The 72,089-nt window shown below is 33.6% G+C and overlaps 2 protein-coding genes across 5 annotated transcripts; both read left to right on the top strand.

The window, feature by feature from the left end:
- Positions 1 to 15,653: 15,653 nt before the first annotated feature.
- On the top strand, positions 15,654 to 45,826 carry LOC123229410 (eukaryotic translation initiation factor 2D). 4 transcript variants are annotated; one of them, XM_044655199.1, is made up of 9 exons: positions 15,763 to 15,898; positions 35,021 to 35,108; positions 38,224 to 38,335; positions 39,695 to 39,885; positions 40,013 to 40,107; positions 40,183 to 40,596; positions 41,477 to 41,585; positions 43,493 to 44,138; positions 45,379 to 45,826. In XM_044655199.1, exons 2-9 carry the CDS (start codon positions 35,052 to 35,054, stop codon positions 45,498 to 45,500), a joined length of 1,746 nt encoding a protein of 581 aa, XP_044511134.1. In that variant the 5' UTR covers positions 15,763 to 15,898; positions 35,021 to 35,051; the 3' UTR covers positions 45,501 to 45,826. The 4 variants fall into 4 exon arrangements, with proteins under 4 accessions (XP_044511133.1, XP_044511132.1, XP_044511134.1 ...); XM_044655200.1 differs by having other exon boundaries at positions 15,769 to 15,898; positions 34,925 to 35,108; XM_044655198.1 differs by lacking the exon at positions 35,021 to 35,108 and having other exon boundaries at positions 15,654 to 15,898; positions 41,501 to 41,585.
- An 18,875-nt stretch (positions 45,827 to 64,701) lies between these two features.
- Positions 64,702 to 65,888, top strand: LOC123229223 (probable carboxylesterase 18). The gene has a single exon (XM_044654881.1). The coding sequence runs from the start codon at positions 64,803 to 64,805 to the stop codon at positions 65,805 to 65,807; it is 1,005 nt and encodes a 334-aa protein (XP_044510816.1). The 5' UTR covers positions 64,702 to 64,802; the 3' UTR covers positions 65,808 to 65,888.
- Positions 65,889 to 72,089: the final 6,201 nt, after the last annotated feature.

Raw genomic sequence — 72,089 nt, 5'->3', positions numbered from 1 at the left:
TGATTGAATGAATTATGAGTGCTATTATAGCTTGTTAGAAAGCTATTTGAATCCTCTTTTCAACGATATATAGCTTGTATGAATTAGGAACCGTTTGGACTGTGAAATTGTATGAAAAAGAAGGCTGCCCTGTCAAATGAACAGGGTTGTGAACAGTATTTCACAGTTTGGAAAGGAAAAAGAAAGAAAAGAAAGGAAAGGAAAAGAAAAGAAAGGAAAGGAAAGGAAAGGAAAGGAAAAAAAAAGAAAGAAGAGAAAAAGAAAAGAAATAAAAGTAAGAAAAGGTTGGGACTCAAGATTCAAGGGTCGTCCCAAGAGTAATTTCTGGTGAGTTATGAATAAATTTAGATGGAAGCGAAATTAGTAAGATATAAGACTCGCATGCATGCTATAAACTATGAGGGGGCACTTTACACTACACCGCCCGCAGTAGGGCACGTCCGCAGTAGGACACGTCCGTAGTAGGACATAGACCCCTAGTAGGGTCCGCTCGCAGTAGAGCATGCTCGCAGTAGAGCTCAATTCAGATTCAGAAATAGTGTAGTGAAAGAAAAAGAGCTTGAGCTTAGAAAAGTGCCAAATCCCTATAGTTAGCTTCCAGAAATTATTAAATAGACACCAGATGGGACAAAGTATGACCCAAATAGTAAAGAGTGAACTAAATTATCCCCTCAATCGCTTATAAAGGTGAAGATGTGAGGTTGAGTCCCAAAAGTGAGTTAGAACAGGAAAAAAAAGAGGATAGTTTACTTGATTCTTTCCCCTTACTGAGTGTTCTTATCACTCACTCCCTTTTCTTTCCTGATTGCAGGTACAGGTGATCGAGGTAGCTGCGAGGCAGGGTCAAGTCAGCGTAGGTAGATCCGGCTGGAGCAGGTTATCTTTGGTTTATATTACATGCATACAGTGGCATGTTTTTATCGACTTTTGACTTTTTGAGATTATGGTACAGTTACATATGATTACTCCCTGTTTTCAGATACTTTCAGATGAGTCTTCTTATGAGTATATACATCTTTTGTTCGCTTCCAGATTTTTAGTTTTCTTGGAATACTTCCTAAACACTTTTAATGATGCGTTTATTATAAAGTATTTTTAAAAAGAAAAAAAAAATAGACGCTACGAATATTAATTCGTAACATTTCTCTTTCGGTGGGTAGTACTACTAGGGAGGGATGTTACATATAACATGTATCAAATATATATATAATCGTAGGTGAAGGGAAAGGAAGGAGATCTTTTGGTTACCAAGGCTTCCAAAGTACTTCCTTGTTTCCTTTTCTTATTTTGTCTTCCAAAACCCCTTCAAGTTCTTCCTTTATATTCATAAAACAAAAGCAATTAGCATGGAGAATGGTGGTTGCTAGAATGGACAGGAAGATGATGGAAAAGTCTTGAAGTTTCTTTGTTTTGTCTTTTTTTTCTTTCTCTTTATATACATCTTTATCTCTTTTTCTTTTTCTTTTTCTTTTTCTATAGATATATAGTTATTTATACATATATATATACAAAAACACACATACATCTGAATATATATATATATATATATATATATATATATATATATTTAAAATGGGAAATATCTCAAAACATAATCAAAAGACATAAATGCCCCTAGAACATACCTGAGGGTATTACAACTCTTCCCCTCTCATAAGAATTTCGTCCTCGGAATTCATAAAAACAACTCTTGGTACTTCTCCTTCATGGTTTGCTCCATTTCCCAGGTGGCCTCTTCTACCTTCTGGTTTCTCCATAGGACCTTTACTAAAGGAATCTGTCGGTTCCTTAGTTGTTTAACTCTCTTGTCAATTATCTGAATCGGTCTTTCTTCATAACTAAGGTCTTCTAATAACTTAATATCATATGTATTCACGACTTGAAAATGATCACCAAGACATTTCCTCAAAGATGAGACATGAAATACATTATGAATCCGGTTCATACTCGCTGGTAAGGCCAATCTATAAGCCACTTTACCAACTCTTTCAATTATCTCATATGGACCAATAAATCTGGGAGCTAGCTTTCCTTTCTTTCCAAATCTTATCAAATGGTTGAATGAAGCAACCTTTACAAATACAAATTCACCTACATTGAATTCCAAGTCTCGGCGTCGATGGTCTGCATAACTTTTCTGTCGATCCTGGGCCTGTTTGATTCTCTGCCTGATCAGTTGGACATCATCAATCATTTTCTTGGTCAACTCAGGCCTAAGGGATCGGGATAACACATCTCTCTCTCTTATCTCATCCAAGTGAAGAGGAGAACAACACCTTCTACCATATAATGCCTCATAAGGTACCATCTGAATAATTGTCTGGTAGCTATTATTGTAAGCAAACTCCACCAAGGGCAACATTTCTACCCACGTAGCTTTATGATTCAAGCAACAAACTCTCAACATGTCTTCCAAAATTTGATTAACCTTCTTCGTCTGACCATCTGTCTGAGGATGATAGGTTGTACTAAATACCAAATTAGTACCCAAGGATCTTTGGAAACTCTTCCAAAAAGCTGATACAAATCTCATATCACGATAAGATATTATAGTCTTGGGTACCCCATGTAATCTAATAATCTCTCTAACATATAATCTCCCTAGCTGATCTATAGTAGTAGTATCTTTGATGGGTAGGAAATGAGCTGACTTGGTCAATCTATCAACAATCACTCAGACAACATTATATCCATTTTGAACTGTAGGGAGTCCACTAATGAAGTCCATAGAGATATGCTCGCATTTCCATTCTGGAATAGGCAGAGGTTGAAACAACCCTGAAGGTCTTTGGTGTTCAGCCTTAATTTGCTAATAGGTAAGACATCTAGTAACAAACTCACCTATATCCCTTTTCATGCCCGACCACTAAAAATGTCTTTTTAAATCTTGATACATCTTTACACCCCCAGGGTGGGCAGTGTAAAGAGAACTATGAGCCTCTGTAAGAATTCTCTATCTCAATTCTGTTATCTGGGGAACATACACTCGATCTCTAAATTTGAGAACTCTATTTGATACCTGAAACTTTGTCTCGAGACCCTCTTACACTTTTTGAATTTTCTGCTGACACCACCATCTCTTGTCTGAGCTTCTCGAATCTTATTTATGAGAGTGGGCTGAATCTCTAATCTGGCGAGCACCCCAATCACAAGGTCAATTTGCTCTCGGTCCATATCTCTTTGAATTTCTCTCTGAATCGTCAATTGTGATATCATCACGTGTCTACTGAGGGCGTCTGCAACCACATTAGCTTTGTCTGGATGGTACTTAATATCACAATTATAGTCTTTTACTAACTCGAGCTATCGCCTCTTTCTCATATTTAACTCTTTCTAAGTGAAGAAATATCTGAGACTTTTATGGTCAGTATAAATATTACATTTTACCCCATACAAATAATGTCTCTAGATTTTCAAAGCAAAAATCACCGCTGCTAACTCCAAATCATAAGTAAGGTATCGGGTTTCGAATTCTTTCAACTGTCTAGAGGCATATGCTATCACCTTGCCTCGCTGCATCAACACTACTCATAAACCATCGTGTGAGGCATTAGTGTATAAATCGTACTCAACTCCCTTCTCTGGAAGTGCTAACACAGGAGTAGTAGTCAATCTTCTTTTTAATTCTTGGAAGCTTACCTCACAAGCATCTGACCACTGAAATGGCTTTGCTTTCTTTGTAAGGGGTAAGAGGTCGGCTAATCTGGCAAATCCCTCCACAAACCGCCGGTAATACCTTGCCAAACCCAAGAAATGACGAATCTCCTTGACTGTCTTTGGTCTTTGTCATTCAACTATTGCCTCAATCTTACTGGGATCCACGGATATACCCTCTATGTAATCACATGCCCCAAAAAGGTAACTATATCTAGCCAAAATTCATATTTCGAGAATTTGGCATATAGTTGTTTCTCTCCCAACCTCTGGAGGGTAAACCTCAAGTGCTACTCATGCTCTTCTCGACTGCAAGAATACACTAAGATATCATCAATGAATACCACAATAAATTTATCCAAGCAGTTGTGGAATACCCTATTTATCAAATCCATAAATATCGCAGGGGCATTTGTCAATCCGAACAGCATCTTTACAAACTCAAAGTGGTCATACCTCGTTCGGAAAGCTGTTTTGGGTATATCCTTCTTTGCCACTCTTACTTGATGATAACCAGATCTCAAATCTATCTTGGAGAAGACCACGAATCCCCTCAACTGATCAAATAAATCATCAATCTTGGGTAATGGGTACTTGTTCTTAATTGTGACTTTATTTAGCTCTTTGTAATCAATGCACATCCTCATGGACCTATATTTCTTTTTCACAAATAGGATGGGAGCTCCCCAAGGAGAATGACTCGGTTTGATAAAACCATGATCTAGTAACTCTTGAAATTGCTTATTCAATTTTTGCAACTCGACAGGGGCCATTAGATTGGGTGCTCTTAAAATAGGTGTTGTGCCAGGTGCCAACTCTATACTAAACTCAATCTCTCGCTCGAGAACTAATCTTGGTAACTCACTTGGAAACACATCTGGAAACTCACGTACCACTGGTGTCTCATCAATAGTTGGGTCTAACTTAACCTTGCTTACTACATGAGCCAAATATCATGTACACTATTTTTTCAACATTTTACTAGCTTTCAACATACTAATCATCAAACTCCGGATATGACCTCACCGAACCCGAATTGATCTCTAGAGTCTAGGTTAAATCTCACTTTCTTTTTTTTACAATCAATCTCAACTTCGTATCTCCCCAAAAAGTCCATCCTTAAAATTATGTCAAAATCTGGCATTTCGAACACAATCAGGTCCACCAGTAACTGTCGACCCTGAATCATAATACTCTATCTTAGCAGTATCATCTCACTAATGACTGACCCTCCATCAAGCAACTCGATCATAATCCTCTAGGTTATTCTAACGTGTTGTACCTTTAGCCTCTCAAGCAAACTCTTGGCTACAAAACAATGAGTAGCCCCACATCAACTAAAACATAAATATGAGTATCAAGATAGAGAATCTGACCCATGACTGTTGATGGGTTAGCCTCTACTAGGCCCTGGGTGATCGTATAAACTCTGGTTGTGGCCCCTCCTATACGCTGCTGCTTCTCTACTCTCACTAGGGCAGTTGTACAAAAATAAGTAATATGTCCAGGCTGACGACATCTGAAACAAACTGTCTGGCCTGTCAAACACTCTCCTCTATGTTGCTTCCCACATTTTTAGCAAACTGGTATCTCAGGTCTTCTCTATTTCTTTCTACTTTTCTAGTTCTTTTTCATGCCTCTAAACTTGAGAGGTCGTTTACCTTTTCTGTCTCGGTCTGGAGGAGGGTTTCTCTGTGCTGAAACTGAACCACTACTCATCGAGGGAACTAGCATGACAGTAGGGGGTGTGACCTTTTGCCTTGTGGTCTGACCAAACCTCTTCCTCACAAAAACCTCTGCCCTCAAAGCTCTATCGAGAGCCTTTGCATAAGTCCTGGGTGGTTGCGCCCTCGTCATAACATCTCGAGCTATCTCTCGATCTAGCCTGTACACGAACTTCTACATACACCTCATCTTTGTACTAGCTATCTTAGGGGCATACTGGGACAACTGATTAAACTTTGTGGAATATTACTTTACTGAATTTGTCCCCTGCACTAGATTAATAAACTCTTGGGCCCTAATATATGTAACATCGGTACCTCTATACTTTACCTCAAATCGGTGCCTGAACTCGAACCATGTCATCTCTAAGACATTGATTGTCTCCCTAACTAAGTTCCACCATATTCTTGCCCCTGACTTGAAAAGATAGGTGGCATATCTCACTCTTTTTTGGTCGGTTATGTCAAACAGGGCCATTACACTCTCTACTAATTCCAACCACTCTTTAGTTGCTATTGGGTCTTTTGCACCATCAAATTTTTTAGGCTAGTGCATACTAGGGAGGTTCAAAATAGGATGCAACTGAATCCTCACTGGGGCTGTTGTAGATGCTAAAGTAACCTCCCTCATATCATGTCCCTAGGTTGACGACGTATGCATCATCTCACTTCTTTGCATAGGAGCACCTCTATACTCTCTCATCATCTCTCTGAAAATCTCTCGCACATCATGTGCACTGAGTGCCCCCTAGGGTACCTAGGGAACTGCTCCTTCACTTTGGCTCCTCTAAGAGGGATCTACTAGTGTTTGACTCATAGGTCCTGAAAATGAATACATTAGTCTTATAAAACTCAGCAAGTATAAGTGAAAACTTAACTTACAGTGATCGGCTACGAGGGTGGTCAGCGTGGCTGGAGGGTATTCCATCTCTGTGTTACTTTGGATTACTCCATTTTGTTTTAGAAAACATCTTTTGGGTTCCCAAAATCATGTTCTGATACCAACTGTAACATCCCTTCCCAAAAAGTACTACCGAACGAAGGAGAAATGTTACAAATTAATATCCAGAGCATCTATTTTTTTTTTTGAAATACTTTAAAATGAGCGCATCACTAAAAGTGTTTAGAAATTATTCTAAAAAAATAAAAAATCTGGAAGCGAACAAAAGATGTATATACTCATATAAAAATTCATCTGGAAGCATATGAAAACATGGAGTAATCCTATACAACTGTATAATCATCTCAAAAAGATCAAAAGTCAACTAGAACATGCGATTGTATGCATGTAATATAAACCGGAGATAACTTGGATCTATCTTTGCTGACCTGACTCTACCTCACAGCTACCACGATCACCTATACCTGCAATCATAAAAGAAAAGGAAATGAGAGATAAGAACACTCAGTAAGGGGAAAGAATTATGTAAACTATATTCTTTCCTGTTCTACCTCACTCTCGGGACTCAACCTCACATCATAACCTCCATAAAAAAATCGAGGGGATAATCTAGTTCATTCTTTACTATTTGGGTCATACTTTGTCCCATCTGGTGTCTATTTGATACTTTCTAGAAGTTGACTATAGGGATTTGACACTTTTCTAATCTTGAGCTCTCTTTCTTTCTCTCACTACACCATTTTTGAATCTGAGCATGCTATACTACAAGCGGACCCTACTAGGGGTCTATGTCCTACTACGGATGTGTCTAACTGCGGACATGCCTTACTGTGGGTTGTGTAGTGTAAAGTGCCCCCTCATAGTTTATAGCATGCATGTGTGCCTTATATCTTACTAATCTTGCTTCCATCTAAATCTATTCATAACTCACCAGACCATACTCTTGAGACGACCCTTAAATCTTGAGCCCCAAATTCCTTTTCTTGCTTTTCTTTATCTCTCATTTCTTTCCTTTCCTTTCCTTTCTTTCTTTCTTCCTTTCCTTTTTCCCCTTTTCTTTCTTTCCCAAAAACTGTGAAATACTGCTCACAAAACAGTTTATTTGGTAGGGCAGCCTTCTTTTTCATACAATTTAATAGCACAAATAGTCTCTAATTCATTCAAACTATATATCTTTGAAAATAGGATTCAAAGAGCTTTCCAACAAGCTATAATATCACTCATAATTTATTAGATAAGGGAGCCAAAACGTGAGATGAAATCAGTGGCAAAACTATCTTCACTGTTTATTTAGTAAAACAGTCCTTTTAGTTCATACAATCTTTAACAGTCCAAAGGATCTCTAATTCATACAAGTTATATATCATTGGAAAGGGGATTCAAAGAGCTTTCCAACAAGCTATAATAGCACTTATGATTCATCAGATAAGGTAGCCAAAACGTGGGATGAAGTCAGTGGCAAAAACTGCCTTCACTGTTATTTGGTAAGACAGTTTTTTTGTTCAAGCAATTTAATAGTCCAAACAGTCTCTAATTCATACAAGATGTACATCATTGAAAAGAGAATTCAATGAGCTTTCCAATAAGCTATAATAACACCCATAATTCATTAGATAAGACAGTCAAAACGTGGGACAAAATCAGTGGCAAAACTGTAAATATTATCAAACTTTCTGCCAACAACAAAATCACACACATAGATATCCCAAATGGCAAAACAACATTCCTCAACTTCAAAATCATCATTTGTAACATAGATCCAAGGAACCAAAAGCCTAAAACATGCAACATATCAAGGATGACACCCTTTACCTTGTTTCAAGCTAATCTTGGCAAGCTGACTTCCTCTTCCTTGTCTTGCTTCCTTTATTACCAAAATCACCTTAAATTAACACCAAAACACACTAATATATTCATATAACATGTATCAAATATATATATAATCATAGGTAAAGGGAAAGGAAGAAGATCGTTTGGTTACCAAGACTTCCAAAGTATTTCCTTGTTTCCTTTTCTTATTTTGTCTTCCAAAACCCCTTCAAGTTCTTCCTTTATATTCACAAAACAAAAACAATTAGCATGGAGAATGGTGGCTGCTGGAATGGATGGGAAGATGATGGAAAAGTCTTGAAGTTTCTTTGTTTTGTCTTTTTTTTCTTTCTCTTTATATACATCTCTATCTCTTTCTCTTTATCTCCTTTTCTTTTTATTTTTCTTTTTCTTCTTCTATGTATATATAGTTATTTATACATATATATATATATAAACACACATACATGTGAATATATATATATATTTAAAATGGGAAATATCTCAAAATAGGATCAAAAGATATAAATACCCCTGGAACATACCTGAGGGTATTACAACTAGGCTGGCATTTAGCACATCATATCATCCTCAAACAGATGGCCAAACAGAGAGGGTGAATCAAATACTAAAGGATATGTTGAGGGCCTATTGTTTAGATTACAAAATGACCTAGCATGAAATGGTTCCATTGATAGAATTTGCATATAATAATAGTTACTAGTCTACCATTAAAATGGCACCATATGAGGCTCTTTATGGAAGAAAGTGTAGATCCCCATTACATTGGGATGACATAGGAGAGCGAGATGATTTGAGTCAAGTTCTTGGGCTTGAGTTAACCCAAAGAATGGTGGAAGACATAAAGACTATCAAGACTAGATTGAAGCAAGCTCAGGACAGACAAAAAAGTTATGCATATTTGAAAAGGAAAGAAATAGAGTTTCAACTAGGTGACAAAGTTTTTGTGAAAGTAGCCCCTTACAAGCACGTGATGAGATTTGGAAGAAAAGGGAAACTTGCTCCAAGATTTATTGGCCCATTTGAAATTTTAGAAAGAGTGGGCAAAGTGGCTTATAGACTTGCACTTCTACCTAGTATGGATCGAGTTCATAATGTATTTCATATTTCTTTATTGAGAAAGTACATTAGCGATCCTTCACATGTATTGAAATCAGATGATGTGGAATTAAAAGAAGATTTAGCTTATGAGGAGCAACCGGTGCAGATACTAGATAGAAAAATAAAAGAGCTCCGAAATAAGACAATTCCATTAGTGAAAGTATTATGGAAGAATCATAAGGTGGAAGAAGCCACATGAGAGGTTGAACAGCAAATGAAAGAGAGATTTCCCAACCTATTTGTTTAAATTTCGAGGATAAAATTCTTTTAAGGGGGGAAGAAATATAACACCCGAATTCAGGTATGTCAGTGAACTCTACTTCCAAAATTACCCCTAAAGTTGATTTTATAACTTGTTGTTTAAAGAAATTGTAAAAGAATTATAAAAAATTACTAAATGAGCAATAATTTTCAAATGGGGTAAAATGGTCATTTTAGAAGGATTTAAGAGACAAAGTGGGAATGTAAATTGAATGACACACTTGAAATTATATAATGGTGCTAAGGGTTTTTGGTAATTGCATAAGGATAAAATAGTCATTTTTGAAAAGATTAAGGGTAAATTAGTCCAAAAAGCTTATAAAACCAATCAACTATTCATTTTCTTCTTCCTTGGCCGAGAATCTCCATAATTTTAGCTAAAGTTTTTCTTTCAAGCAAAATTCATCAAAAAACCTAGTTAAACTACCTAATTTCCAGAGCTTCCAGTTATAAAAAGTGTAGATCTATCAATTTTAGTAAGTTCTAAGGTAAAAAATTTAATTTTTAAAGATGTGAAGTTTAGAGTTTTGATGGATGATTATGTTTTTGGTTGATTAAGGTTGCTAGGAAGAAGAAAAGGAGGATAGACTTAAATCACCTAATTAGCAAAAAAAAGGTAAGAATTTCATGTTTTACATACTTGAAGTAATTTGAGTTAGGTTATTTAAATAACTTTTACTTATATAAGTGTGTAAGGTATTATAATTAAGATGATTTATGCTTAAAAGGATAAAGAAATTCATTAGGATTCATGATGTAATTTTGGCCATAAAGGTATTTTAGACATTTCGTATTCCTAGGGTTAGCTTAGTGGATTTTGTGTGTTGAATATATGAGAAATGATGAATTGATGAAAGAATTTGCATTAAGGGTAAGCATATAATTTTATCCATAAGGTTAATTTTTGCTTAATTATGTGCATGATATGTGGAATAACCCTTATATCTATAAGGGCAAAAAAATGTCATTTTTTGTGATGTAGGTTAATTTTGCTTAACTATATACATGATATGTGTCAAAAAACCATTATAATAAATATGTATATTCATATGGAATGCATGGGATATATGTAAATGCATGAGAAAATAATTTGATGCTCGATGAGACTTGAAAAGAATAAGGAAAAACAATGAATGGGCATATTTCATGTTATGGTTATACATGTATACATGAGGAATCATAACATATGCATGATTTCAGAAAAAAAAGATGGAGGAAAAACATTTTTTAAGTTATGCATGTTTTCAGAAAATGGAAAACAAATGTTTTTGATTTTATAATGACTTATCTGATACAGGAAAGCAGAAAGCATGCTTAAAATCCTTACACGCGAGCTGTACTGTGTGGACAACAAAGAAAAAAATGTCAGCTGTACTGTGTGGACAGCAAAGAAAGATATTAGCTATACTGTGTGGACAACAAAAAAAAAATGTCAGTTGTACTGTGTGGATAGCAAAGAAAAAAAAGAGAAATATGCGTGTAAGAGAGGATTGTACCTTGTATGGTGATTGCGAGTATTGTCTTATATAGTCTAGACCGGTCAATGAAAATGTTTGACAAAAGAAAAAAAGAGAAAGAATTAGCAAATATTTTATAAAAGTCAGTTGCATTAGAATCATGCATGCAAGCCTATGTGGCTAATAAAGAGTTGAAAAAGATGTACGATCAAAAAATAGAAAAGTCATGACACTCATATATGCATAAATCATAACAAGTGAATCATATTTATATAGTAAGGAAATGAACAAATGGGTTAAAGAAGAGAATTATAATATGTGTTTAATGCGTGTTCCGTGTTAATTATTTTGTATGTGAATAGCTTAGACACGCTGAGTATGGAAGAGATTAGTACTGGTATGAAATGTTTAGAGTATTGAGTATGATTTTCTTACTGACCCATGGTCGCTCACTTTGTTTAATTTAATATTTTACAGGTAAAAAGTTGCAGCAAAAGTTCCCGAGGAGCACTAGTGAGACATGAGGCTAAAGGAGAAAGACACCATATTTTTGTTAATTTATATGTCTTGATGTATATATGAATATATGCATAAATATATACTTGATATAAATATTGGTAGATATGTATATATTTTATTTCCTATAGGTATATATATGATTGTGTATATATATATCTATATATGTGTATATCTATGACTAGTCATGAAAATTGGTTATAAAGTTTCTGTGGTTGATAATTTTTATGATGGTTGTTATTATATACTTATTTTGTTAATTGTGATTAAGTTGATGAAAATCCAATCGGTCCTCTAAAATAGGGAAACTTTTGTCGTTTTTCTGTAACACACCTATTGGCTAAGAGAGGTTATATAACAGATATTTTCTTGTATGATTATTTTATGTTTTTGAAGCTATTGAATGAAGTATACAGGTAAAAAGTTCTCATATTCTCTGGTGTACTATCATGTATTGTTCTTGTTTGATGTTGATGATTTGAGTTAGGATTTCTATCTCAATGATTGAAGTAGTTTTTTTCGTGTGATTTATGTTAAGTTGGCGTAATTGATATATTCTGAAAAGTGTTGTAAATAACTAGGTGTTATTAGTAGGTTCAGATTTTGGAGATCTCTTGTTTGCCCCCAACTTGGCATTGCGTCTAACAATTAGCTCGACTTTTCATTAACAATGACTGGGTGTGACGAATAGTAAGGAGATGTGGTCACATCTATAGGGTTTTCAACACTTGATGACTTGAAAATCGTTTGATTTCTGGCAAAATACATCTTTTCGCTTGACAAATTAGTAAATAAATTAACTAGAAACAAATTTTGATCTTTTAACAACCAATTTAAACTAAAAATATCATTGTTACAATATTCAGTAATAAAAAAATTAAACCCATCATCGAAAACAACCAATTAATGAAAAATTGGTCATTTTTTAGCAAAATAAACATTTTCTATATTTGAATCATAGACTACGCTAATGAATAAGTAATTTTCATACACCAACAACCAATTTCAAACTAAAAAACAATATATTTAACCAACAAATTGCATATTTTAAATGGAACCGAAAACAATAGATATAAACTTTAAAAATTTCGAATAAATCAGTTAATAGTAATCTTGAAACTTATTTTAGTGATGAATTTGACTGATAAATTGCAAAAAATGAACATCTAGAGCCAGAGTATCAGATAGGGGTGGTGCGCATTTTCAGATGAACCACTTATAGTAAAACCAATATTATATACTTTGGTAATTTTGGTTGAACAAAATTTCATAATTGTATTAAATAGGTAATTTTAGTAGAATGAAATTTAGTAATTGTATTATTATAATATATATAAATTAATAATTTTAATTAGAATAGTATTATACATATAAATGATATATATAATTTTGTATATAAATAATAATAATAATATGTTATTATATAATTTAATAATTTTAAATTATAAATAAAATGTCTCCCATTATATAGAAATAGGTCATAAGATTAATTAATTAATTTATACAATTACTTTTATTGTTTTAATTAATTTTTCAGATCTTAAATCTAAATAAATTATAGGGAAATTATATTAAATGCCCATTTTACCCTTTTATTAAGCAAAAGTGTCTATTTCTCCTATTCCTAAGCAAAAATGCCCATTTTTTTTGTTCCTAAATAAAAATGCCATAATTTTTTTAAAATAGCAAAATTACCTTTCACCACATCTATATAAACTCTCTCACTCACACTCTCACTCTCATTATATACACTTCTTATATTACTTAAACATTCACTCTTACTCTTATTTGTACTTAATATCAATTACTACGGGTTCGTTCGAAATAAGAAGTTTGTATTTTTGAATTCAAATCGAAAAAAATCAATTCGTGAAAAAAAGTACTTATATGAATCTTAACTCAAAACTTAATTTTATTTGTTAAATCTAGTTTATATGTCATGTAAAAGGGGCATTTGGATATTTGATAATAATTTAGGGGTTAAATAAAATGTTAGAAAAATATGTAGGACATTTTGATATTACATAATATATGAAAGATTTAAATAACATGTTAAAAATAAATAGATATATTGAAATATCCTAGAATGTCAATAATAAAAAAATCACTCGAAAATAAAAAAAACAGATCTGAATTTTGAAAACTACACGTTCAAATAGCTTAGAAATGAGAAAACTAAAAAATTGATCTAAAATTTCATAATTACATCGTAACACATGTCTCAAAAAGCACAAAATTAAAGAGACATATGTCAAATTTGAAAACTAAATATCAAAAAAGTCTAGCTCGGTCACAAACAAGCTCAAAATCAAAAAAACCAAAATCCTAAATTTGGTAAAACAAAAAAACTGCATAATACACACTAAAACAATTTTATTTAGGCCTCCAAATTAGGTACAACTTGCTAGTTGTCGTTATAGAGCTCAAAACGAGCTTCATGTTGATATATTATAGACCCTGTAACTCTTCCCGGATCAAAAGTTATGGTCGTTCAAAGTTTATCTCCTACAGGCTCTATAGTTTAAAAAAATCAATTTCCACCTAACCCACGAGTTTTCACAATTCAGTGTAAAATTTTTCACAGACCCCCATGGATCTCCCCCTTTTCCTCCTCCCCCTAAAATTTTGAAAAAGCTAAATTCCCCCCTCCCCCATCCCCCGAGCACCTGTGGGAGATTAACGTAGCGCCGATAGATCTAACCCATTTTCCAGTCAAAAATCATCATTTCAACCTCTAATTTCAACACAAATCAAATCTAGATATCCAATAACACAAAACCCCTCAAGAAATTTAAGCAAAACAATCAAGACTCAAAACATTTTATACGTTGTTTAAAATCAAAACCTTAAACATTCAAACCTCAAAATCTCCCTCAAATCTCAATACTTATAACAATAGATTGTTTCAAACAAGAAATTGGATGATGTACTATCCTTATTTATCATTTTTGGTTATCAAAAAATATGAAAAATCGATGGAAAAGAGCGAAACTCATTACGCTTGTATGAGACCCGTGTAAGATCTGAATTTTTCTCTAAATTGAACAATAAATCAGTGGAAAATGTGTGGTTTATAAATAAGGGCAGTTTAATTATTTCCCAAATTGAAGGTATTTTTATTTAATCCTTAGAGTTTTGAACAATTTTCTTTAACACCTTTTAGTTTTACGCATATTTTATAATTTCCCTAAATTATATTATGGGCAAAAGACTATTTCCCACCCATGTTTTAGGCCTATCTTAAACTCATACCCATGGGAGATGAAAATCCAGTTTTTTCACCTATGACCAAACTGACATCCAATTTCTCAGTTAGGGGTAGGGCTAAAATCGATATTTTACTGTTTAAAACTTTAAAACTTTAAAATTTCATCATTTCCCCCCTCCAGGTTTTAAAAACTACAACTAAACCCATCCTCAAAGTTTAAAAAGTTTAGATTTCACCCTTAGGGTTTGCTTCCTTCTCTGGCCACCATCGACGACCGACGCATTCCACCAATCTCGCATCTTTGACTACAAAGGATGACGAAGGACGACCCTTCGTTGCTCAGATCTGGATGACGAAGAGTCGCACATATCTGGAAGAGTAGACGAAGGACGACGCTTCGTCGTCGCGTCAGGACGACTCGACGAGTGACGAAGGATGACGAAGCGTCGTCCCTCGTCGTCAGGGTGGAGCGACAAAGAGATCTCTGTCTCTTCATCGCATCGTGATATGAAGAGATCTCTGTCTCTTCGTCGCACCGTGCGACGAGGAGATGAAGATCTCTTCGTCGCACCAGGAGAAAGAGGACGCCGGTGACGACGCCAGAGACGACGTCGGAAGATGAAATTGAAGAATGAGGGTGAAACTGCTATTTTTGAAAGTTATGGGGGATGGCTACGTTTTGAAAAATATGGAAACCCTAAGTTTGGGGGTGAAAATATTAGTTTTCAAAGTTTAAAAAATTTGGTTAAAGATGAAATGTTAGTTTCTAAAACCTAAGGAGTGAAAAGTAATCAAATTTATAACTTTTTAATATAAATAATAAAATATCGATTTTGCCCCTGTTCCTAACTGAGAAATTGAATGGCAGTTTAGTCATGAGTGGGAAAACTAGATTTTCACCTCTCGTAGGTATGAGGTTAAGATAAGCCTAAAAAATGGGTAGGAAATAGTCCTTTTCCCTTATATTATTTATAACCATAGAGGTGCTAATGAAAACAAAAATTCTCTTATTTCATTGTTGCCATTCCGCCACCGCCATACTGTTTCGTCCCAAGGAACCTTTTCCATAAACAATTCTTTGCGTTTAGTGAAGCGAATAGCGAAAAACAAAATGTTCAAGAAGTCCGTCGAGGCGAAGTCGCACCAGAGACTCTCGGGAGCTGACCGTAAGAAGCTGAGGAGAACTCTTAGAGAGCGGTTCCCTCGCGGTTCCGATCTCGAATTCGACACTTTACTCCCTCCCAAGGTACGCCTCTTTATCATCTTTAGTTTTAATTAATTAGTTAATTAATTTGAAAAAAAAATTCGGTGGTGCGAGGAAAAAGTTATTGACAAAAGAAAAAAGATAATTTATTCGTATTTGTAAAGAAGAATTATAGTTAGGATGTGGTAATTCGTGCGTTTTATTGGTTTAAAACTAAGTGAAAAATCATGCCGAATATGTGTTCGATGAAATGCCGAATATGTGTTCGATGAAGTGCCAAGTGTGTTATTGAATCAATAATAATATATTGATAAGGTAAAAAAGGGTAATTTTAGTTGTAACTGTTTTAGAGAATTGATTGTGAAAACATGTGGAAATTTATAAGTGAATGGTTTATTGGTTACATGTTGTACGAAGAAGAAAATTTATAAAAGATGTTAATAATGAAAACCTGGAGTGAAAATTTTCAACTTCATTGTGAAAGATTTCAACCACAGCAGTATTCGAAAATCAACAAGATCGAAGACCAGAGCAAATAGAGCAAAACAAACCACACAAAAACTACTGAATATTCCTCAGAGATTTCATTAATACGTGAATAAGGTTTTACACAGTAATTATACAGATAAGGCACTTGCCAGGCTGGTTGCGGTTAACTAACTACATCATAACCGTTGAATGATAACTAACCTTAACTAACAACATCTGATCTTCAGAACACTGTTGGATTGTTGTCAGATAAGAGAGAGTTGTAGAGAGAAGAATGAAAGAAAGAAAGAACTTAGTCTGAGAAAGTACAAAGATATTTTGAACAGCAGATTGAAGAGAGTCTTCTAGAGGAAGTTTAAAGCACATTAGAAAGCGTTTGGTTTAATGAACTTAAACCAAAATGCACAGTACTGGACTGAGACATTTGGGCTTCAATTCCATATTGGACTGTTGCATCTTCAACAATAACCAAACCAACACTTAGTCTTGAAGAATTGGGCTTCAAAGTAGTTAATTGGACCTTTGGCTTGACATCCCCCCTCAAGTCAATGCAGTTGAAAGCAGTTGAGGATTTGTAGATTGAATTAAGCAAAACACTCCTTTTAGAACTTTTAGACCTTTGTGAATTGAAGATACACGACTTCATCTTCTTTGCATGTCAACTTGTCTCCTCCTTGAAGATGATCGGACTTATCACAACTTCAGATAAACGAAAACTCCTCCTTGGAGACTGACTACATATATTGCACTTTTAGATTTTTGGCTACAACTTGTTTTCTCACAAAATGAACTTCAATCTCTTTAGGTTTGGTCCTGCTGTGGAACACACATTTGAAGCTAGAGATCTTATACTCATATTATCACACCAAAGCACACACACAGAGAAATAGGTAATCTTAATTTCATATAACTAGCATTTTATCCACATTATATTTATTAAAGTCTGACTAATTGCCTTATACTCTACCTCAATAGAGGATAGTGCTACCACCTTTTGTTTTCTAGAAGTCAACTGAACTAAATTTTCACCAAAATACACACTATATCCATGGGTAGACCTTCTATCCTGTGGTTCTCCAACCCAATCAACATCAGTAAAAGCCTCTATGGTGAAAACTGAGGTTGGCTTAATTAACAACCCAATAAATCTAGTCCCCTTAATATACTAAGAACACTTTTGCAGGTCTACCATTGAAGTAATGTGGGCTCTTTCAAGAACGGACTCAACCTATTTACTTTGTAAGCTAAGCTAGGCCTTGTTAGGACTATAGATACTGTAGTGCACCAATTGTACTTCTATATTGTGTTGGGTCTTCATAAGGCTCATTGTCACCTACAAACAGTCTAACTCTAGTAGCCATTGGGCTTTTGCAAGCCTTAGCATCTTGCATATGTATTTTCACTAGCAATTCTTTTGCATACTTAGCTTGACAAAGATGCATACCATGACTATTTATGTGAACCTTTATACCTAACAAGAAGCTGAGATCACCTAAGTCTTTAAGAGAAAATTGATAATTAAGGGTTGCAATTAGATTATGTATATAATCTATATCAGGGCCAGTTAACAAGATGTCATCTACATATATTAAAATGAACACTTTGACTTGATTACCCCCCAAAATAAACAGGCTTGAATACAAATCCCCTTTGTAATAGAGCATTTTTCTGTTTATTATGCCAAGCTCTGGGGCTTGTTTAAACACATAAAGTACCTTTTTTTAGCTTGCAAACAAAGTGTGGCCTATCAGGATCTACAAATCCTTGAGGTTGACTCATGTAAACCTCTTGTTGGAGATCACCATTTAAAAAGACATTATTAATGTCTACTTGATGCACAAGCTAGTTATAGGAGACTACTAAGGTCAAGATGATCCTAATTGTCACAATTTTCACAACTGGGTTGATGGTGTTAAAATTGTCTACCCCTAGGGTTTGTTGGAACCCTTTTGCCACTAGTCTACCCTTCAATTTTTGCATAATGGTGCACAAGTGGGTATATATGGTTAAACTGAATGTTGATGGGTCTAAGTGTTGATTAGTCACAGGAGGAACAAACTCCCAGGTCTGATTTCTTATTAGTGCCTCATATTCAACCTCCATAGCTTTGTACTAGTCTAGACTATTAAAGGCCTTAGTAGTATTGGCTACCTCTTTCATAATTGACTTAGATACATATGAAAAATTTTCTTGGTGGAGGTAAATGCCCTGTCTTTGCTCTGGTTAGTGATAGGTACTTGGAGAATGTAGGAGCTAGTTCAGCCAATTTACCTAGTCTCGACAACCTGAAATAGAAGAAGTTGGCAAATCACAAATGAAGTTCGTCGGGATATTTGTGTTTTTAACAGATTATCAATGTATATTACCACGACAATGAAACAAGCAGCTATCTGTATAAATTATATTATAAAAGTGGAAACAAACAATTTGCACGTAAACATTGCTCCTCCAATATTCATAACAAAAGGACATACAACTTGGAATACAACTGCTAACTGATCCCTTAAGGAGATGTTTATGATACAAAGACAAAACAATAACAAAAGATGGGTTAAATCCAGAGCACAAAACTCAGACTCATCTTCCAGCTTTTGAGAGGCTGGTTCTCTCCTTAGACCTTTTCTTCTTCAAATGACTTCTCTACTGCCTTTATACTTTCTAGGCCCTTTTTCTCCTTTTGCTCCTCACTGTTGCCTTTCCAATCCTGATATGGCAACTCAACATACAATGCATCCATGGTTCCTTTTTTTTTTTCCTCTCCATCTAATTTCTTGCTAATGCTTTGCAACTTGTGTTGTCTCTGCAATGCTGCCATTTATTGATTTCTCAACATGTCCACTGGTATTAACACTATTGGTGCCATATATCACCTTGGCAGCTCCACCTGTGTTGACATCACTGGTTATCATCTTCACAGCTTGATCAATTGCATTAGCATTTCTCCTCCCTCTCTTCTTTACATACATAGGAGCTCTAACATTACCCCTCCCATCCAGAGGCACTTTGTCCTCAAGGTACAAATGGGGAAAAGTCTGAATGAGGTTCTTGTACAGTTCCCACGAGTTCTCATAGTTTGGTAAGTCGTGTTATTTAATGAGCAACTCTGTGTTGGATTTTGGCAAGAAAATTAAAATTTTTAGATCATGTTCACATTATATATAACAATGGTAATATAAAATTTATATGTTGTTTTAAAAAATAAAACATAGAAACATGTAAACTACCTTGTACCTTGTAATTTGATTTGAAGTTAGGAAGCTTGAATCACTAAAATAAGTGATCTCTTGACTTGCACCCTTCAAGGAAGAAAAAAGGAAGAAAAATGGAAGCTTTCCCGGCAAAAGAAGAAGAAGAAGAAGAAGAAGAAGAAGAAGAAAAATGTATCATATTTTCTACATTTTTCTCTCATTTATTAAATTAAAACTTGATATTTATTAAGTTAAATTATGTGTTTAATTCCCATTGGTTGATAAGAAAAAGTAAATAATAATTTGACACATATTGAATAATTTATACCTAAAATCATAATTTGACACATATTGAATATTCGAAAAACACAATTTTTATCCTTGAAAAGTGCTAGCCAACCATGGATAAATATTTTCAGCTTCATAACATTATTTTCTTCTTTGAAATATGGGTGTAACCTTTAAGGTTCATAGTGATGTAGCCGTGGACCCTATATCAGACGATACATTTTATTATATCATTGTATAACCCAAAACTTTCGTTAATCGATATACTTTGTTTTCCGCTACAAAACGAAGTTCCCACTGATCGTGTGGTGTCATCTAGCAATATTCCATGACCCCTACATCATAATGAAGTACAAGCTTCACATAATGCCAAATGAACCTTTCTTACTCACACTTACCATGTAGTCCAATCCCTGCGTCGTTACATCTCGATTAAACTTGGATTCATGGAATGTCAAAATCCAATATTTAATCTTTTCAAATATCAAGTAATACATCATAATGTGTCACATTGAAACTCTCTTCATATGGTCTTTTATCTACACTGGTTAGTGTCTTAGATTTTCATGTTTTTCGATATTCATATGGGAACTCAGGAGTAGTCGAGCTGACGGATCCTTGTATGATCATCACTTGTCCTTTCGCTCAAGCAACATATGATCAAGGAGCTTCTGAATGAGACGTGATTAGCCTCGTGGTATACACCGTATGAACCATACGTTCCAAAACGAAGCACAACTATGATATTTCAAGTCAAAGGATCTATACACTAGTATGATTTACGATGTATCATTGACTACATATTAATGCCCATGTGATCATCGTTCAACACTCATGTTCGATAAACAATATAATATAATAACCTTTGATCAATTCTCTAATCATCAAAGGGTTCTATTGTTTACCCATGTGTATATCCACTATGTCTAATATTATTCACTGATATACTGTGATGATATAGCACACACTCACTATGCAATACTATTGTCCAAACAGATTACCTATGCAGGGAATGATTTGATGGTGTTTATTAAAACTCATCGGGACCTTTCACATGTCATATGCATATAGCTAATATGGATGTAATATACAACTACAATATAGATATAAAAATGATGCAGAAAACATGTGAAGTATGACATAACTCTTCTTTTATTAATAATGTATATGCAAGATATACAACCCTTGAAACCAACAAAGCGATTGGTTTTTAGGGCATATTCTAATAGGAACTCCCACTTGCACTAAAGCCAATCACTATAGTACCTAATGCCCATCCTCTCTAGATGTTGGTCCAACAGTCTTTGCATCAGTGCTTTAGTTAGTGGGTCTGCAAGATTGTCCGTCGAAACAATCTTCTGAATAACAATATCTCCAGCTCTAACGAATTCTCTCAAGATGTCCTTTGAGCGTTAATTCTGAACCTCCATACCCTAATATCAACTCTTTGGTCCTCCTTACATACTTCAAGATAACTTTTACTACTATCCGGTGTCTTTCTCTAGGATTTGATTGATATTTGCTTACTGCACTAACTGCAAAAACAATGTTTGGTTGTGTACATAACATGGCGTACATGAGACTACCTACTGCCGAAACATATGACACCTCACACATTCGCTGTCGCTTCTCATTAGTCTTTGGACACATATCTTTTGATAGATGTGTTTCATGAGGAAACGGTAGAAGACCTCTCTTAGAGTCTTGCATGTGAAAACGTTTCAACACTTTATCTATGTACAACTTTTGAGATAAACCTATTAATCCTTTCGCTTTATCTCTATAGATGCGAATATCTAGAATATAGGTTGCTTCTTCTAGATCCTTCATGGACAAAGATTTCGCTAGCCATAGCTTAACCTTAGTCATAGTGTCAATATCGTTTCCAATTAATAATATGTCATCTACGTACAAGACTAGAAAAACGACAATTTTATCCTTATCTAATTTATAGACACATGGCTCATTTTAGTGAAACCGAATACTCGAATTGTTTCATCAAACCGGATATTCCAACTTCTTGAAGCTTGTTTCAATCCATATATAGATCGATGTAGTTTGCACACTTTATGCCTTTTGGTAGTGCATACAAACCGATTGGCTGCTCTATATAGATATTTTCCTCAATGTACTAATTGAGAAAAACAGTTTTAATATCCATCTGCTATATCTCATAATCATAGTGTACTGCGATGGTTAGTAGGATTCTGATGGATTTAAACATCGCGACTGGTGAAAAAGTCTCCTCATAATCTAACCCTTGTTTTTGAGTATAACCTTTAGCTACCAATCGAGCTTTATAAGTTTTAACTTTTTCATCCTTGCTAATTTTCCTCTTGAAGATCTATTTACATCCGATCGGAACTGTTCCATCAGGTGGATCAACGAGTGTCCATACTTGATTGACATTCATAGATTCAATTTTTGAATTCATTGCCTCTAGCCATCTGCCAGAGTCTATATCTAGTATTGCCTCTTGGTAAGTTTTTGGATCCTCTAGATGCTCAGTTTCTCCCATTAGAAGCCATTCAAAATCCCCTTTTGTCAGAAATCCATATCTCGGGAGGTCGAGACACTCTAGCAGACTTTCTTATTTGAGTCGTTGTAGTTGGTATAGGTGATTGTATACTTAGAGGATTTATCTGAATAGGCTCGGTTACTGGCTCTCTAGACTCTTCTTCGAGCACAATTTTCCTTCTTGCACCACTTTCCTCCAAGAACTCTTTCTCAAAAAAATGTATATTTTTACTGAGTATAATCCTTTGATCAAAGTGAAAGTAGAAATAATATCCTAAACATTCTTTTAGATACCCGATGAATTGACCCTTTTCTATTCGGGATTCCAATTTATCAGTTCTAACCATTTTGACAAATGCTGGACATCCCCAGATTTTCAGGTAGTTTACACTTGGAAGTCTGTCATATCATAATTCGTATGGTGCTTTATTCAGAACATGTAGTGCTGTCTGAAGAGCATAACCCTATAAATAAACTAGCAAGTCAGTAAAACTCATCATATATCATATCATATCTAATAAAGTACGATTTCTCCGTTCAGACATACCATTATGCTATGGTGTGAATGGCAGAGTCAACTGAGATAGTATTCCTCTGTCTCTTAAGAACTCTTGAAATTCTGTACTCAAGTATTCACCTCCACGATTTGAACGCAAAGCTTTAATATTCTTTCCAGTCTGGTTTTTTACTTCCTTTTGAAACTCTCTGAACTTTTTAAAAGCTTTAGATTTGTATTTCATCAAATACAAATACCCGTATCAAAAATATTTATCGATAAAGATAATGAAGTATGAAAAATCCCCTTTGGCCATTTCATTAAAGAGGCCACATACATTAGTGTGTATCAATTCTAATATATTTTTGGCTTGCTCCCCTTTATTCTTAAACGGAAGCTTGATCATTTTTCCTCAAAGACAAGAGTCACAAGTAGGATAGGGTTTTGAACCCAATGAACCTAAAAGTCCACTTTCTCCTAGTTGTTGAATCTGATCCTCTCCAATATGACCAAATCTGTGATGCCATAGAACTATTGGATTTATGTGTTCTCTAGTTCTTTTAGATGATTTGGAATACATGACGCTATGTAAATCAAGTTCTATCATAGACAAACCATTTGTATTGATAGCATTTCCTACTAATTTATTCCTAAAATAAATTAGACATTCATTTCCATTAAATGTAAATTGATAATCATTTTTACACAAAACTGGAATAAAGATGATATTCCTGGTGGCATTAGCAAAATACAAAGTTATTACATGCGTAATAGGTAACTGTATACTACATACACCTACAACCTCTGCAGAAACTCGTGTCTTATTGGCCAGTCTCAGTGTGATCTCATCACGTCTCAAGGCAGAACTATTCTGCAGATGCTGTAAACAAACGCAAACATATGAAATTGCAACAGAATCTAATATCCAGGAATCAATATTTGAATTAATATTTAATTCAAATTCAATTACATAACACTGATATGTACTTGCTTTGCTTTTTCTCAGATCATCAAGGTATATAGGATAGTTCCTCTTCCAATGCCCCTCTTGGTTGCAATAAAAACAATTGTTCTTCTCCTACTTCTTTTCTTTCTGTGAAGCAGATGCTCGTGGAGGCTGAGAATGTGATAACTTGATGTTAGAACCCTTCATCCTAGAAGGCCTGGTAGTGTTTTTCTTAAAACCTTTTCTTTGTATTTTTGGTCCACCAGATCCCATTTGTGAACCTCTCCTCCAAGGCTTTTGAGCTTGCCTCTTTTTACCTCTCGTGGCAAAGGTAGTTAGCAACTCAGTTGATGTTTTCCCTTTCTTCTCATTATTGTAAAATTCTTGAATATCATTGAGAAGCTCAGGGAGAGTGCGCTCAATCCTATTGAGATTATAATTTGTAATAAACGGCTTAAAAGTTGGAGGGAGTGAATGAAGAATCAAATTCACTTGAACATTATACGGCAAATCTGTGCCCATAATTTGTAACTCCCTAGTCTTGTTAATCATTTTAATAACATGATCATCTGGTAAAACGCCCTCCTTAAACCACATGCTGAATAGTGAAGTCATCAAATTATATTCCTTCACTCGAGCATTTTCATTGTATAATTGTCCTAAAGCAGTGATAATTTCATATGCACTTTGCATGTTCTCAAACCGGGTTTGAAGTTCAAAGTTCATTGATGTCAGCATAGAACTGCGAACTCGTAAGTCAGCATCTACCCATTCAGCATAAGCCCTTTGCTCTTCCTTAGGGGCATTAGGGTCCACTGTTGCTCGTAAAGGTGCCTCCAAGACATAAGCTGACTTTTCAAGATTGAGAACAATTGTCAGATTTCTCAGCCAATCTTTAAAATTGGGACCAATAAGCACATGCGAGTCCATCAATTTCAAGAGTATATTGTTTGTCGTTGACATTTTGAGATTTTATATCACAAGAGAGAATGTTGCAAGAAATAACAAATTTATTAGTAATTACCAATAAACCTAATCTTATTAGCTCCCACTATTTAATTCAAATCTTATACTTCCCCAGCTGAAGATTTGGAAAGTTCATTGGATGACTTTCTAGTGGGGAATCAAGTTCTTATCAAACTTGACAAACCGTACATAATAGATCTAAGTCCGTTAAGCTCAATAAGTAGGAATCGATTTCCTTTTGCGTTCCAAATGCAAACTATGATTCATGTGAGCCTCTAGCTTTGAGCACCGCACATAAATAGATCTAAGCACTCTAAACTAGTTAAATTCAACCTATCGTGTTTTCCAGATATAATACCCCATCACTCCCGCACATAATAGAATCTAGGGAATGATAGAAATAGTACTCTAGACACCAATCGACTAATTTTATGTCATATGATATAGTATCTGTCACATAAAAGAATTCTAGGATTTTCAGCCTTATGACGTAACCTTAATTGACCCATAATAGAGGACTCGAATTTGATATTGAAAATTTGGGAAAGATTTTATTATTATTAATTAGGTTTAGTTTATACCTTGAGTAGTCTAGTATGTATCTTTGGATACATATTTGTCACCCAAGATATGTTACTAAACCATATTCTTACAATTTATGCCATTGAAAATTTTTCTAACATCATAAATGGTATTTGTAAGAATATTTCATGCGTAAAAGTTTTAGTTCTCTAAAATACAAAACTATGTATTATATGTCATAAATAAATTACATGATAATTTAAAACATAAAACTTAGACATGCTATTGAACACATATCAACTATATTATTCAATAATCAAAAGAAGTCATATTTTCATATAACTTAGCATATTACATATCTAAAATGTACATTAGGTTGATTTTGCATATAAAAGATCCAATACTTTATAACTTAATCTTAGACTAGCAAACTTGAGTTCTTATTTATGTATCTAAGACAACAAACATATCCAATATGTTAAGTCCATTTCAATCTAGCATACATAATGTTAAACATTTATATGCATGATGTTTAGCATGTCATAATGTCTCATATATAGAATACATATGTCACACATTAATGCTATCACATATATCTATAATAACATGACATTGTGGGCACCATACTAATATTTGTAACACCATAGTTAAACATTCAAACTTAGAAATTAAATTTGTAATTTGGTAAACTTAACAAATAATTTATTATATTTTATGCTCTTTATTCAAATTTGCTAAAACACAAACACATCCAATGTTTGGTGTCTACAAGATCAAACCATAACAAGTATACAAAATAATTAAACGAAAATTTTATATCATATTTTTCTTGAAACCAACCATGAAACCCTAACTCTTGATGTTTTCAAAACACATATCAAGTTCACCAAAATCTCACTAAACATGTTTCAATTCATATTTAAACATGAATAGATTTTAGAATGACAAGTTATAAAATAAATACATAACACATGCCTAATGTGAGCCAAATTCACAAGTGTCATGCGTTCTACCAAATCATGACATATATGAATCATTCATCACTCAAACATAATCTATTTCACCATGTAATAATTATTCAAGCATGAATATGGTTACTCATAAAGAAATTTATCTAATCCAAGCTATCAAGAATTCAATTCTCAATCAAACCAAGTCAAACATTAGTTTAATGAATTAATAACAATTCAATCAATATTGAATGTTATTTTCATCAACCAAACACATGGAAATCATATTAACTTGTTCATGCCCTTAACCAAGTCACACAAACTAAGTTTCTTAAAAACACATTCCCATGTAAAGTCAAGATTAAAATTCATGTGTATATCATGACAATCATGTATAAATCATGATTAAACCATTAATTTCAAAAACACCCAAATTTCTAAAATTAGGGTTTTTTTTATGCCAAAAGTTATCCAACACAATTTCAACAATCTAAAGCTTCTCAAATGCTATTAAGACATTCCTAATAACATATGTACACTTGGTTTGAACCAATAACACATAACAAAACTTATATCTTAGGTTTTGATCACAAACACTTCCAAACACCTAAAATTATGGCATGTTCTTGTCATTCAAGGATCAAACTCTTGCGCTGATACCATTTGTTGGATTTTGGCAAGAAAATTAAAATTTTTAGATCATGTTCACATCATATGTAACAATGGTAATATAAAATTTACATGTTGTTTCAAGAAATAAAACATAGAAACATGTAAACTATCTTGTACCTTGTAATTTGATTTGAAGTTAGGAAGCTTGAATCACTGAAATAAGTGATCTTTTGACTTGCGCCCTTCAAGGAAGAAAAAAGGAAGAAAAATGGAAGCTTTCCCGGCAAAAGAAGAAGAAGAAGAAAAATGTATCATATTTTCTACATTTTTCTCTCATTTATTAAACTAAAACTTGATATTTATCAAGTTAAATCATGTGTCTAATTCCTATTGGTTGATAATAAAAAATAAATTAAGTAAATCATAATTTGACACATGTTGAATAATTTGTGCCTAAAATTATTCATGCAACTTTCTAAACAATTTAAAAGGTGCAAAATGACAATTTCGCTTTTTTTTTTAATCTTATTCGAAAAACACAATTTTTATCCTCGGAAAGTGCTAGCCAACCATGGATAAATATTTTCAGCTTCATAACACCATTTTCTTCCTTGAAATATGGGTGTGACCTTCAAGGTTCATAGTGACGTAGCCGTGGGCTTCATATCAGATGATACGTTTTATTATATCATTGTATAATCCAAAACTGTCGTTAACCGATATATTTTGTTTTCTGCTACAAAACGAAGCTCTCACTGATTGTGTGGTGTCATCTAGCAATGTTCCATGACCTTTACATCACAATGAAGTACAAGCTTCACATAATGTCAAATGAACATTTCTTACTCACACTTACCATGTAGTCCAATTCCTCCATCGTTACATCCCGATTAAACTTGGATTCATGGAATGCCAAAATCCAATATTTAATCTTTTCGAATATCAAGTAATACATCATAACGTGCCACATCGAAACTCTTTTCATGTGGTCTTTTATCTACACTAGCCAGTGTCTTAGATTTTCATGTTTTTCGATATTCGTATAGAAACTCGAGAGCAGTCAAACTGACGGATCCCTGTATGATCATTACTTGTCCTCTAGCTCAAGCAACATATGATCAAAGCGGCTTCTGAACGAGATATGATTAGCCTCGTGGTATACACCGTATGAACCATACGTTACAGAATGAAGCACAACTGTGATATCTCAAGTCAAAGGATCTATACACTGGTATGATTTACGATGTATCATTGACTACATATTAATGCCCATGTGATCATCGTTCAGCGGTTATATTCGATAAACAATATAATATAATAACCTTTTATCAATTCTCTAATCATCAAAGAGTTCTATTGTTTACCCATGTGTATATCCACCATCTCTAGTATCATCCACAGATATATTGTCACACACCCACTATGCAATACTATTGCCCAAACAGATCGCCTATACAGGGAACGATTTGATGACGTTTATTAAAACTTATCGGAACCTTTCACATGTCATATGCGTGTAGCTAATATGGATGTAATATACAACTACAACATAAATATAAAAGTGACGTAGAAAACTTGTGAAGTATGACATAACTCTTCTTTTATTAATAATGTATATGCAAAATATGCAACCCTTGAAACCAACAAAGCGATTGGTTTTTAGGACATTTTCTAACACTCTAAATCCCTTTGTTGCGAATATCTGAAATTCAACACATCTTTAGGTTGGGCCACCAACTTGGCCTCCTCATTTAAGCAACTCGAAAGGGGTAGACTCTGAACCAAGGGTCCCACACACTTCTTTAGTTGTGAGACATGAAAAACAAGATGGATTTTTGCTGTTGCAGGGAGTTTTAACCTGCAAGCAACGAATCCAATCTTCTCCTCAATTTCAAAAGGCCCATAGAAACGAGGACTAAGTCATTAAGTCTTATAGCCAAGGATCGGAACCGATATGGTGGTAGCTTCAAAAAAATTTGATTAGCCATTGAAAATTCCAATTCCTTGCGGTTCTTGTTTGGCCTTTTTTTCATTCTTTCTTGTGCAATATGGAGGTTCTGCTTTAATCTATTTAGGACTTCATTTCTCTGTCTAATCAATGCATTTGCCTCTTCTATTCTTGAAGGCTCCTCCACCAGCCTTAAAAATGGTGGGGGATCCCTCCTATAAATCGCCTTGAATGGTGACATACATGTCGACACACTAAAGGTGGTGTTGTATTAATAGTCAACCCATGATAACCAGTTAGGTCATGATCACTGCTGTTGAAAACAAAAACATAGGAGATAAATCACTAGGCTCTGATTTACAACCTCAGTTTAGGGATGGTAAATCGAGCTAAATTTAAGTGTCGTACCTCATGCCTTAAACATTTTAGACCAGAAGCTGCTCATGAAAGCACAGTTTCAATCTGAAACAATGGAGCTAGGAAACCTGTGCAGCCGTATGATCTCTCTAATGAAGATCCCAATTATATCTCTTGTTGTATAAGGATGACATACAGTGATGAAATGCCCATATTTTCTTAATCGATCCACCACCACGAGTATAGTGTTGAATCCTTTCACTTTCAACAGCCCTATAGTGAAATCTATAGATAAGTCCTCCCAAATTTTCGAATGAATGGGGAGAGGTTGCAGTAAGCTGATAGGAGAAGTAGCTTCGTATTTGGCTCGTTGGCAGACCTCACATTCGACAATGAACACAGGAGCTAGGCCCCACACATTACTATGCATTAGTTTTAAAGGCTTGGTGGCTTTAGAATGAGAAATAGAAAAATGTCCTTGGTGATGTTTACCAAAATGACAATCTTTACAGAAATTAAAATTCTAAAAATTAGCACGCAATTGCGAAGATTTGAAAATATGTTTCGTAGTTTTTTCCCATGGGTGACCAAATCTTTTGTACCAAACATCAACATCAATTTTATTTACAACAAAGCTACTGTTCTTACATCTATTAACCTTTACATGTTTGGTGTTTTTATTGGTTAAGCTTTGATAAAGTGAGTTGGTGCTTGTAGGATAGCAATTTGAAGAGTTGTCTGAGGGTAATTGAAGCTGGTACAATCCATTCCTAAGTGTTCCTTGGAGCAACACAGTGCTAGATTTCTTGTCCTTGACAAAACAACTATCATTCTTGAACCCCACAGTCACATTGTTATCTCTAGTGAATTTATATATAAACTAAGAAAGTTCTTTGTAATTTTGGGAACACATAAAATGTTTGTAAGGTATAAATGTCTATTAGAGAAGGAAGTAGGTAGAGAAATGGAACATGTGTGGGAGATTTTCAAACACTTTCCACTGTCCATTTGGAGCTATTGTCCCCCACATAGTCCTCTTTGATACCAAGCTCGTCTATTTTAGTAATGACATGATCTAAAGCCCTTGAATTCATATATGAACTCAAATCCTTTACAGTACTAGGACATGCAATATATGACTATGGTGCATTCCTAGCACTCAAAGAAGACTTAGGATCTGAACAGACTGTTCCATTGCTAATAGGAGTTGTTTGTGCTAATTGTGCAATAGACTGCATTGGAAGTGAGAGTGGTTGAGTATAAGGCACATCAACACTTGGGTATTGATGGCTAGACAAGAGCTTGTGAGGGATGATACTGAGGATGCAAAGGTGTTGAAGTTATATAGGTGTTTAGAGTAGGTGCATGGAATGGGTGAGGTGAGTATGTGTTTAGGTTTGGTGTTTGAGTGGCTGTACAGGCTGTACCAGTTGAACCAAGATTACTGGACTCTTAGTTTTGACCTTGGCCTAAGTAGGTAATGTCAAATCTGTGATAGCATTGCAAGGCCATGTGCCCTTTTAGCTGACAAACAACTTTAGGCTTATTAGGAAACTTCCCTCAACCTCTTCCTTGGGTATAGTAATTAGACTCAATGGCCCTAGGTCTAAAAGGCTTTTAACCTCCTCTCTCAATGTTACATAGTTGTTAAAGGCAAAAAGTACCTAAAAGTGATGTGGGGTCGCATGCCTAAGCGAAAAAATTAAAGCGAAAGTGTTGCTTTTAGATAAAAAATGATAAAAAAAATAAAATATAATAAAGACTAAAGAATAATATTATAGAAGAAGTCTCAAAAGCACAAATTGATTTTTATATTAAAACATGAAAAAATATTAAAACTTTTCAATGTACATAAACTTTTATCAAACATGTATTTTAATTGAAATCTAAGTCTTCATTTTCATCTTCATCATCGAAGTCACATCTTCTTCTTTATCATCAAATTTTTCATCTCCGATTTCATCCATTTCTTCATCAAAACATTCTTCTTCATTAGAGGACTTGTATCTAAAACTCCTTTATCCTGAGACATTGACTTATGATTAAACTTAAAAAAATGATGAGATTTTGGCCTTTTTTACTGCACGTTCAGCCCTACCAATGCAAGAACTTGTAGTAGCTCTTGTAGCATAAACAAGTTCATTAGCCCCACCAGCCCTAGCAACATTATGCCATGTTGAAGAATCATCTTCAAACTCCAATTTTATCACCATCAGTATCATTTGCACTCTTCATTTACCCCATCAGCCATTCATTTCTTTCATCAATTGTATCAAAGCAAAATTGGGTCTATGCTGTCGGTAGTTGAATATCGACGTTGCAATGCTTGATTGTATTTTACAAAGACTAAATCATTTAGTCTTTGTTGTGCTAATTTATTTCTCTTCATGCTATGAATCTGTATACATCACATATTGATTAGTACACACATTAAAAAGTAAATAAGAGTAGGATAATATATATTGAATGATTATGTAAGTATAAATAATTAATACTTATATGGTCAGACACACTCCAATTCCTTTCATAGCCAGAAGCACTACAAGCGAGGTTAAGAATTTTGACAACAAAGTTTTGCAAATGTGGACAACTCAATCCATAATCACTCCACCACTCAACTGGTGATTTTGTTTCTCTATGTTTGACAACGAGATCTATCCCAAATAAACCTCTACCTCTTCTATACAAGGATAACCCATCACTGATTTTGTCTTGCTCATTCGTGGTTGGAACCAATTTGTAAAAGTAATCATACAAACCATTCATGACCTCAGTATCTGTTTCTATCCTATTGGGGTTAGCGTAGTGGAATTTGAGATTTAAATAATACCTTTTTGCGTGGAATGGGTGATGAAGTTGGCAATCCCATCTATGATAAATCATTTCAAGTACATGTTCATACTTGTGCTTTTCATCTTTTTTGAAAGATTTCATAAATGTTTCTTTGGCCCTTTCTATAGCCTCATTTATATATCCCACCGTGGGTTTTCCTTCACCATTAACTAAACGCAACACTCCAATAGGAGGATCAAATAACTTCAAAATATAAGAGATATTATTCAATATTGTAGACTGGATGACCAATGATGTAGCTCTTTTTTCAGTTGATTCTTTTGCCCATCTATTGTGTCCACTCCTCTGTTGTAAACATCTTCCTCAAATTACTTTTTTTTGTTGATAAATGCATTGCAAATTTTGTAACAACTAGCCTAAATAACTCTTTCTTCCCTGTGAATCGTCTTATTATATTTACCACACCAGATCGATTATAGATATATCCATTGAGAGTAATAGCTTTTTTCATAGTTCTTGCAATAACAAACAATTTTCCAATATTCTCTAATATTAGCTCAATACAATGTGTTGCACAAACTGTAAAATATAAATGATTCCTCTTAGTTTGTGACAATTTAATACGAACCTTAGAAGAACCACACCTCAAAAGCTAGCTATTGAGATGGGAGAGCCCAAGGCCATATAAACCCCACAATAGTTTTCCATACTTTCCAATGTGGGATCCAAGTTTCATACCTTGCACTTGAGATCCTAACATACCACCATGCTCCGCAGCCCCGACGCCCACGCGGGCTGGCTATGCGCTAGCTCCCTGCTAGCCCCCTGCTAGCCCCCGGCGAATACTGCAATGCCGGCATCACCACCTGCGCCGCACGATTGCAACTGGGAGACATGGTGATGACTCTGATACCAAATGATACGAACCTTAGGAGAACCACACCTCAAAAGCTAGCTATTGAGATAGGAGAGCCCAAGACCATATAAAACCCACACTAATTGCCAATACTTTCTAATGTAGTATCCAAGTCCCATACCTTGCACTTGGGATCCTAACATTTGTTAGAAACTCAGCTCTTATTCAACCAAAACACAAAATTAAAACACAAAAAACATAATAAAGTAAAACTATTTTATTAACCAAAACATTACAATGATAAACTGAACATTTTGAGGAGTTCGGGACCTCCCATTTTCCTCGGCCGTTCGAGGAGCCGGAGACCTCCCTAAATCAGCCAAGAATGGCTGCCCTCAAACCAAAACCCTAATATTTTTCTTCTTCTCTTCTTTTGAAATCTAACACATATTTATAATAAAAATTAACCATTGGATTGAAAACAAGTGTCACAATCCTAACATTTTCCTCCCCTTCAAAACCATCTTGTCCTCAAGATGGTAATTTATAAAATGATTTTTTTTTTTAATTTTCCCTTTCTGATTTTTTTTTAAAATTTTTTTAATTAATTAATTTTTTCTTTTCAACAGCGCCATATCTTTCTTCTTCTCTTTCCAATAATGCTTTTGCCTTCTTTTTTGCTGCATTTTCTCTTCCCAAAGCTTCTGGCTTCTCTTTTTGCTTTCCCAGCAAGTCAGCCACATTTCTCCTCTTTTTCCAACAAACCAACGCCCTGGCCTCCATCTTTTTTCTATTTTTTATTTTTTATTTTTTTCTCTCTCCTTTCTCTTTCTTCTCCTTGTCTTTTTCTTTTCTTCTTTCTTCTCCTTCGTCCTTCTTTCTTCTTCCTTCTGCTTTCTTTGCGTTTGCCTATGCAATTTTTTTTTTCAGACTCTTGCCGACATTCCCTTTTCATCCTCCTTCTTCTTTTGTCTTCATTTTCTTCTTCTTTCTCTTTTTTTTATTTTTTGACACTTTTCCAGCATGTAGCCACCGACTCATTTCTCCCATTCTTCTTCAAGTCAGCCTCCTCCGTAAACATTTTCCGGCGACTCTTCACTTTTTCGACCATCATCTATCTTCCCCGTTGGATCGAATGCTCTGATACCATTTGTTAGAAACCCAACTCTTATTCAATCAAAACACAAAATTAAAACACAAAAAACATAATAAAGTAAAACTATTTCATTAACCAAAACATTACAATGATAAACCGAATATTTCGAGGAGTTCGAGACCTCCCATTTTTCGGTCGTTTGAGACGCCGGAGACCTCTCTAAATCAGCTAAGAATGATTGCCCTCAAACCAAAACCCAAATATTTTTCTTCTTCCCTTCTTTTGAAATCTAACACATATTTATAATAAAAATTAACCATTGGATTGAAGACAAGTGTCACAATCCTAACACAATTTTCTTGAAAACAAATAAGATATTCAAATTATACGTAAATTTCAATATTTGAAGTATTGATCGGAAAAAATAAATAGAAGTTTAAAATTTAGACTCTTACCAACAAATATATTGTTTGATGCATTGTCAACTACAAATTGAACAAACAATTCAAATAATTTTTCTCCTGTTTTTACATATGTAGAAGCATTAATAAACTCAATGAAAACTGATCCGCTAGGTGAATTCAACAAAAAATTTATTAGAGTCCTATGAGTTTTACCTGTCCATCCATCAGCTATTATGCTGAAACCATATTTTGCCCACTTTTCCTTATGTTTTTTAATTGAATTATTCACCCTTTCACACTTTTTTAGTAAAGGAACCTTCACTTCATGATAATTGGGGGACTTCATCCCAATTTCGTATTGCCCAATTGACTCAATCATAGCCTTAAAGCTAGGATAATTCACGACATTAAAAACTATGCCAGCATCATACATGCACCTAGCAATATCTTGACTAGTCTTCTCCCTTAATCCCTTTTCGTAGGCTTCATTTATGGTGGTTGTCTCATCACATGTTTCTTCTTATTTTGCATTAATTTGGGTGGATGCATGCATCCATAGGGCCCTTAACATTAGATCGTTGACTGAAACTGCTACTTTGATAAGAATATTTACTCGCACCACTTGAAATTTTCTTTGCAGAAGAGATGATATCATCTTCATCGTTGTTATCTCTCAAACGACCAATGTCACTTATATCAGTAAACAAGTTCTCACGTTATTTTACTTTATTTGTAGCTTTGGTATTCAAGGACTGTATAATCTCCTCATGGACATGAGGGGGGCACTTTGTACACTGCTTCACATTTTTATGGCCCTCAGCAAGGTGCTTCTTTGCTCTATATACTCCCCCTCTTGTTACTTTCTCACAAAAATTGTATATAAAATTGTTTTTATTGTTAGATCAACTAAACAAGTGTGCTTCCAAGCTGGATCGTTGTTAATGTCATTGTGATCTTGAGAAGAAGAAATTTTAAAATCCTAAGTACATAACCATAAAAAACAATTTATAAGCTGATAGGAACCCAACTCAAATATTATTAATATTAAGAAAATAGTGTTGACAACAGAGGTGTCAACTCCTCTCAAAGACAATTAGAAGTGTCTTTCCCCTCCCAAATTAGCCAAAGGCTACCAAAATACCAAATTAACAATGTTTTACTTTTTCCCCCTTTTCTCTCCTCCAATCACTCATATTTATACTCATATTTTAAATTTTAAATTCTAATATTATCTAGATCAAATCAAATATTTATCCTAATCAACTCAAATATTATCCTAATCAAATCAAATATTTACCTAATCAAATCAAATATCCTATTATAAATATCTTATAATTAAATCAAATATATTATCCTAATCCAAATATATTTTATTTATTATTATTATTTATTAAGTCCTAACATTAAGCCAATTTATAGAATAACAATAGTGCACTAATTATAAGATAATTTATAAGGTAATAAATTCAAGTTGTAGCATAATTATAACATATAAAGTATATTATACAAGTTGAAAATACAACCAAATTAATGTGTGTAATAGTTGTTGTAAAAAAACTTAATAATTACATACATTCTAAATGTTAGGTTCTTAAATTGTGTAAAATTGTGATTAAAATATTTAGATGGTGAAGATAACATGTTAATAATTAATTATGTATATAAATATAAAATCATTAAAATCTAATTTACAAAACAGTAAACACAGCAATAGATTTTTATATATATATATACTAATAAACAATAGCATCAAAAATTGCACATCACACAAGATTTTTAATTACACTTTGCGCAAGACAAGAATAGAAAGATTAATAAAATTGTTAAACAGGATTAAACAATTACACTCTGTAGTCTGCACAATACTGTACGCAATCAGGCGTAGCAGCAGTCAAAATTTATTACACCTTACAGTTTTCAATTAAAATTGCACATTGAATGAGACAAAAATTACATTCTGCGCATACTGCATAGTGTACACTACAATGCATTGGCTCAACACTTTATTACACTTGACAAGAGTAGATGCCACACAAGATTGATGGGAATGAAATAAATTATTGCAAGATTAAATATACAATGAAGTTGCATTATATTTACATATATTTATAATAAAAAAGTACATTGATTGATTGATATGTCAATCAAAATAAATTTTACACAATAAAATTTTATACAGTAAATTTTACATAGTTGGTAGCAACAATAAATATATTATATAATATTACAAATCTTTCGTATTTCAGACCTGAAAGTTGTCGGAGACTTGCCAGAAAATGTTTATTGTTGATGAAAAATATGTATAATTGTTGGAGTAATTTAGCAATCCACCAGAGAAACACTAAAGCGCCTGAATATTAAAAATATGTGTTGGAATCTTGTTTAGTTGGTGGAGATTTCCAATGAAGAAACAGACCAAAAAACAGAAAGTTGGTTGACATAGTAAATAAACTGTTTAGAACAGCAATAATTTTTTTAAACTTATATTATATAGTATTAGGGCAGGTTACAAAGCAGTTGTAACCGCATTTTCCATCTTTTAAAGCACCAAAAAGAGGCGCTTAAGCATTTCTTCTCAACTTCCTCTTGCCTTGCACCTTGGGAAGTGTTGAACCTATTGCCCTGAGTCGCTCCATACTTATGCGTGCTTTCCACAACTATGCAGTGTTAATATTCTATCCTAAGTTTGCATTGGAGTAAAGAGCATTTTCATGATCACCAACTATACCTCTAATAGCCAAATTAACTATACTACTTCCATAGTCAAAACCAAGAGCTGAGACTTTATTGAGTCTCTGCTTATATTTCTGCAAACTCAATTTCACATCAACAAGGCATAACTTATACCAGATGAACACAATTTGGTCATAATAATAGCTATTATGGGCTCAATTTGAGGTCCAAGACCATTTATGACATAATTGATCAACTCCTTAGTAATCTATTGACCACAGGCAACTAGAGTATCATGCATTTCTTTTAATCGTCTTATGTATTCTTAGACATTCAAACTGCCTTTCTTAAAGTTTTGCAAAAGCATTTCTAAGGTTCACAGTCCTAATTTTAGATTCAGGCACAAAATAATGTTCTAGAGTATTTCACACATCACTAGTAGTCCAGCAATTTGCAACATTACTAAACATGTCTTTTGATATAGAGGCTAGAAGCCAACTCATTAACAACTCATCAAATCGTTTCCACACAAAATACTCAGAATTAACTTGTTTCACGTCATACAAACCATTTTTAGATTTAACAAGCACAAAAGGAGTGGGCATGAAACCAAACCTGTGAGGTGCTCTTGCAGACCATGAGCGCCAAGTGTATACAAAGCTTGTGCTCGCCAATAGCAGTAATTATTCTTACTCAACTTTGGACTGATGGCTTGTAAGCTTGATACTGGAAAGGTATTGAGACTTATTGAAGTTGCTTTCATAGACTCTACTCTAATCGACCTCTGTTTTGGTGTCTAAGAGTTGCCTAAAGCAAGGAGACCAAAGTCATGAGCCATACTGACGTTTGTCAATGACTCTAATACCATGAAAGATTTCAATTACAATAGTATTCAAATATGATGTTTTTTGTTTGGGTATTGATTTTCTCAAAGGGTATATGCGTGTAGGTTTTAATATGATGTTTTTTTATGGCCATTGATTTTCTCAAAGGATACGTGTTATTGATTTTTTAAACACAGTAGTACCTAGTGTGTTTCCGTGTAAATATCCATGATTTATATGATGCCATCAATCTGCCTTTAACATCTAATCATCAATGATTGTTCATTGATAATTAATATACATGTAAAATCCTACATGAAACTTGATGGTGCAGTTAAATTTTAATTTTATTTACCTTTTTCTAAGGAATGACTGGAGGCTAAGAACCATAGTTATTGTTTTTACTAATTGTTTGAAGTTTATACTTGACAATCTTTTATAGGTAGAGATCACACTTTCAAAGTTTCAAAATCGAGTCCTCATATATTGTGTAGAAGGTGGTTTACCTATGTTTTTTGACATTGATGGACGAGGTACAGAGATATTTCCCACAGGTATTTGATTAAGTTTAATGCCTGGATGTTCCTTCCCAATTCTTTTAGTGGCTTGTTTTTGTAAATTCTTTAGTTACTTTGCTTAATTTTGAAATTTGTTCAGTTGCATGGTTACATAGGAAATGTTATTTCTATGGTTAATTTTACAAGCCATCCCTATGGTTTACTCAAAATTTACTTAGAAATGTGAGTTTAATTTTTTTTAATTTGATTGCAAGAAAAAGAAAATCAAACTTACCTTTGCCCTGTATATTAATAAGACATCTGGGAGGTTTGTCTAATTACCCTTGATTAAAATATGAATTTATTATGCAAATTTGAGCATATCTTAGAAAACTGAAATTGATGAATTGTTGACATCAGACAACTGAGCTTTCTTCTTTAGGAGAAACAGAATTTTCTTACAGAAAAACATGCTTTTTCCCCAAATTCCATCAGATGTCATTGGCATTTATCTTATTATAACCCATTAAACAACCTTTAATAGATTGCTGCCAACATAATTTATGCATTGCTTAGGAATTGAAAAGTGCACTCAACAAAATTAATCGGAACTTTTTAATGTCTTCTTACGGGCCTTTATCATTAACATCTAATTTACTGTATGTTTGCATGATTATTATGAGGTGTTCTGATGTCCCTAACAATTTTTAGATTTTTTTACATAATATATTTGGATAAAGATGATTATGTGGATTTAGACCTACATTTTGCAAATTCCCTAAAGCTTTGATACCATGTTGAAACCAAACCGGAGAAAGAGAAAGGGAAATTGGAGGAGGAAAAAAAGAAATACTTTCATCCATTACTTTTCAATAGTTACAGAGTTGGAGTATATACAGAAAAGACAGAGATCAAAACTATTTTCCACCAGCCAACTAAATTCAGTGGTAACCACATCTATGATAGAACTAGCCCAACCTAAACTTCCATTTTACACTCTACTACACAGCCTGCAATATTAAACCTTTGTTTCTCCACAAGTATCATTTAGCCTTTTGTGTGTCTTGCTTGAAACCTACCTTTTGTTTTCCTTTTGGTCTAGTTTCACTTTCTTCATCTCAATTAGTAGCCAATGTAAGAAATCTATGGATGAAACAAGTTGAGGAACTTTCATTCCTAAGTAGCTTGATTCATAAACATGAACAAGCTAAAAGGAAGGTTGTTCATAAAGGTTGACGTATGAAATTTTGTACAAATTTTTTCCTTTCTTTTTATGAGGTATAGCAGATTTACTAAAACAATTTCCTTTATATAACTGTTTGATAAAACCTTTAGGAAGTAGGAGATTCTTTTACTGTGTTCACTTTATACTCCATTTTTTTTCTTGTTTTAATAGTTTATTATTTCTTCAAGCAGTTTTTGCTCTGTGGAAAGTTCCTGATCTACTACCGTCTTTTATGCTGAAGGGGGGTGAGGTCTCGCGATTTGTAATTGGTGGGGCAGATTTGATGTTTCCTGGTATAAGCATACCGTTTGAAGGTCTACCATCATTTTTATCTGGAGAACCATGGGCTATAAAAGTACCAGGCAATCCAGCACCTATTGCAGTAAGCTTATATGAAATTCTGCTGACACAAACATGCATACATACTCCCACACGCACACACAAATGATGGGCTAAGTAGATTGATTATCCTTCTCAGGGACTTTAAAAATTAATTGACCACAATACAGGTTGGTTCTACCACTATGAGCAGCACTGAAGCAGTAAAAGCTGGTTTGCGTGGAAAGGCTCTAAGGATAACTCACTCTTATCGTGACTTACTTTGGCAAGTATAGATGGGTACTATATGCGAGACTAATTTATAAGTTCATAACTGACATTGTTTTGAAATGTTTTGCAGGGAATCAATTGAGGGCCGTTATGTGCCCAATGCAGGTTTTTTGGAAGATGTGGTCCTTGCAGATCCTGCTTTTTGGTCAACACGTCAAGTTTCTGATTCATGTGGAGGCATTGCTGAGAGTTCAAATGATGTAGCAACTGGAGAGTGGAGAACAGTTGATGTAAAAGATATCATTTCTGAACCTAATCCTGCTTCAGTTACACAAAATGATAATCAGGGTAATGCAACCATGCTAGCAACAGCAGGTGTAAATGATTTGAAAGTAAAAGAAAATTTGGAGGTTGATGAATCAAATGTGGAGCAGCATGTTCTATCCACCGAGGATGTGGATGCTCATTTGGACAAATGCCTTCTACAAGCTTTGCATTCTACAGTGAAGGATAAAGACCTCCCAATACCTGGAAGCACATTGTGGTAGGTTATTTTCATTGATGTCATGTTATCAATATGTTCTCTTTGTACATTTGGGGGGATTGAAGAGTTCATACCTCTAATGTTTTAGTTGGGATGATCTTTGTTTCCTTTGTTATCAGCCTTATACATTGGTTGTCTGAGTCATGTGCATATAATCATGGCGAATTTAGGTGTTTAATAGTCTGTTTTCGTAAATGATCATAGTGAGTAAAGCAATATTTTTTACTTAATGAAATACAATCAGGTTTATCCATTCATTATAATTTTGAGGATTATAGTTGCAAATGGACCTAGATCTCTTCCATATGTTACTAGATTGGTTAAATGAAAATGCAATTTATTTTGATTCTGTATTTTTATCTTGAAAATTAATTTTTTGACTCAGGATTTTAGATGTTCTAGGTTCATAATTTAAGTGATAGAGCAAATTTCTTCCACTGTGGGTGAAAACTCCTTGAATATTTTTCGATGTTTCTGTTACTCTGTATTTTTAGAACAATGGAATATGGATAATTTAATCGAATTACTTTTTGCGTGGATATGCTGATATAAGCGGTGACAAAATTGTTGGCTTTGGTTTCCTACTTCTACTTTTGTCAGAAGGTTGAAGCCATTTTGGCATTAAAATTTATGTTGCAGTTTTAGGTCAGTCTCATGAAAGTGAAGTTTACCTAGTCTTTGAAGACCCTGAAAATATTAAATATAGTCATCAATTTAAGATAAAAATGAACACAGCTTTTTGTAACTCACATTGTCAAGGATTGTAGTTTCCTTTGCTTCTTAAAACATTGTATTGACTGATATGTGTTTGGTACATCTTTTCCAACATAAGATAATGGAGATTTATAACAATCATCATTGTTGTTTGGGATTAATGTAGGTCGAACCATGTATTACCATGTAGGCCTTCAGGTATCATGCTGGATATTAAGAAATCATCGCATAAGAAACTTTCTAAATGGTTGCAAGCAAAAGCTTCTTCTGGACTGGTGTGTATTCTATTTTTTTTTATTTTTCTCATTTCTCTACACATTAATGTCGTTGGGGCAATTTCAAATATTCAAAGTTCAAAGTTTCTTGTTTGTGTTCAATAATTATACAATAAATATTATTGGGACTTGAAGAAATTATTGGCAAGTTATTATTGTAGATTAGAAAGGAAAATCACTACTAACACTTATTGAGATCGTTTAAAGAATGTTATATACATCCTCAGAGTTGAGGGATTGTGTGCCTATTATAATGGGGATATTTTCATAAAGATTCCATTATAATATTTGATTAGTCCAGTTTTGATTTTAAAGAAATTATGCATACTAGGTGTACTAGTTTGTTATCGATAGATCATGTAATAGTTCTTTTATATTCTATTTAAGTTCTATTATTTGGATTACCCGGTTTCCTTATTTGACTCAGACTAGGTATATGTAAATTCTTCACACAAATTGATTTTTGTGAATCACAAATATTAATTTTCTCTTCACTTGGTTTTCGATTGTCTTTATATTCTTTCTTTATCCTTTTTTTAATATGCTCATAATGATTATGTTTTATCGTTCCATATGGCCATGGTTAATTACATTTGCAGATAATTTTGATATCTTTAATGGGAGAATCTTACTTTTAGTAAAAATAATAAATACTAAAAAATTTATTTAGTGGTCCCAGCTAGGATGCTGCATATTTCACTTGGAGTCAACTTTAGAGAACTAATAACGGAAGACAGTATTACTTAATGTAGGCAAGACAAGTGGTCAAATTATTACTTTAGACAATATTACCTTATAATACACCTAAGTTACATATGTCCTCTTAAGAGACTAACTTGAAGCATTATGTTCATAATGTTAACCTATGCTAGACCGGTGGTGATATTTTATTTGAGAAAATGGGCCACACGTTTACTATAAATAGCTCATGCATTTAGCAATTTTTATAAGATTGTGAAGAAATAAGATCATTTAGCCCCTATGTTCTCTTTATATTTTGGTTTCATCCTTGACAGTTTCAACTTATATTGTGCATCTGGAATGATCAAAATAATCAATTATGGTTTCTAGAACCATCAAAATAATCAAGTTGCATGAAAAAGAATCACAGCTGAAGAGACTAGATATAACTTAATTAAACTAAAGAACATGGTAAATCCAGTTCAAAGAAACTATGTGAGCTCCAAAGACATCACTTTGGCCTTAAGAGCTATCTACTATATAGCTGTTTTGTGGCCCAAGATTGCTTTTTGTGAGATTTAAGGTACGAGGAGCTAAGTTTAGTGGTTTATTACCTTGCTGTGTATCAATTTAGGATCCTCATTGAGCTACTTTTATATACTGGCTAACCTCTGAATGAGGTTTATTCTCTTTTTTCTTTACTTATAATAGAGCAAATTATTTTGATGAAATTGACATGGGGAGCGGAGACGTGATATAGGAAGCAACAATTCCTTCTTTTTGTTTTTTTTTTAAATTAAAATATGTAAGATCTCACTGTAACATTCAATGTGATTTTGTAACATAACATTGAATGTTAACTTGTAATATAATCTCATTAGTTGACATTAAATGTTAACTTGTAATAGAATCTCATTAGTTGACATTAATGTTGTGTAAAGTTACATTGCATGAATGTTATGATGTAACAAATTTACTTTCAATGATAAAATGTGAGGACACATATTCTGAGTATGATAATGGTATATTACAAAGAAAAGTTTGGTAATGTTATTGCCCAGTATTGCAAATATTTTTCAAAGTTTCAATGGGGTGAGGGATAAATGTTTCTTTTATTAATTCATGATCTATGAAATAGAACAACTGATTTTTTTTCTCCATACCTTGTTAAAAATAAGATTTTGTTGATACCTTATTATTGTTACCATTTTTCGTGCTAATGCCAGATTTCTGTGAAAGAAGATAAATATAATAAGGAAGTGGTATTGTTTTCTGTCAACCGCAATCATCTGGACTACATTTCCTTCAAGCTTGAGAAACGGCATGTAGAGAAAGCCAATCAGGCACTTGATAGTGCTGCTACTGATAGTCGATCTCAAAAATTCCTAGAAGTGGCAGAAATTTATAAACCAAGTGTGCATGTTAACTCTGTTTTCACCGCTGTTGGTGCTGACATTGGACAACTTTACAGTGCCTCTGAAGCCAGTGAGGTGGTTTTCAAGTACGTCGATAAAGAAAATTTGGTTAAGCCTACTAATAAATCCATTGTCATTTTGGATCCAACTTTATGTGATGCATTGTTCAAGGGAGCCATTAAGAAAGGAACAACATACCCAACAGAGATACATAAGAAAGATTTAGGATCAACATTTGTAAGCCGGATGCAGGCCCACCATGTTGTGACCCGAGGAAACGAGTCAATTGTTCGTAAAGGTGCTCTGGGAGCAATTCAGATAGTAACAGAACGGCGGCAAGGAAACAAGAAGGTGACAAAAGTTTCAGGTCTGGAATCGTTCTTGATAAATGCTGAAGCATTAGCATCAGAACTGCAAAAAAAGTTTGCTTGCAGTACATCAGTGGCAGAATTACCTGGTATTTTCTTTCTTCCTATCCCTCTGTTATTTGCATTGCTGATTTGTATTTTATTTGCATTCTTTTCTTCTTTTCCTATTTTTCATTCCCCTATATTTATGGATATTTTTATAGTATTTGGTATTTTGTTGTGGGCTGAAACTCTATGTGCATTTAATTTTCTTTGATGATTGATTTCATTAAAAGAAAGGCCAAGTGGTGTAAGTCATTATTTAAGAGAGTAGATGTGTCTTGTATGGAGCTCAACCTGGTATTGGGCTTCTCTCAAGGTCTCCATTTCCTTGGAATTAAAGATGTGCACTTTCTTTGTTCATCTAACAATTGGGAGATGGCAATGATTCTGTATAGGGGGCGCTTGTTGCTGTCTTTTAGTAATTTTTTGGAATATCTTAATCAGCTGGGGACTTGATTTTGATTGTTTTTTAATTTGTGTTCAGATTCCAAATTGTAAAGTGTGTAACACTTCAGGCTGTTTCTTGTTTTTTCAGATTTCTTGTCCATCCTTTTGTGGTTCTTTTAAGAATACCATTATACTTGGTTTATTATTAAAAAAAGTTTTGGGGCCATATTTATGTGTTTTGGGTGTGGATTAGGATCCTCTAATGTTCATGATAATTGATCATCTTTGTCGGAACCAAATTACCGTGCATCAAAAGTACATTGACCAGCCCAGCTGTGCTACATGAACAGGATAGAGTAGGTAAAAAAACACGACTTTTGGGAAGCTCTGATTAACAGTCTGAAGACCTCAATGGTGTTGAACAATCATTTCCAGTTGTTCCCACTGTTGCATTTATAGTTTAATAATCTGATTTCTGAACTGTGGACACATAGGGGAAGGAAAAATTGTAATAGCAATATATTCTGTGGAGAGATTAGAATAAGAATTATGATGTTTCCTTTTTCCCAGTTATGTCATCTTTACTCTATTTTGTTTTTCACTGTTTTACTAACAAATAAGGATATGCTAAGTCTCCTAGGAAAATGGTCTCAATACCATTTCTTTTGACTATGAAAACACTAAAGAAATGCTAGATCTCTATCTTAGTGTAGTTTTTCTTTTCACTAATAGACATGCTTCTGTTTGTTTTAATCACTCACAAAAAGTAACGATGAAGAAGATAACCATCAGTCTTTCTAAGCTTCTTTTATTTTTGCTCTTTCCATTGTTTTAAATTTATGACCTTATCTCTTTATGTGCTCATTCACGCTTATGTTGGTTTAAAATTGACTTGTCCAGGTAAAAAAGGGCATGAGGTTCTTATTCAGGGTGGTGTGATTGATGATGTGGCCAAACATCTAGTTGAACAATTTGGCATTCCGAAGATATACATTGAGGTTCTTGATAAAACCAGGAAATGAGATGGTAAATGGTTAGTGCTTATTGCATTTCTTATTGTGCGGAGCCTGTTCTTGTTGATCGTCCATTGGAAGCATATATGTGGTCATATACATATTGATTTTTCTTCGGTTCTTGTCATACCAAAATTTGATTTGTTGTCCTGAGGATGACTATTTAGCTTGTCAAATTGCAGTTGGGAAACCTGGGTATATGCAGATCTGTTTTAAGTTTGGTGTTATTTCTCATTATAAGTGTGCTGTAATTTATTTTGGCAAACCTTGATCGAATGAGAAAATTATATAAATTGTTACAAATTTTAACATGTAATAAATTTCCGTTTCTTTGACCTGTCCTTGTATTTTTTATATGTTGTTAGATCTATCTATAATCACGTTTCTCTCATGGGGGATTGTATTTATTTGCTACAATCTGATTCAACCATTTTGGAATTCAATGACATTATTAATCAGTCTAGATACGATAAATGATGGAATAAAACCTTCAAAAATTTACAACTGGCTACTATTATCCTTTTTATAATATGAGAATGTGTAGACTCTCTCTCTCTCTCTCTCTCTCTCTCTCTCTATATATATATATATATATATATATATATATATATATATATATATATTTATGATTGTTTGTTACTCACAATAAAAAATTAGAAAATCTTTTGGAGTTAGGGTTAGAGTATTTTACCTTGTGAAGACTTCTTTCACTTTAAATCTTAATTATGTGGTAACAGTAATAAAAATACATATATCTATTTTGGGTACATAGATAGATACATATTTTATGTGTTAGTATGTGAGTGGTTAATTTTGAATTAAGGATTAAATAATATTAAATCATATGATAATATATATGTGTGTGTGTATTGGATCCGATCCACCCATGATGAGTTGACCTGATCCATTAGGGTTACAAATTCAAGACTAACCCATGATATGTAATATTCTAATATTGCCCTTGGCAGTTATTAAAGATAACTGTCACTCTCCCTCTTATTTAATAAAGCGTAACTTCCATTGAGAGGTGAGGAGCAGAAAGAAAACTTACGCTAAAAATATCGAAAAGGGATACAGTACTCTTTCAATTCAATTCTCTAGAAAAATTCTTGTAGAAACGAGAAAACAAATCAGTAAAGTGTGATGTGGATACTCCTAGGAGTGCATCGAATTACAAAATCATCATCAATTGTCAGATTCAGTAAACTGGGTATACTTTCTGTGATCCTGGAATTAGTATTATTTATGCTTACATTGGTATCAGAGCCATCTTATATCTGTGCAATTGTGATGCTGGTTATATAAACATGATTAGGAAGCATGTTTAGAGATTAAATTTACGTGAACAGTAAATTTTCTTTTAAATAATAATACATACGGATGCTTATGCTTATTGATGGATTGGTTGCAATTTTTGTGAAATTGATGCTTAGAATCATGTTAGGATGAATTATGGATGTTAGTTGCATGTTTAATTGAAAAAAATTGCATCGAAACCGCATGAAATTGGACGAAATTAAGTGGTCTATGTTTCACCCAAAAACCATGACTTTCTTGCATTTAATTCGCCGAAATCTGGCGACGAAGTCGTCGCAAATTTAATGGAACTTAATCGTCGCGTCATGGGCTTCAAAAACTCTATGAAATTGTCATCGGAGGGTGGCCGGAGGACGGCCAATTCCGCCGTCAAAATGTTAGGGTTCATACTGTATCGCTGGTCACAATCGGATTGGAAAAACCCGATTGCCCGACCCGAATGGTCAACTGGTTAGTCAACGGTTCAACCTGTTTAATCAACCGGGTTGACCCAACCTGGATCCTGACCCATGGGTAACCCGGTCAACTGTTGACCAGTCAATGGTCAATATTTGACGGCACGTGATGACCTAGTTCCGGCACGTGGAGGCGCGTGAATTGAGTTGTTCGGCACGTGGAAGAGCTTGAGCAAGTGTTTTAGCGAGTGGGAGCGTGTGCATGCTTTTATTTATGCTCGACAACTTATATTAGCTCAAATTCTATTATGGGTGATCTGTTTATGCATGAATTGAACACTTATAGGCGTTATTTTGATCATGCTTTTGAATTATACATTGCTAAACATGTGAACATGTGTTGTTTATATTATTATGCATGTATAATTTATTATTGTCCATTTGTTGATCATATAAAGGATGAATACGTTGACTAAAGACTATTATATGAACTATAAGATGAATCTAGTGCACAATCTTTTCATTCACCTTGGTGTCATGCATGAGAGATATAATGATTTAAAAGATAAGGACATAAAATTAACTGAAAAGGAGAGGATATCTGGATTATTAAGGTCATTGTCAGATTATTGGACTTCAATAATTTCTAATCTTGTCCGGGATAAGAAATTAAAGAATTATTGGCAATGTGTAGATGAATTACAGCTCGCTGAAGAACGCAGAATTGTAATGAATATAAGAAAATCTATATCACTCTTTATTTTCCCAAATCAACGAAATGCGAGGCATGTAGGGTATCGCAAGCATGATAATACCTTTATCTTAGATAAAGTTACTCCTAATATTGTTAGAGATAGAGAAAATGTTTTTTCTTAATTTGATTGGTGGAGATCAAATCTCTATAAATATGAAAAACGTTTGATTAATAAGATGCCCTGTTTTAAATTGTACAAATCTCAAGCCAAGGATAGTTCAGAAGTTAGTCATAGTCATTGAATTTCATGTCCATATTTATTTTCATGTGTATTTGTTTATTTATTAATTATGGTTATGTTGAACTCCATGTTGATATAATATAATATATTTTATGGTTATTTGTGGGAATTCTGAGACTGGTAGAATTTAATTATTCTCGTCTAGAATATACATTGACGCGATTAGATTAATTGTTAAAATATGAAACATTTGTGTTAGACGATGATTGGGAACATAGTGAACTTTTGACTCTATGCCTTATGTGACATATTTTAATTTCTAATGCACAATTGCGACAATAAAATGTGTATATATCTTATTGTTGGTGTTGTGTTGTGTATCTCTATAATTATATATTGAAATGGCTTCGAAAAACATAATTGCCGATTTGAATAAGGGAGAAAGATTGAATGGGGACAATTATAAAATATGGAGAATGAGAATGCATTATATCCTAGATGTACAAGATGCCTTGGAAGTTGTTAATCAGGTCATGGAAGAGCCTTAGTTGGCTCAGGGGCAGAATCCTAATAATGCCCAACATAAGCGTGATATGGACGCTTATAATTCCTGGAAATAGAAAGATTCGACTGCTAGAGGAATACTCATCAGCTCAATGAATGATGATATTGCTTATCAGTATGAGCAATTTGAAACTGCAAATGCTATGTGGGTGACATTGAAAGAAAAGTTTGGAGGAACGACCATCTCCAAACTACGGTAGTTGACCATCAAGTTCGATACATATAAGAAAGTTTCCAATAAGCCGATAAAGCAACATCTAAGGGAAATGTCGAACATGATAACTGAGCTGAAGAAAGCTGGGCATGAACTGACTGATGAACAACAAGTGCAGGCTATTATACGATCTTTTCCTGATAGTTGGGAGCACATGAAAGTGAACATGACCCATAATGACAATATCATGACTTTTCATGATATTGTGCGCTATCTTGAACTGGAAGCTGAGTGCCTAGAGGCTGCTCGACCAAATGCTCATGCATATGTTGCTGAGTCCAGTTTGAAGAAGTATTCTGGCTATAAGAGAAAATGGCGAAAATCTAAAAAAAGGAAGGAGATCATCCAAGGACTTGTGAACAAGAACAAACGGTTCAAACGCAAAAGAGGTAAGCGCTCTGGGAAAAGAGATAAGTCTAATCTGACTTGTTATAACTGTGGTAACAAGGGTCATTTCGCCCGTGAATACACGGAGCCGAAAAAGGTATTGCCTTATCTTGTCTCAAATTGTGAGATTTATGTTTCCAGTACCGTTTTCTTAACTGAATCTCATCCTATGTGGACTGTAGACTCAGGAGCCACATACCATGTAGCTCGTGACAGAGACGCTTTCATAGAATTTTGTCGAATACCGAGGGAAACAGGGTGGATATATGTAGGTAATACTACCAAAGTTGAAGTAAAAGGAATGAGCACATGCAAATTGGTTTTACGCGGTGGTCAAACCTTGTACCTACATGATATTTTATATGCTCAAGAAATTCGATGAAATCTAGTCACTGTAATGGTTCTGTTGAAATTAGGATATTGTTTTATTTTCTCTGGAAACTTGGTTAAACTTTATTATAACGATATGTTTTATGAATGTGGATTTCTGTCTGAAGTTTTATGGTGCTGGACACTTTAAATTGTATTAATGATAATACTGTTAGTTTTTCTTTATTTGCAACTCCTAATAATCTAGATGTGGATGCAAATAAATGGCATGTTAGATTAGGGTAAATTGGCCAAGAGAGAATGAACAAATTGGCCCGTGAAGGTTTATTAGGACCTGTCACGAAAGTAGATTTGCCTATTTGTGAGCATTGTCTAGCAGGAAAAACTATTAGAAAACCTTTTGGCAAAGCTATTAGAGGTGAAGTTCCTCTGCAACTTGTACACTCAGAAATTTGTGGCCCTATGAATGTTAGAGCTAGAAAAGGAGCATTCTATTTCATCACTTTCATAGATGATTATTCACGTTTTGGTTATGTCTATTTGATTTCCCATAAGTCAGAAGCAATAGATTGCTTTAGACATTATATGAATGAAGTTGAGAATCAATTGGACAAAAGAATAAAAGTCTTGAGAACTGATTGAGGTTGTGAATATTTATCCACCGAATTTAAGGAATTATGTAGTGAAAAAGGAATTATGAGGCAATTGACAATTCCCAGAACTCTGCAACAAAATGGTGTAGCGGAGAGACGAAATCGAACACTATTGGAAATGGTTAGGTCTATGATGGCGCAAGTGAATCTTCCAATTTCGTATTGGGGAGATGCTTTATTGACTGTAACTTATATACTTAACTGTGTGCCCACTAAATCAGTAACTTCCACACCTTATGAGTTATGGACAGGTAGGAAACCTGAATTAAATATGATGCGCCCTTGGGGGTCTGTTGCATATATCCATGACACATTCCATAAATTCGAAAAATTGGGTCCAAGAGGCAAGAAATGTATCTTTATAAGATACTCTGAACACTCCAAAGGGTACGTGTTCATAGGAGAAGACTCTGATGGAAGAATGACTGAAATAGAATCTTGAGATGCGACATTCATATAAAATGAATTTCCTAAAAAGGGTGATATTGATAAAAGTCTTCATCTGTATGAAACGGAAGAGGAATGTGGAGAAGGTTCGTCCCATTGACCATTAGTTATGTCACAAGAGACGATGTCTCTACCTATTACAGATAGTGAGAGCAATGAGGTTATGCTCCAACCTATTTCGGATAGTAGGAGCGAAGATCCTTAATTGCGTAGGAGCGAACGTTCTCGAATCCCCAAGAGACATTTCGAAATTGAAAATGAAGTTTTCATAACTGCTCCTCCAGAAGACAATGAGCCTAAAAATATCAAAGAAGCTCTATCATCCCTCAATAAGGAAAAGTGGCAAGAAGCATTAGAGGAAGAAATGAAATCCATGGAACTTAACCAAAAATGGAGTCTGATGAACTTACCGCCAGGTCGAAAACCCATTGGTAATAAATGGATTCTCAAAATTAAACGAAAGGGGGATGACTCAATAGATAGATACAAAGCTCGTCTAGTGGCAAAAGGCTATACCTAACAAGAAGGTATAGATTATGAAGAAACCTTTTCGCTTGTTGTGAGGTTTACTTCAGTCCATGTCATTCTAGCTATAATAGCACACTTAGATCTAAAATTGCATCAGATGGATGTCAAAACAACTTTTCTTAATGGAGAGCTTGATGAAGAAATCTATATGGATCAACTTGTAGGTTTTGTGGTAAAAGGCCAAGAGCGCAAAGTATGCAAGCTCCAAAAATCTATATATGGCCTAAAACAGTCATCAAGACAATGGTACTTAAAATTTCATAAGACGATATTGTCTTATAATTTTAAGATGTTAGAACAAGATCATTGTGTTTATGTGAAAAGGTATGATGACAAATTTGCAATTCTATTTCTTTATGTGGATGATGTGCTAATAGTTGGAAGTGATTTGGAATATGTGATGATCATTAAAAATTGGTTATCCTTAAATTTTGACATGAAGGATATGGGTGAAACAGATTATATTTTAGGTATAAAAATCAAAAGGGATCGTTTAAAGAGACTTTTGGCTCTGTCATAAGAGTGTTATATCCAAAAGATTCTAGAACGATTCAACATGGGAAACTACAAGCTCGTAGATAATCTTATGTCAAAAGGCGATTCTTGAGCCAAGATTTATGTCCAAAGACTCAAAATGAAAGAAATGAAATGTCTCTAGTACCTTATTCAAATGCGGCTGGAAGTCTCATATACGCGATGATGTGTACTCGTCCCGATATATGCTTTGCTGTCGAATTGGTTAGTCGATATCAATCGAATCCAAGATGGGAACATTGGAAGCCTGTCAAGAGGATATTGAGATATCTGAAAGGCATTGTGGATTATTGTTTATGTTACCAAGGAAAGGATTTGCGTATCATTGGCTATTTGGATGTTGACTGGGGTGGTGATTTGGACCAACACAAATCAATTTTAGGTTATGCTTTCTTACTCCAAAATGGCGCTGTATCTTAGAGCAGTAAAAAACAAACGTGCATAGCCTTATCCACAGTGGAAGCATAATTTGTAGCATGTTCTGCTGCTGTGCAAGAAGCTGTTTGGTTGAAAAGATTTTTTGAGAATTTAGGTGTATTGGACGCAGCAATTGATCCTATAGTTATGCATTGTGATAATCAAGCTGCAATAGCTTTCACAAAGGATCTCAAATTCCACAATAACCCTAACGTATCGACACTAGATATAACTTTGTCAGAGACATCATTTCGAAGAAGGAAGTGATGGTACAATATATTTCTATGCGTAACATGATTATTCATCCTCTAACTAAACCGATCTTAAGAGATGTATATCTTGCACATGTTAAGTCTCTTGGCTTGCGTAGAATATGATAGATGACTTGTTAAGTATATATTGTACTTGAAACACAACGTTAGAACATCAAAGAATTTGAATTTATTTTATGTGTTTGAATTCATGGTGTTTATGGATATACACACTGTTTTTTTTGGAAATCTCAACAAGATGATAATGTCGCACAAGTTTGATTGACTCTCTCACATGAGTAATCATCTTTGACCCTGAGGAGAGTGTGCAAAGAGGAGACATGTTTCTTGAGATTGATGCCGCTAAAAGACCGTACTTAGAAAATGAGAATTACTCAAGAATTGATTTATTTGATATGTCGCCTTGATGATTAATCAAGATGAGGTCATGATTTGATAGATTTGAAAAATGATCAATTTGGATTCCCCACGTCCAAATAACTTGTGAATGCTAGATATGAGTTCTTAATAGATAAAGATACTTGTAAGATTGGAGAGATGATTAAGAACTCAAGTTAGGCGCTGAGTGCAGCGACTAAACTAAGATTTGTACAATGTTAGTAATGACATTTTGAAAAGATACACATTGTAGCACATGATTCATACCATGTGTGCATGAATAAGACGACCGTTTAAAGTAGTGGAAGGATGAATCCCTGCTCCTTCACTGTGTGAGACTTTATGAGGATTACCTCATGATGGTACCCTTTGACTCTTTGCTGTAATTTGATGTTTATTCTTAGTGTTGCTATCTTAGCTTGGAACCTATGGCCATGAATGATTCGGTCTATGGAACATGACTAAAAAAACAGCTAAGTTTAAATTGAGAATTTCGAGTAAAAGAGGAAGACTTATATATTATGTGTGTCCATTGGTCGGCCGGTCATGTCACTCATACAGGAGATTGAACTTGATCATGGATACATAAGAATATAACACAATAATAAATGAGGGATTAAATGGAGCTAGTGTTATCGAGTAAGTCTGGGGTGCTGTGAGACTAATGCTTTACTTTATTTTGGGTTAAAGCGACTATGTTATTCCTAACAAATGCATAGTAAATTAGCTCCCAAGTGCAGGTTGCTCGCAAGGTCGCACGACACATTTGCTAGTATGAATTGCTCTGTTTTGTAAGATTTCTGTAGAAGAGTATTGTGATTCAGATCAACCCATCATGTGTGAGTGGGAGATATTGGATCCGGTCCACCTATGATGGGTTGACCCGATCCATTAGGGTTACAAATTCAATACTAACCCATAATATGCAATATTTCAATATTGCCCTTGACAATTATTAAAGATAACTGTCACTCTCCCTCTTATTTAATAAAGTGTAACTTCCATTGAGAGGTGAGGAGCAGAAAGAAAACTTACGCTAAAAATATAGAAAAGGGATACAGTACTCTTTCAATTCAATTATCTAGAATAATTCTTGCAGAAACGAGAAAACAAATCAGCAAAGTGTGTTGTGGATACTCCCAATAGTGCATCGAATCACAAAATCATCATCAATTGTCAGATTCAGTAAACCGAGTATGCTTTCTGTGATCTTGGAATTGATATTATTTATGCTTACAGTGTGTATATTTGTATATACAAAATATATATGTATAGTATAACAAGTTGTAACAATGCAGTCACAATATTGTGCTTAAAATAAAACCCTCGTCAAATTTGACCATATTGAAACTCAATTTTATCATTAATTATTAAAAACAATTTATCTCTTTCCTAGATAGTTAAATATTATTTAATAATTATACAAATGAATAATTAATTATTCTCTACATGTTTTTTCTAGATTAATTAATTAATAATTAATAATTATTTCCAAAAAATCTGTGTCGGGACCATTATACATACAATTGAATCACATCCAAATCCTTGTGGATTTCTGAAAATCTCACACCAAGACAATAATAGTCACAAAAATATATTAGATCAATACAACAAATAATGGAGCTAGTGGAGAGACTGCTTTGTTACATTATGTTTTGTTTGATTATGGAGTTTTAGTGTTGACATGCTTTGCACTTTTTCGTTGTTGACTCTAACAAAAGGGTATTTTGAAATTTGGTTAGACTATGTATGTATGAAGTGATTTTAAATTTTGACATGTTTAAATAGTCCAAGTTAGAGACGTTTATCTCTACAATTTAATATTTTTGAAAAAGAGCTATTGCAATAATGATGATTAACCATATTAAAAGATATACGAAGATTTTAGTATATAAAATTTGGGAGTTAATGCCTTTGATAGGCCTTAGATGAACATCAATGACCTTTGAAATCTATGACTATATTCGGAATGAGTCATTGCTCAATCTAATACCATTCAATTGTTTATATAGACATTAGTCAATGCATATCGAGGAGCCTTTGAGGTAGAGGCTAATATTGCACCTTAGTTTTGATGAGATATTATATGATAAAAGAATCAAATTGTATGATAATTGTATTGTTGATAAGTAAAAGTTAATTGTTGATACTTTATCAATTAGGTAGTCATGATCCTTGTTAGGCTATTCTTGGTTTGTATACGGATAATTGTTGGATTGTTGATTTGATACGAATCCATTCATTACCAATATGGCGGAGAACCTATGGGTCACACACAATAGGGGTGGATCAATTTTTGAGGCCTTAGGTTGTTTGACATGAATTGGGTTAGGTATTTGAATTGTTGGTTTCAAGTCTCGTAAAATTATTAGACTTAATGTATAAATTTGTATACTTCAAGGACCAAAATATAACAACCTAAAGGATGGAATTGTGAGAAGTTAACTTTATCCAAAATGGATAAAGATGGGTTCTTAAGTGAAAACCATTGGCTTGCCTCAACATGGCTTCTTCCTCGCTGCATTTTCAAATAAAGAAGAATAAGTGACCCTCAAGTTGTGTAATTTGGTATTGGCCTGCTACCCTTATTTGAGTTTGTATGCATCTTGGTGTGTTCTATGTATTTCTCTTGTTTGGGATGTTCCTGTGTGTACTTGTGTTATTTCAACATAACCTAAGGACTTGTCCTAGGTATGCTTTAGTGATTAGACTTAACTTAGGGGATTGTCTTAGGTAAGCCCTTGTGCATTGTACATTTATCTTTGGTATAAAATTAATTTACTTGAAAAAAAAAAAAGATAAAGATGGGTTGAAGATTGGATAAGTGTCAAGTTGGATGCACAATTGTGCATGGTCTATGCCTGCCTGTTCATTATTATATGTTGACCTTATCCATCAATCTCATCATATACCTAAAGATCTTGATAATCACATATTCAAAGGGATATGGTAAAAACTGAATGCCCAATCATGCATGGTACATGAATGAGTCAAATTCTCAACTTTTATAACTTATTGTCAAAAATTCTTTAGTCACATCGATTCAGTAGCTACTAATACTCATTCATAGAAGTTCTAGCAGACCAAAATTTGTATGTTTGTTGCCTCTCATGCTTTTCCCTTATGTGGATATCAAGTTATCATCCTTTGGATTGAAAGTGACTTTCACCTTATTTTGACATTGATAAAGACAAAGGAGTCAACAACATCGGTATGTAATTTAGTAAAACACCTTATGGATACTTGATAAACATGTTGTGAAAATTATGCTTATAAATAGATCTTGAAGAGTTTCAGGTAAGAATTTTCTTCTCATTTACTTTTGATGATTTTTTTTAAATTTGTTTCCATTGTGCTTATGCATGTTTTTACCACCGTAGACACTAACAAACTAATAACTTTAGCTTTATTCCTTTTTCAATACAAGGAATAATGTTATTAAGAAGATTATATTAACTTTTTATAGGAGCTATTAATTCCATATCTAAGAATAACATTATTACTTTTTAGTAAGTCATGTGCTAACATATTTGTTGGGTTTTTAGGTCATTGGATATCGACAACGTAACAAAATATAAAATCAAAAAAAGAAAAATCAATTACAAGCATTAGAGAGTACCTGAGAGCCTCAACTACGATCACATTATAGGGAATAATTTACATGAACATGCTATTAAAAACCATAGGGTGTTTATAGAATATAATACCAGCGTTTGAAAACTCCTAAAAAATCGTGCATCAAGGGTATGCACGATTATGCATTTTCACTAAATAAGAACGACCATTCGTGTTCATTCCTAGTTTAATAAAAGTAAAACTAGGTTGATTCAATCCTATTAGATAAGCATGATTCGTTATGAAATCCACACCACAATATATACACTAAGATTATCATCAAATAATCTAATGTCTCAAAGTTCGAATAACCTCCTATGTGTGTGTGACCTATAAACTTTCTATTGAATCAATAATATTTAAATATGGATCGAATCTAGACACAAACCAAGATTGACAAGATTAAACTCTAGTTAAGTATGATGGCCACTTGATATACAAAGTGTCAATGAACTACTTTTGGCTTTATCAACTACATGGTTGCACATAATTCAATCATTTCATCAATCGATATCTCTCAAGCCTAAGACATGAATACGTGCCTATTTTAGTAACTCTATGATATGACCTGATATTTATCAATAATCGAATGACTTAGACTAGGTTACGACCTAATCCTATTTTGACAACAGATTTGAGTGGTTATTGTGTCTTTTAGTGTTCCTATGAGAGATATCACCTCCCGTACTCAATGAGTGATGAATCCTTTGTTGATCCATCATAGTCTTTATACAAATCTCGATACAACCAATCACCATCTTTATGACATCTCTTTTATGGTGGCATATTGGATAGTGTCGAATTATACAAATCCTTGTACGAGATGGTCTAATGACCTTAAGTCTGAGTACCACATGTAACCGTGAGTTAAAAGATTTATTCTCATCAACATAGGAGCAACAATCTATTTGGAAATCTTCTTGTTAGATTTGTCCAATGAACATGTTTATAATATGCACCTATGTGTTAAACTAAGCTGTCAACTAATAGGTTCGACACGTTAGAACTATTGTCACCTTTCGGAGGGGTTGTTTAACTGTATGATGATCTCATCATTATCACTTGTGCCCTTAGTTATAATAATATCAGGATTACGGACATTTCTAGAGTAACCATCTGATATGTCATAAGGTTCTCATGATCAGTCATCTAATTCCCTTGTTACAATTGTATCATTCTAAGGATATATTATTCTTACAAACACATTATATTTAACATTAATATGCATGAATAATAAGGAATCTTTTATTAATAAATGAATAAATTATATAGTCACAATTATCCAAACTGATTGGCTCTAGGGCACTACTCTAACAATCTCCTACTTACATTATAGCCAATTGCTCATATGTCTAATGTCATATGCAATTACATGTCTATCATGCTTTTACTGCAATAGAGGCTTGGTCAATGAGTATGCCAAATTTTCATTTGTTTCAACCCTCACAATCTGTATGCCTCCATGTTGAATGATCTTTTGAATTAGGTGACATTGTCTGATTATGTGTTTAGATCGTTAGTGAGACCTTGGTTCCTTTGCTTAAGTAATGGCTCTATTATTGTTGTAATAGAACACAACTGGCTTGGTAATTCTAGGAATCACTCCAAGTTCAGTGATGAACTTTTTGATCCAAACAACTTCCTTTGCCACTTCAATGAGGGTAATGTACTTGGACTCTATTGTAAAATTAACATTATAATTTGCTTGTAGCTTTTCTAGCTAATTGCACCACCATTCAAACAAAATCTATTTCATCAAATAAATCATCACTATTATATCTAAACACCTTCAGATCATGTATATAATAGAAAATTTCAAAGATTTACATGACTAAACAAAGGAAGCCGCTCTACTTACTTGGATTCCGACAAAAATGTCTCCCTTGCATAGCTATGGTGATTTCAGTGATCGATGATGACTCTTTAGGTGACCACAAACTCTTCTCTCACACTCTCATTTTTTAAGTAGTTGGGAATATGAAAAAGAATGTGTGAGAATGAGGGTTGTTCGCATTTTTATTTTATCCCCAGGATGCGATACACGAGTGTGTATGAATTCTATGTCCAATACATAAAATTTCATCCCAAAAAAAAAAAACACCAAGTACATCACATACACATGGAGGCCGAAGCATGCAACATATTCATTAAGCTTCATTTTGATTTTTCAAGCCAAATCACATAACAAGCTACACGTGCATGCCCCTAAATCATATCATTTATATGTCAAGTACAAAAAGAACTCAAAACATAATATATATATATCTTAATATACATGGTTTCCATAATATGCATCCTTATTTCATAAATCAAAATTCAATCTACGAGGCAAAAATGCACATGTATGTAAAAAATGAGCACAAACACATACATCATATGGACACTTCATCATGTATATGTTATGTATTACATGTTATTCATCTTAAAATCACTAGACTATGAGAAGAAAATCAACAAACTAGCCAAAACGGTCTTGCTGAGTCATTCAAGATAAGATTACACTTGAAAAAAATGATTTCAAGGCAAAACTAGCACATGCAAGCATATATGTGATACCAATACATATTTTATGCATTTTGAGCATACATTTGGCTTAAAAAATATAGACAAGGAGTTATTCTAGCTCTGATAGCATTTTGAAAGAAAAAGGATAAAGATGAAGATGCAAAGAAGACATGCATGCTTAAGAGAGAAAGAACCAAACATAAATAAACAAATGAGAAGAGTTAGGGATTTAATCTACTTCTTTGCCTCTTATAGATATAGGAAGATAGACTTGAGTCCTTCAAATGCAAGGCCACCAAAGGAAATTCACCTCAAAGCAAATCCTTCACTTGGCAAAACCAAAGAGGATAGCGGGAGAGAGTGTATTTTGTTTAGTGAGAGAAGAAGTGTAAAAAAGAGATTAGTTTTTCAAATGAACTAAAAAACCTCTTGTTATAATGGTGGCCTTTTTGCAATTTCAAAATTCTCATTTGACCCACTAATCTTTTAATTTAAAGATTTGCCATGCATGTGTATCTTTTATGCACTTTAGCCATATCTATTTTATCTCACTAACACCTTTACTTTTAAGATGTTACCTTTGCACCCATATAACTTTTACATGAATTTTTTTATTATCCTTCGGAAGGTGTGATCCAACCCCGAATAATTAATTCTCCCTCTTTAAAGCTTGGTCTATTGGTGTGACCTTTTAGGTTCATTGTGGTTTAGTCATGAGTCTCCTTTTAGATGATCCAAAAGTGCATCCAAAAACTCAATGATTATAATAAACATCTACTAATGTGCTATACCCTTTAAACCATGATAAAGAAATACTTCATCGAACTTAATATCTCCAATTGTAAGTTTCGTGTAGGTGATATCTAATCGTTATCTAATCTAGATCGATTTTGAACTCATGGATCGTCAAAACCCTAATTTTGATTCTATACGAATTGTTGATTTAAATATTCAGAATACGTCATAACAAACATTCTTCTCATGACTTATATGATATTCTAGCTAGAAATTTGATTTTTAATATTTATCGACATTCTCTTCGAAACTCAAATCTAGGTTTAATCAACGAATATTTAGTATCTAATACTTTTCAAATCAACATATTCCATCTTGACAATCATTCTTTTCCATATAAAAATAACACATGAACAAAATGGTTTGTCTTATGGTATGGATATGTAAGTTTGTATCCGAACTTGGTGTTGTTCCAAACATGGTTATCCGATAACCATGTGTTATGACAATATTGATGCTATTACACAAGCAAAAGAACCAAGGGCATATCAAAAGTCCAAGCATATTTAGTGAAAATATTATATTTTAAGAGAATTAATTAGAATCGGAGAGATCATAATTTAGAAAATACCATCAATAGAGAACATTACTGATCCAATGACTAAGGCGATAACACTGAAGCAATTAGACCATTATTTTGAGAAGATGGGTATGCTATACAACAATGAATGACTATAGTGCAAGTGAGAGTTTTGTTTGTGTATGCCCTAAGAACTATTCATGTTGTTAGTTTTAGGGCATTTCATCGTGTATATAATCTTCTAATAATTTATTAATAAAGAAGTAGTCTTTTTTGTTCATATGCATAAGTTGTTTCCTTTATTTACGATTATATAAAATATGTCTATAAACTATCTAGAGGACTCACTTAATACAAATTAAATTATCGAATTATTCCTTATAGATGTGATATAACTTAGGCAATTATATCACATAGTAGACATATTGAATATCTCTATTGAATGCCATGAGATGACATTAGTACAAGTGACGATGATGGTCATGTCATTAGGGTATTAGTATGGATCAACAGTTAGAGAAGAGTTTTCTGAATATGACCAATAACGATAAGTCGTATGATCATTAAATCGTAGTTAATGACTTATCATATGATCACACTGGTGTATGAAGTAATCTCTTGATTCAAGGCATCATGGTCGGATTTGATATAGATACACATGATTCATGTGGTGTATGAATACATGGTTAACCACATTTCACACAAGAAACCATATTGGTCATGTGTTATTTGTATATGGGGACGAATGATGATTAAGATGGGATTTGTTGACTCAAAAAGTATTGGGTTCTGAATATCTACTAATTCGACTTGGATCCAAGTTCCAAAGAGAGCATCAATAAATATTGGAAATAGAAATCTCTAACAAAGTAAAATGTAAGTCATGAAAAATGTTTGTAATGGCATGTCTCAAATATTTAAATCAATGATTCATAAAAAATCGAAATTAGGAGTTTAACGGTCCATGAGTCCGAAACTGATCTAGATTGGATAATGGAAGGATATTAACTATATAGAATGTATGGTTAGAGATATTAGGTTCGATGAAGTATTTCTTCATCGTGGTTTAGGGGTTATGACACATTGCTAGATGTTTACTATAGTCATTGAGTTTTCAGATACACTTTTGGATTGTCTTAGACTTCATTGTCGAATCAGTCACTGTACTTTGCTTAAAGCTTTTCCAACTTACTGCACCACTAATCAAACAAAAGACAAATCTTGATTGGGATTTAAAATCATCTAGATCAGTTTAGAAACTAGCATCATTGTAAGCTCTAACAATGAGTTTAAGATCCTCTCTATAAACCAAAAATGGATCTTTAGTCCTTCGTAGGCACTTTAGGATCTTCTTGACAATTGTCCAATATTTTTTACATGAATCAAATTGAACCCTACTACAAACACTCAAGGCGTATGAGAAATTAATCCTCATATATAACATAACGTATATTATCAATCTTATTACCAAAACATATGAGATCTTACTCATTTTATCTTTCTCTGATTGTGTACATGGACACATCTTTTTTGAGAGATATACACCATGAGACATGTGTAGAAATCCATTATTAGATTAATCCATAGTGAATCTAGTCAGTACCTTGTCTATGTACGTGTTTTGAGTTAGACCTAATAGTCTACGTATTTTATCTAGGTAGATTTTGATTCCAAGAATGTAGATTGCTTCTCCTAAGTTTTCATGGAGAAACACTTAGATAACCAAACCTTTTCTGATTGCAAGTTTAGTATGTCATTTTCAATAATCAATATGTCGTCAACATACAATATCATAAATGTTATCACATTTCTTCTGACCTTTTTATACACATACAGTTTAGCTTCGTTTTTGGTGAATCAAAACTCGCGAACAACTTTATCAAAATAAATATTCTAGGTTATCGAAGCTTGCTTGAGTCCATAAATGGATTTTTTCAGCTTGCATACTTTGCTTGTCTGTCTATCAAGAATGAAGCCATTGAGTTATGTCATATAGATGTCCTCCACAAGGTTAATGTTTTGAAAGGCAGTCTTGACATCCCTCTGGAAGATTTCATGGTTATTGTATACTACTATAGCAAACGTAATCTTAATAGACTTAACATAGCAACTGACAAAAATTTTCATCATAGTTGCCAGTCTATCTATCAAGAACAAAGTCATTGAGTTATGTTATATAAACGTCCTTTACAAGGTTAACGTTTAGAAAGACAGTCTTGATATCATCTGGAAGATTTTATAGTCATGTTATGTTGCTTTAACAAACATAATTCTAATAGACTCAAACATAACGACTAACAAAAAAGTTTTATCATAGTCAATACTATGCTTATGAGTGAAACCTTTGGTAACTAGCAACGCTTTATAGATATGCACATTATCTTCCATGTCTATTTTCTTTTTGAAAAGCCATTTGCACCCTACAGATTTTACCCCTTCAGGTGTATCCACCAAAGACTATATTTGGTTTTGTTAAATAGAGTATATTTTGGATTTCATGACATCCAAATTTTTTTTCAGAATCTAGATTGAAACAACATCATCGTTGGTCATCGGTTTATCATCATGGATGACTAGTATGAATTGTGACAATTGGCTCTATATTTATATAATCTAATCAAATAAACAAAATTTCATTTGCGCTAATTATCAATATAGAAATTAAAAAACCATAAGTCATATTTTTCTACATTTTCCTATAAACCACCAGTCGTTCTAGAATTAATACATAACCATTTATGATGTCTATAACCAATATAGTTCACAAATGATTTTTCAGGTTCACTTGAATTTTTCTTCTAAAATTCATATTTGAAACTAGACAAGTCTTTGTTTAGTTTCATAAGCATGTGGAAAAACAACTTGAAAGCAAAATTTAAACTCTTCAAAATAATAAGAGAGAGGAATATGAAATTTTGTACCTATCGTAAAAGATCAAGGCCTTAAATTTAAACATTCATACCTTCGTACACATCAACAAAATGATGAGGACTCATCACCCTTTTTCTTCGGTCATGACTGTCGACTATAAAAGATTTTATTGCCAATATTTAAAAATTTTCATTTTACAACGGAAAACATTTTGATGTTATCTGGGTTGCGTGAACCTTTTCAATATTTGTATGTTTCAATATTTATTTGGCCAAAGGACTATTTCCCACCCAGGGATTGCTGTTTTCCCAAGTATCCCCCCTTTAACTTTGAAAATCCCAAATACCCACCCATGAGAAGTTAAAATTAACGGAACCTCAACCTCTTAAAATTTTATTTCTTTTTTCCCCCATAAACTTTAAAAGCTAAAAGTTTTTCCCCAGCCTAAGTTTTAAAAAATGACAGTTTCCATATAGGGTTTGGTTTTCAGATCTCCGATGTCAAATCCGACATCGTTGCTGGTCATCTATCCCTCCCGAAGCTTCCTTTCCCTCCAACGGTCTCTCTCCACCCATTTGGATGTCCGATCGACATCGAATAAGGCTTGAAAGACGACGGGAGATGAAAAGCTTTGTCGGGGAAGACGAAGCTCTTCGTCTTTTAGAAGAAGATCAACACCTAACGGACGTCCAAATGGGTAGAGAGAGACCGTTGGAGGGAGAGAAAGCTCTAGGAGGGATAGACGACCGGCAATGTTGTCGGATTTAGCGTTGGAGCTTTGGAAACCAAACCCATAGGGGGAAACTGCCATTTTTAAAAATTCGGTTGGGGAAAACTTTTAGTTTTCAAAGTTTAGGGGAGGAAAAAGAGATTATATTTTAGTTTATTTTTAATATTATAGATAAAATGACGATTTTACCCTTACTACCATTAATTTTAGCTGCTCATAAGTGGATATTTAGGATTTTCAAAGTTAAAGGGAGAATACTTGAGAAAACAACAATTTTTGGGTGGGAAATAGTCCTTTGGCCTATTTATTTGATAGGTTTCTATTGGTCAAATAAATTTCTTTTATCTCGTTCTTTTCCTTTTATCTCCTTTGCATATGCATTTTATTTGTAATATTTGCTTTATTTCTTCCTTTTGATGCTTCTGCTAACTTCTAACCACCAACTTTAACTTAAAAAATAGCTAGCTACGTTCATATTCTAGAAGAATTCCTACAAAGTTTTATGTAAATAAAAGATATTCAAACCTAAAATATTCTAATAGAATTAGTGACACCCATAAAATGTTACATTTCATTCTAATATTAGTGCAACGTTAATTTATCAAAGATTCAAATTCACGTTTTAACTGTATGATTTTAATATCTTAAATAGTCAATTTTATGTAATACATCTCTTTCATATAAGAAGATTTCTATAAAATGTTACCGGACATCTTCTATTTTATTGCAATACTTCAACAGTATCCAAGTGCTACTGTAGCTTTCAAAGTTTCTGGTCATAATATTTAATAATTTGTAACTGCTATCTAACAACAGCTATGTCTTCAAACTCTTATATAATTGAAATCTAATGCCGTAACATTAAGGCAAAATCAATAGTCAAACAATTTAGTGCCAAACCACCATGTCCCAAAATCCTAATACTTCACCAAACCTCCCATGGAAGTGCCGGCTTTTGATGAACTACGTTGCTTACCTAGTCGACATGTGTCGCCGCCCTAACTTTACTGTCAACCGTCGTCTCTATAAACTCTTTGACCTCAAATCTTCCCCTTCAAAAACACCTATTAATGGTGTCACAACCTCAGATATCATGGTTGACGCCTCTCGCAACCTCTGGTTTCGCCTTTTTACACCTGAAAATGGCAGTGGCAACGACGTAAGCTTACCAGTCATCATGTACTTCCATGGGGGAGGATTCTGTTTTCTGGGTCCCGATACATCTGCCCTGGACAGGTTTTGCAAAAGGCTGTCCCGGGAGCTTCATGTTGTGATAGTTTCTGTAAACTATCGTCTGGCGCCGGAGTATCGATTTCCATGTCAACAGGATGATGGTGTTGATGTGCTCAAGTTTCTTGACACAACAAATATTGAAGGCTTCCCTGCTTGTGCTAATCTCAATCACTGTTTCATTGCTGGAGACAGTGCAGGTGGGAACTTGGCACATCAAGTAACACTTGGAGCTATTGAGACCTATTTTCGGAAGCTAAAGATCATTGGGCTTATAACGATTCAACCACTTTTAGGTGGAGAAGAGAGGACTGAATCAGAAGTTCGGCTTCATAAATCTACATTAATGCCAATGGAGAGAACCGATTGGATGTGGAAAGCGTTTTTACCAGAAGGTTCGAATAGAGACCATCCAGCTTGTAATGTTTTCGGGCCCAATGCAATTGATGTCTCTGGCCTAAACTTTCCGGCAACGGCTGTAGTTGTTGGAGGGTTTGATACATTGCAAGATTGGCAAAAGAGGTACTATAAAGGGTTGAAGGAAAGTGGAAAAGAAGTTTATTTGATTGAGTACCCTAACGCTGTTCACTCTTTCTACGCCCACCCTGAGCTTCCTGAGTCTTCTATGTTGATTGAGGAGTGCGGGGATTTCATACGAAAGCAATGTGCTAAAACATGAATATTTTGTAATTAAAAAGAGATAATGTGTACACATTATCTAGGAAAACCACTGTAAGGATTGTTCTTGATGGTTTTGTTGCATGTTGCTATTAATTATTATTTGGTCTGGCATAATGTCCCTCTTTTTTCTCTGTAACGTTATAAAATATCTTTATGATATAAATAATTAAAAGATTAAATGTAGACAAGTCTAATTTCTAAAATATGACTCAAAAGCACGATTAGAGATGCATATAATCGGCTTTGGATAAATGGATCAACTCTAAGAAAAATAACAAAATTTATCTATAAAATTAAAAAGTGGATTGAAGTGTGACGTGCACATTGTTTGGGAGCGAAAGTTAAATTTAACTGGGGATGTTAAGTCTGTGTCATAAATTTTTTGGTGTATGAATTATAATAAATTAAGAAAACAAAGATGAATTGTAATTATCATTTTAGCTTAAGGACAACTACAATTACTGCTAAGATCGACAATTTCTGTTAACCTAATTTTATATTAAAAAAAATCTTTATTTTAAGAAATTAAGCAATAAATATCGTATTTTCTTCCAAACCCTAGACAGACCCCTTCATCGATTTTTATCTGTTCACTTTCGTTCCTTTCTCCCAATCCTTCTCAAAAGCTGTGATTTTAATTATTATTATTATTTTTTACGTGGTGTTCAAAAACAGCTTAAAAACGTGAAAACATATAAATGAATTTCAGTCGAATAGTATTTCATGTCGTCCATATAAGAAAATCATTACAAATTATCTTTCATTCTTTTTTGACAAAATAATTTCATAACATCTGATGACATTCCATGTTGGAAGATTCCCAATAAACCATTAATATATTGCAATGGTCATATTTTCTTTTCTTTGATTTTTTAATTTGACTTTTTTGACAATTATAAAAACATTTTAAACGAAAATATTACGGCTAGAAGAATTGGCTTAGGATGTTTATTAAATTATCCATATTTCATGGATCATAAAAAATTTATGCATATTTTTGTGGTTTAAACGAAAATGCTCAGATTTTAAAAGAATTAAATGAAAATACCCTAAATATCTAATAAAATATCAAAACTACCATTCCTTTATTCTATATAAATTATAATATTTCTTTTATCCATTAATATATACAATTTTCTCAATATTTGAGAGAGATTTCAAGAGAGATAAAAAAAGTTTGTGATTGCGATTTCAAGCGAACAGAAAAAGTTTCGTGATAACGAGGTATTTATACATATTATAACTTTAATCATTATTACTTTTATTGATAATATAATTATATCTAGTATCTTATCTAATAACTTAGAGTTGTGTCTAAAAATTAAAATGATAAAAAATTATAGAGGGTATTTTATGATTATAATAGTAAGGGATGAAATGATATTTTACAATGAAATATGTTAGAGATATTAGATAATATTTGAGAGTAAAATGATATTTGATGGTATAGGGGTAAAGTGATATTTTTAAAAATTAATATCAAATTATTGAAAGTATATTAATAGTAACAATATGTAGTAGAATTATGGAATAGGTATAATCATGCAATGGAAATAAAATCATAAAACTCGAACTTATTAAAATAATGTAACACAAGTCTTTAAATAATATTTTTGGTCATTTTATTTATGTAGATTATATTTGTACACTTTTATTTGTCATTGTAGGATTAATTTAAATGATGAAATATGTTTCAACTAAATACGAGGGAGAATATATAGAAATAGGTGACAATATAATAAAATATGTTAAAGGTAATAAGAAATTGATTAAAATTCCAAAGCACATGACATTCAATAGATTAATCTAAATTGTGAGTGAAAAGCGTAACATAGATAAAAGAGTAAACAACATTGATAAACATGAGACCAAAACATCTTGACGACGATATTCTTATTGAAATTTCAAATGATGAAGATGTTGAGATTTTTAATGGTCTATCCAACCTCTTTAAAGAATATGTTCCAGTTTTTGTAACAATTACACTTAATGATGATAGTTATGAGGTTCAACAGGTAAATGAGGGTTTAAAGCGCACAAGCAAAACACAATCAAATAGGAGGTTAAATATCATAATCAACAATGTAATTGACATGCACAAGGAAACAAGGTGGGAGAAAGTGATAGTTTCGAACTACATTTGGATAGCCAACACACATGTCCTAGAGATTGGATATTGTTTCATCATAGGCAAACGGGGCTCTAAGCTTTAGGGCAAATTTTTAGGATAAGATTTATATTGGTTAATCGTGTGTATCAACCTAAAGAGATCATTGTGGACATTGTTGATCGATATAATATTGATATATCATATGCATAAGCATGACGGGTGAGAAATTGGACACTTCAATCATTGGAAGGCACACCAAAAGAGTCGTTTATGTTGTTGCTAGAGTATTGTCACAATTTAATACGTTGTAATTTAGGGACTATGACACATACACTAACGGATGAGCATGAATGCTTTAAATACTTTTACATAGCATTGGTGCTACCAACATATTCGTCCAGTAAATTGTATTGACGCTGCCTTCTTAAAAGGTAGATGTCTAGACCAATTATTTATTGTTGTTGCATTGGATGGTAATAATTAGATATACCCATTGGCGTTTGAAATTGTTCCTAATGAAGATCATGACACGTGGTGTTGGTTTTTAATAAGGTTAAAAGATTCTTTGGGTGAGATATCTCATTTAGCAATAAGTTCAAATCGACATGTCAATATCTTTTCTATAATGGCTGAAGTCTTCCTAGGTGTGCACCATGGTTGTTGTTGCTATTACCTTTACTGTAACATGCGATCTAAGCACAAGAAGAATGCAAAAGTCATGTGGACGTATTGGAAAACAATTAATGCATATATAGAGTATGAATTTCTAGAGATAATGAAGTCATTGTCCCGTATGTACCTTGATGTTTCTACATACCTATGTGAAATGGGTTATGATCGATAGGTAAGGGCTTATTTCCTAGGCTATAGGTATAATATAATGACTACTAATATTGTTGTGTCATTCAATGCACTTGTTAGAGATGCTCGACGTTTGCCTATTACTACACTTGTCGAGTTCATTAGAGGTACATCACAATAATGATTTTATGAAAGGAGAAATCATGCAAGTATGTACATATTCAATAATATAACATGTTATATATATGTTTATGTATATGTATACTTAATTACTTACCATATGTGTTGACATTTATACGCTTACATCTCAACAAAACGAGGTATGATGGTGTGATTGACCTTGCGGAGCAAATTTGTATATGTCAAAAATTTGTGATTGTACTTGTTACTTTATATATAAAGTTTGTGATGTGTTTTTTAATTTTATCTATAAAACTTGTGATTGTACTTGTTAATGTATCTATAAAATTTGTGATTGTAATTGTTATATATGTCAATATTAATTTCATATATCCATTTTCCATCGTTTCTTGTTGACTTGACCAATCGGTTATAGTAACTATATAAAGGATAAATGCATATAAGTACACACACAAACATACGGACATACTAACGCACAAAACATATAAATGAATAAACATATATAAATATACAAATGCATATAACATAAAACTTAATCAATATCCTGAAAAAATAACTTCTCAGCTAAGCACATGTGTAAGCGTATCGAGTCCTCGACCTTAAAGGATAAAGGTCAGCCAAGTGTTAGACACTCAATGTAGCGTAACATAAACGTACCATAATCACCTGATAAAGGCACCTGTTGTGGTTTATCCACCATACTATGTAATGCAAATGGATTGTCTCGTGGTGTTCAGCTTGCATGAGACCAAAATGACATCACTACTAGTAAATGCGGTATCATGGACATATACCCTAACATCTTTGCACTAAACATCTATGGGTCAGTAGTAAAACTCTGTAACGAATTGTAAACTGTGATCTTCCACTCCTTAAAAATCCACGAAGCCTACCACCCAATGTGTATTGTTGAAGTTTATTGGGATGAAAATATGCACACATTAACGAAATACATTTAAGAAACCTTACTTGAATGGTTGTTAATTAATTAATCCTTGTAAGGTAATTGATTATTGAATTCGAACCTTATCCACCACTCCTCATGGCTACAAATATATGTCAGGAGGATAATCTGCATTAACCAATCATGTGAAAAATGGAGAAAACTTGTAATTATACTGATCTTTCATCCATGCAACATACTCATGAGAGAGATGTGCAACAAAACAAGCCAAAACTATTGTCCAGTTCTAACGAACCTCCTCCATAATGTTGTTGTTAACGTAATAATTCCAAAAAAAAATCCACGTGCTATAAATATAGATAATATAACATGTTCACGTATCTCAATGACATTCTATATTAAAAAACTAAATTAATTTTCCAAGTGAACTCATCTTGTCAGACAACCATCTAGATGTGTTCATCACTCTACCTCAAAAGGAAATTTTAGTCCTCATCCCTATGTTGTACATGTCTCTTTTCTTGAAGAGGTCAAGTTCAACATACAATTTCTTGAAATTTTCTTGTGTTTAGTCCTTGATAATTACATAATAGGTTTCGCCCATTGGATCCTTGGTTTCAATAAATTTGTGTATGAGCTTCAAATGAGTGGTCTTTTTTGACAAGTCGACCACAAAGTGTGTGAAAATCTATACAAAAACAAATAACATGTCATTTAAAATTATATTAACTTGTGAGATTTTCAAATCTATTTTAATACCTTCTGTAAGGTAGGAGTCATGGTCAGGAAATTCTCAAGAGATGTTAGGTTAACTATATCAAATTTCTAGGCCGGTTGGTGTTAAATACATAAAACCAGTAAATAAATAATATACTTTTCATTCATAGGTACAAGATATAATGAATACCTTAATGAAATTTGTATACCTGAACTATTTCCCCTTATGTTGGGATCTGAACCACATTGTCCCCTTGAGAGGTAATGTCAATCAACTCGTCATCCTGAAAGGTAATATCAATCACCTTTTACCCTTGCTTGGGGTGTTGAGATAGAATAATCGGATATCCTGTTATAGCGACAGATAAAAAGTGAATGACTGCATATGGTTAACAATATTAACATTTTATATTAGTTAATCAAATTGTTTACCTCAATCATCAATGTGATAATAGGGAATCCTCATAGGATGATCCATCATCGCCAATATCTTTTAACAACATTAGGATTTTATATTGGTTAATCAAAGTGTTTAACAAAGACTACAATGTATACACTCAACATTGTATATACATCTACTGTTAGAATAGATGTCAACATAGGATCCCGCCTCGATGCAGTCTCATCAACCCTGGGGCACTATCACAATGTCAACATTAACGAGTTAAAAAGGAATTGAAAATCGAATGTTGAATTCAGATATAACATATATAGATGACATTATATTTACTTAAACTATCAAAAAAGATGTTAATAGGGAATCCGCATAGGGTAATCCATCATCGCTAACATCTTGTAACAATATTAAAATTTTATATTAGTTAATCAAAATGTTTAAAAAAAATTACAAAGTAGATAGTCGACATTGTATGGACTTCTACTGTTGAAACATATGTCAATTGGGATCCCCATTCGATATGGCCTCATCAACCCCAGGGCATTGTCACAATGTCGACATTAACGAGTTAACATGGAATCAAAAATCGAATGTTGAATTTAGATATAACATATACAAATGATGTTATACTTACCTGAACTATTAAAGAAAGTGTTAATAGGGAATCCTTATGGGGTGATCCATCATCGCTAACATCCTGTAACAATTTTAACATTTTATATTGGTTAATCAAAGTATTTAACAAAGAATATAATGTATACAGTCGTATTATACGTAACACTATTGTTAGAATAGATGTTAATATGGGATCCCCCTTCGGTACAGCCTCATCAACCCTAGGACACTATCACAATATCAACATTAACAAGTTAACAGAGAATCCAAAATCGAATATTGAATTCAGATATAACATATACAAATGATGTTATACTTACCTGAATTATCAAAAAAGGTGTTAATGGGAACCCTCATACGATGATCTCTCATCACCAATATCAAAAGTTAATATAGGATCCTCCATTGATGGTCGCTAATAAAAAAACTGACCCTATAACAATATCAACAATCAGGAGTTAATAGACAATCAAAGAATTTCTAAAATATCATCTTTAAGATACTCAAATGGTTTACTACTTACCTTGATATAGGTAGAGATATGAATGTGGAACTCCTCGACTGTCAGTCATCATCATCTTGAGAAGACTATAAA

Source organism: Mangifera indica, chromosome 11 (assembly GCF_011075055.1).
Source record: "Mangifera indica cultivar Alphonso chromosome 11, CATAS_Mindica_2.1, whole genome shotgun sequence".
NCBI classification, from domain to species: Eukaryota; Viridiplantae; Streptophyta; class Magnoliopsida; order Sapindales; family Anacardiaceae; genus Mangifera; species Mangifera indica.
The sequence above is the reverse complement of the archived record's forward strand: the minus strand, read 5'-3'. Positions and strand labels throughout refer to the sequence as shown.

Excerpts from the sequence above, each read along its gene's own strand:
- LOC123229223 (XM_044654881.1), top strand. The coding sequence starts at position 64,803 with ATGTCCCAAAATCCTAATACTTCACCAAACCTCCCATGGAAGTGCCGG.
- LOC123229410 (XM_044655197.1), top strand. The coding sequence starts at position 15,764 with ATGTTCAAGAAGTCCGTCGAGGCGAAGTCGCACCAGAGACTCTCGGGA. Across the intron at positions 39,886-40,012 it reads GCAATCCAGCACCTATTGCA|GTTGGTTCTACCACTATGAG; the intron begins GTAAGCTTATAT and ends ACCACAATACAG. Across the intron at positions 40,108-40,182 it reads TCTTATCGTGACTTACTTTG|GGAATCAATTGAGGGCCGTT; the intron begins GCAAGTATAGAT and ends AATGTTTTGCAG.